The following is a 72,089-nucleotide window of genomic DNA, read 5'->3' as shown; positions in this document are numbered from 1 at the left end:
TCAAAACAGCAAACCAATAACATTTCCCGTACTGGCAATACAATCAAACAATTACTTCTTAACAATTGAATAAAGATTCCAAATAAATTCTTTCTTAGTCCCGTGGCTTCCATAGTTCAACATCACACACGTTATAGCATCTCCTTGTCGCCTTCCTTCACTGTATCCTTTCCTTTCCTTTATCTGCAGTAGGAGGAAAGTAGTATCTATAAGCTAAAAGCTTAGTAAGTGTTATCTACTCACAAAAACTCGATAAAAAAATGCATGTGCATAAAAGAAAGCAAGAAATACATGCTCCACATGAAAATAGCAATTAAAACTAAATCATGCATCTCTAAAAGGAACAATAGATTAACTTGCCAAAATTGCAACTTAGATGAAAGAAACTGTTCCATTTGTTCCCCAACTTATACTCTTATACTTTAAAATAATAATCAACTTCGCTTGGGCCCCGCATTGTACCACTTTACGCGCATTCTTAATAAGAATCGAGGTAGCTAATCCCGAAACTACTAAGATACTTCTAGGCCTTGTGCCTAGGGGCATCTTGGAGCCCATCCCTTGGACCTTGTGTCCGGTACATGCCCTTTAAAAGTAAAATACTTTTTATCTTTAAATACTTCTTATAATAAAATGCCTTGGCATTTATTTAAGCACTTAGTGTGCTTTGATTCTAAATTCTGGAATTCAGGATCAATTTGTGACCTTGGTCTTGCTTTGCTTGTACTTCTCACATATATACATTATGCAAGAGATTCTAAAACCATATGCCACTGATATATATCTGTATATATTCAAAACAAAACTCAACATTAATTAAAAGACTACATGATCATAGGAAATAAGTTTGGTCAGGCCCACGGCAGCAACAGATTCCAAATAGCAAGCTTGTAAAACTAATTTATCTTTGAATCTTAACAATCCTTTAATCATGCCGTGACTTGAAGGAAACAATAACTACTTAGACATGCTTGAAATGTAAGGTAAATACATCTAAATAAGCATGTTGTAACAAGGAAGACAATTAAAAATCTGTCCGTGCTCTAAAAAAAAAACAACAAAAGAACTTGAACCAAAGCACAAACCGAATTGCTAGAGCAAAGGTTGAAATCTAGACAATATGCTAGGATCAAGGATGCTCTTGTTCATTACACAACAACAAAAATGCAAACAAAACCCCGAAAGCTACTCCTACCGCAGGTGAGAAGCACTTACTTTGGGTTCTTGGACTTACAACCGGAGAAAGAGATCTAGGGTTCGAATGAGGTGAATGTTTCGGCGATCCCTTCCTATCCGCGTGTTCTCCTTGACGAGGAGACCACAAATCCGTGAACAACTCCCGGAAAGAAGTCCTCGCCGGCCGCCGGAGACGAGCCCTAGCGCCGTCGCCCCTTTTCGCCCGAGAGAGAAGAATCGCGCCGTCGGGAGAGAAAAGGAGAGGAATTTCGAGAGAAATTTTTTTAGATTTTCCTCTCTTAACTTAACCTCTTTTTATAACCTAGGGTTATTTTATTAAATACTATACCTTAAATATAATTCGTTCTTTCCTTAATTAACAACAGCCGCTGGCACAGTTGGTTGGCTGCGTTTTGCTTAAGGCGCAGCTCACGGGTTCGAGTCTCGGCTGCAACCATTTTTCTTCCTATTTATTCCCTAATCATTAACTACTACTTAACTAGAATATTTCTCCTTCTTTAATAAGGAACGCCCGCTAGCACAGTTGGTTGGGCCGATTTTGCTTGGGTCACTCCGACCCGAGGTCGTGGGTTCGAATCTCACCTTCAACACATTTTTTTTTTCAAAACTTCTTTCTTTTTGTAACCCTACTAAACGACCTCCAAAAATTACGTAAAAATACTCTAAAAATTCCTAAAAATATCTAGAATGTTTTAAAAGTATTTCCAAATATTTTTATGGACTTTTAGAACTTGAAATAGGAAAATTGGGTCGTTACAATTCCCCATACCTTATAAAAAGTTCGTCCTCGAACTTAGAATAGTTCTGGATATTTCTGTCTCATACTGTCCTCCCGCTCCCAAGTGACTTCCTCGTGCTTCTGGTTCTGCCAGACGACCTTCACTAGTGGTACTTCTTTGCTTCTTAGTCTCTTGACTGCTCTGTCCACTATCTGTGTAGGTCTACTCTCATAACTAAGATCCTCTTGGATCTGCACTGACTGAGGCTCAATCACTTGGCTAGGGTCATGGAGGCACTTCTTTAACATGGAGACATGAAACACATTGTGTATTGCTGACATGTCTTGTGGTAAATCCAGCTTGTAAGCTACTTTCCCAATCCTTTCTGTGATCAGGTAAGGTCCTACATAACGAGGACTTAATTTGCCTTTCTTGCCAAATCTCATCACTCCCTTCATAGGAGCGACCTTGAGAAAGACTGAATCCCCTACTTGGAATTCAAGTGGCCTACGACGTGTGTCAGCATAACTCTTCTGTCTACTCTGGGCAGTCTCAATTCTCTGTCTGATCTTCTGGATAGCCTGAGTAGTCTCATCTATCAGCTCTGTCTGAATACCCAGCTCTACTTCCATTTCTTTTCTTTCACCTGTTTCTTGCCAGCAAATGGGTGATCTGTACTTTCTGCCATACAATGCCTCATATGGTGTCATCTTGATGGTAGCCTGATAGCTATTGTTGTAGGCAAACTTAGCTAAGCACAGATACTTGCACCAACTGCCTTTAAAATCTAGTGCACAAGTCCTGAGCATATCTTCTAGGATCTGATTTACTCGCTCTGTCTGTCCATCGGTCTGAGGATGGAAGGCTGTGCTGAACTTGAGTTTGGTGCCTAGTGCAGTCTGAACACACTCCCAAAAGTGAGAGGTGAAGCGCCCATCTCTATCAGAAACAATAGATTTGGGAACTCCATGAAGTCTGATCACCTCCTTAACATATAACTGTGTCAACTGCTCTATAGAGTGGGACACCTTGATGGCTAGAAAATGGGCAGACTTGGTCAATCTATCCACTATTACCCATATTGCATTATATCCATTCGTAGTTCTTGGGAGGCCTGTTATGAAGTCCATAGAGATGTCTTCCCACTTCCACTCTGGTATAGGAAGAGGCTGTAGAACTCCTCCTGGTCTCTGGTGTTCTGCTTTGACCCTCTGACATGTCAGGCAGGTACTGACATATTTAGCTACATCTCTTTTGAGTCCAGACCACTAGAACCTCTGTTTCACGTCTTGGTACATCTTGGTAGAACCAGGATGCATGGAGTATGGTGTATTATGGGCTTCTTCTAGAATCTTCTTTCTCAGCTCTTCATCATTGGGAACACAAAGGCGACTTCCCTGATAAAGAATTCCACTGTCTGATACTCGAAATTCTGAATTTCCTTCTTCATGTATCCCTTGCTTGATCTTTTGGACATCTAGATCTTCACTTTGCTTCTTCTGTATATCCTCAAGCAGGGTTGACTCTAGAGTCAATGCAGAGAGTTGCCCATAAATAATTTCAAGTCTGAAATCTGACAACTCCTTCTGTAGTGGCAGGGCTAATGATGATAAGGACATCAAGGATGCACTGGCTTTTCTGCTTAGTGCATCTGCCACTTTATTAGCTTTACCTGGGTGGTAGAGGATTTCACAGTCATAATCTTTGACCAACTCTAGCCACCTACGCTGTCTCATGTTTAAGTCCTTCTGAGTGAAGAAGTACTTAAGACTTTGATGGTCTGTGAAGATTCTGCACTGGACTCCATACAGGTAATGTCGCCAGAGTTTCAGTGCAAAGACCACAGCTGCCAGCTCAAGATCATGAGTGGGATAGTTCTTCTCGTAGTCTTTGAGTTGCCTGGAAGCATAAGCTATAACTTTTCCTTCTTGCATGAGTACAGCTCCTAGGCCCATCTTGGAAGCATCACTGTAGATGTCAAAACTCTTGTCACTCTCTGGAACTGTCAGAATGGGAGCACTGGTTAGTCTCTTCTTTAGCTCTTGAAAACTCTGCTCACATTTATCTGACCATTCAAACTTCTTGTTCTTCCTGGTGAGGGCTGTAAGTGGAGAGGCTATTCTGGAAAAGTCTTCCACGAATTTCCTGTAATACCCAGCTAAACCAAGGAAGCTTCTGATCTCCCTGGCATTCTTGGGTCTCTTCCAATTGCTGACCGCTTCTACTTTGGCTGGATCTACTTGTATGCCTTCTCTAGAAACGATGTGACCTAGAAACGCTACCTGCTCCAACCAGAATTCGCACTTTAAGAATTTAGCATAGAGTTGCTTTTGTTGAAGGGTCTGCAGAACTATTCTCAAGTGCGTGTCATGCTCCTCTGGGGTCCTTGAATAGATTAGAATGTCGTCGATGAATACAATGACAAATTTGTCAAGGTATTCTCTGAACACTCTGTTCATCAGGTCCATGAAAACTGCCGGTGCATTAGTCACACCAAAAGGCATGACTACGAACTCGTAGTGTCCGTATCTGGTCCTGAAAGTCATTCTGGGTATATCCTTTTCCTTCACTTTCAACTGATGGTACCCAGAGCGTAGGTCTATCTTGGAGAACACTGTTACCCCTCTCAACTGATCAAATAAGTCATCGATTCTGGGCAGTGGATACTTGTTCTTGATGGTCACTTGATTCAGAGCCCTATAATCTATGCACATCCACATAGATCCATCCTTCTTCTTGACAAACAACACAGGAGCTCCCCAAGGTGAGTGACTAGGGCGGATGAAGCCCTTGTCAAGTAGCTCCTGAAGTTGCTCTTGTAACTCTTTTAGCTCTGATGGAGACATGCGATATGGAGCTTTTGAAATTGGACCGGTACCAGGAACCAGTTCAATCTCAAACTCCACTTCTCTGTTGGGAGGTAGTCCAGGTAGCTCTTCTGGAAATACCTCTGGATACTCACAGACTACCCGAACTTCCTCCTGCTTAGGTCTTTCTTCTTCTTCTGTACTCACAATGAATGTAAGAATACCAGCACACCCTTTAGCTAGCATCTGGTGAGCTGTGAGGGAAGAGAGGAATTTCTGAGTCTTCCTCTTTGGCACTCCTGTAAATTCAAAGGATGATTCACCTTCTAGACTAAAGATTACTTTCCTTCTGCGGCAGTCCACTGAAGCACTGTACTTGCTAAGGAAATCCATACCCAAAATGATATCGAAATCCTGCATAGCGAGGACTACCAGATTAACACATAGCTCTCGGTCTGAAATTCTGACTGGTACAGACCGAAGCCACTGACTGGATTCCATGACTTCCCCAGAAGGTAGGGTTGTCGGGAACAATAATGCAGTATCCTCATCATGGGTTGCCATAAGACCATCTTTGTTTAGCAATAGTCCTGAGGTTCTATCATCTCAAATAATCATTAGGACCTTCACACCTTCACTAGACTTCCTCTTTAGTAGCTCTCCAAGAGTGACATCTCCACCAGGCCTAGGCCTCTTCAAGTCCCTTAACAATGTAATGTCTGCATACACAGGCCTCCCAGCAATGTATGTAAGGTGTTGAGCATTGCTAATTGTTTCAATATTAGCCATGTGTCCTTCCTGACCACAAGAATAACATCCAGTCTTACCCAAAAGACAGGCTCCTGGATGTGTTCTCCCACATTTGGAGCAGGGAGGGAAATTAGTCTGCTTGTTTTCTGGTTCTCCCTTCTGGTTACTCCCTGAATTCCACTGCTTTCTTTTAGTACCCTTGCCTTTCCAGTTCTGATTATTTAACTGGGGTTTCTGACTTCCCCCAGTCTTGGTTTCTATCTTGATTGGCTTGTGCTGCTCTCGTTGTGCCTTCATGCTGTTCAGGTAATGCTCAGCTACTAAGGCTCTACTAACCAACTCTTCTTCAGTCAGGAGTTGATGAGCTCCACTACTCACATTAAGTGATATCACAGGCTTCAGCATTCTGAGCATTAGTCTGACTCACTCCTTCTCTGTGCTTACTAGTTCTGGGCAGAGACGAGCTAGCCTGTTGAATCTTTTAATTGCTTCCTCCACTGTCAGATCACCCTGTCTGAACTCCATAAACTCCTCGTAGTGCTTATTGGTGATCCTTTAGCGGAAGAACTCGTCGTAGAACTCTATCTCAAAATCAATCCATCTCATCTGATTGGCTGCCCTCTTGCTCTTGACTCTCTCCCACCACATGCGTGTGTCTCCAGTCAGGCAAAAGGAGGCACACTTGACCTTCTCAACTTCTGGCCAGTCAAGAAGCTCCATGGTGCTCTCCAGTGTTTTGAACCAAGCCTGGGCATCCCAGGGCTCAGTCGTGCCTGAGAAGCTCTCTGGTTTCAGTTTCAGCCACTGTATAAGGTAGGCTTCTTGTCTCTGGGATGCTATGATGACTCCCTAGGCAGCTGGTGGAACCTCAGTTACCACTGGAGTCTCCACAGTTACTGTTGGAGGAGTGGGAGGGACTGGCTGCTGATTCGCCATCAGATTGACGATCACTTGCTGCTGCTCTGCCACTTGCCTCTGAAGTTGAGCAACAACTTCAGAAAGATTGGGCTCAGTTGAGCCTGGCCCCTCATTCTCCTGAACTTGGTCCTCAGTACGAGCGGTACGGGGGCGTCCTCTTCTTGACATCTAGTTAAAAAAATAAGAAGATTTGATATTTTCTCTATCCTTTCTAATCATACACATATGTATATGAACAAAGAAAACTGCAAAAACTTTTATCTTACTTTAGCACTTATAAGCAATAACTCTATACTACAAATAATAATAAAGGAAAGCAATAAAGAAAGAACTTAAATACTTTCTTACTTGAAGACGGCAAGGATGATGCTGATGTGTGTGTGATGCTGGAGAATGGGAACTGCTCTGATACCAACTGTAACAACTCACCCTTCTTACTACTCCCCAAGGGTGAACGTTACTTATCTACTAACTATAAACTTCACTTAACTAGCGTTACTTTCTCTCATGTTAGCGGTACTTAAAATTTTCAGGAAATGAAATCCAAACATGCAATCATGTAATAGCTGCAACATGCAGAATTATGGTTCTTTTAAATATTCTCACTAAACATACAACACGTAAGAAAATATAACATGCATTTCTATTTTTTTTTTTAAAGCATGCTGTATTACCAAAGCAACCTAAGGCAACTGAAGGACTTTGGCAAATGCAATTCAGCTCGACACTAACATTAACAAGTTTCAAGCAACTGAACTTATTTAGTTACCAATACATGCAGACTATAGCAATTAAAAAAAACAGGCATGCATTTGGTCTTATTCACAGCAGCTTCAATCCTCACTACAATAGAAAAGAAATTCAAAACAGGCATGCATCTGGTCTTATTGAATTAAAGCTTTCTGTAATTAACCATAACCGGACATTCACTACCAATGGGGTAGCAATGCAGTTGATGCATGAAATTATAAACCCCTCATACGGCAGTTCTGGTCAAAGAATTTCCAACAAGAGGAAGGAACAATACCAGATTCTAGCAATGCAAATAAGTCAATGATCCAAAAGTAACCAAAACTCAATTTCCTAGCAGTGCTAAATACCAAGAATCTCTATGTTTCACTAGCAATTTAATTAAAGAATCTCATTGAACTCTTAGCAGTGTCAAAAACTAAAACAAGTAGCATGCAATTAAAACTCCAAATTTAGCATTAACCTACTGTAAACTGCATCAAAACAACTCTAGAAATTCATTAGAACTAAAGCATTTAAGCAACTTCAAAACAGCAAACCAATAACGTTTCCAGTACTGGCAATACAATCAAACAATTACTTCTTAACAATTGAATAAAGATTCCAAATAAATTCTTTCTTAGTCCCGTGGCTTCCATAGTTCAACATCACACACGTTATAGCATCTCCTTGTCGCCTTCCTTCACTGTATCCTTTCCTTTCCTTTATCTGCAATAGGAGGAAAGTAGTATCTATAAGCTAAAAGCTTAGTAAATGCTATCTACTCACAAAAACTCGATAAAAAAATGCATGTGCATAAAAGAAAGCAGGAAATACATGCTCCACATGAAAATAGCAACTAAAACTAAATCATGCATCTCTAAAAGGAACAATAGATTAACTTGCCAAAATTGCAACTTAGATGAAAGAAACTGTTCCATTTGTTCCCCAACTTATACTCTTATACTTTAAAATAATAATCAACTTCTCTTGGGTTCGGTATTGTACTACTTTGCGAGCATTCTTAATAAGAATCGAGGTAGCTAATCCCGAAACTACTAAGATACTTCTAGGCCTTGTGCCTAGGGGCATCTTGGAGCCCATCCCTTGGACCTTGTGTCCGGTACATGCCCTTTAAAAGTAAAATACTTTTTATCTTTAAATACTTCTTATAATAAAATGCCTTGGCATTTATTTAAGCACTTAGTGTGCTTTGATTCTAAATTCTGGAATTCAGGATCAATTTGTGACCTTGGTCTTGCTTTGCTTGTACTTCTCACATATATACATTATGCAAGAGATTCTAAAACCATATGCCACTGATATATATCTGTATATATTCAAAACAAAACTCAACAATAATTAAAAGACTACATGATCATAGGAAATAAGTTTGGTCAGGCCCACGATAGCAACAGATTCCAAATAGCAAGTTTGTAAAACTAATTTATCTTTGAATCTTAACAATCCTTTAATCATGCCGTGACTTGAAGGAAACAATAACTACTTAGACATGCTTGAAATGTAAGGTAAATACATCTAAATAAGCATGTTGTAACAATCAAGGAAGACAATTAAAAATCTGTCCGTGCTCTAAAAAAAAAACAAAAGAACTTGAACCAAAGCACAAACCGAATTGCTAGAGCAAAGGTTGAAATCTAGACAATATGCTAGGATAAAGGCTGCTCTTGTTCATTACACAACAACAAAAATGCAAACAAAACCCCGAAAGCTACTCCTACCGCAGGTGAGAAGCACTTACTTTGGGTTCTTGGACTTACAACCGGAGAAAGAGATCTAGGGTTCGGATGAGGTGAATGTTTCGGCGATCCCTTCCTATCCGCGTGTTCTCCTTGACGAGGAGACCACGAATCCGTGAACAACTCCCGGAAAGAAGTCCTCACCGGCCGCCGGAGACGAGCCCTAGCGCCGTCGCCCCTTTTCGCCCGAGAGAGAAGAATCGCGCCGTCAGGAGAGAAAAGGAGAGGAATTTCGAGAGAAAATTTTTAGATTTTCCTCTCTTAACTTAACCTCTTTTTATAACCTAGGGTTATTTTATTAAATACTATACCTTAAATATAATCCGTTCTTTTCTTAATTAACAACAGCCGCTGGCACATTTGGTTGGCTGCGTTTTGCTTAAGGCGCAGCTCACGGGTTCGAGTCTCGGCTGCAACCATTTTTCTTCCTATTTATTCCCTAATCATTAACTACTGCTTAACTAGAATATTTCTCCTTCTTTAATAAGGAACGCCCGCTAGCACAGTTGGTTGGGCCGGTTTTGCTTGGGTCACTCCGACCCGAGGTCGTGGGTTCGAATCTTACCTTCAACACATTTTTTTTTCAAAACTTCTTTCTTTTTGTAACCCTACTAAACGACCTCCAAAAATTACGTAAAAATACTCTAAAAATTTCTAAAAATCTCTAAAATATTTTAAAAGTATTTCCAAATATTTTTATGGACTTTTAGAACTTGAAATAGGGAAAATTGGGTCGTTACAAGAAATTTATAAAAAATTTCAATAATTTTAATCACTTCATGATTGGTTAGTAAAAAGGAAATTTTATAAATTAAAATCTTTCTTTTAAACATGTGGATAATTTCCAAAAAGGAAAGTTATCTCTAAAAATTAAAATCTCTTTTCAATCTACAAATAAGGAAAGATATCAAATCTTTTCTTAATCTTTTGTAGAAACTAATAAAAGAGAATATTTAATTTTAAACTTTCTTTTAAATCATGAACACGGTTAAAAAGGAAAGTTTTCTCAAAATTTAAATCTCTTTCAATCTACAAATAAGGAAAGATTTCAAATCTTTTCTTAATCTTTTATAGAAAGCTATAAAAGGAAAGATTTAAATTTTAAACTCTTTTTTAAAACCATGATATCCACATAAGAAATAATTTTTAATAAAAATTCCTTTTAATTTTCTAGTGGCCGGCCACCTAAGCTTGGGACCAAGCTTTGGCCAGCCACCAACTTGGCTCATCCACTTGGTCTTGGTCGGCCCTAGCTTGGGTTCCAAGCTAGCTTGGTCGACCCCATTAGGATGGGTAAGAAGGTGAGTATGTGGTGGGTATAAATCTCTATATACAAGAGGCTACGATAGGGACTGAGAGGAGGAATTGGTTTTGGTCTCCCGATGAAATTAAGCTTCCTGTGTTCGCCCCGAACACACAACTTAACTTCATCAATAATAATTCATACCACTAAAGAATTATTATTGAACTACCGCACCAATCCCAAATTACATTTTTGGGCTCCTTCTTATTATGAGTGTGTTAGTCTCCCTGTGTTTAAGATGTCGAATGCCCACTAATTAAGTGAGTTACTGACAACTCATTTAATTAATATCTTAGTCCAAGAGTAATACCACTCAACCTTATTGTCATGTCGGACTAAATCCACCTGCAGGATTTAACATGACAATCTTTATGAGCTTCTCTTGGGGACATTATCAACCTAGATTACTAGGACATAGTTTCCTTCTATAATCAACAAGTCACACTATAAGTAACATCATGTAACAACCACCCTTCTTACTACTACTCTCTAAGGGTGACCGTTACCTAACTACTACTCTACTCACTAGTGTCACTTATGCTATTATTAGCGACACTTAGATTTATCACGGCCCTAGAGGAATTCCTACCGAAAAATTTCGGCAGAGTCTCCCCTGTACCGGTGACCAAATCAATAATACAAACACTATATACACAGTCACAGGCGGCTGGAACATATTTTTCCACACCCACGCAATAATAATAACACAGTAAGTAAAAGAAAACTATTCTAGCAATAGTAAAAAAATATCTAACTCCATCAATAGGACATATCAAGCTACGAGTACAGAATAAACTCAATTACAATCCCAACTTCATAATAGTATTTAAACTAAAAGAACTCTAAATAGGAAAGTCTTGATAATTCCTTAACAAACTCTTGATCTCCCCATAGTCCAGCCATCACACACCTTCATCACCACCACCTTGTCGCCTTCCTTTCATACTTTAGCTTTTCCTTTATCTGCAGTAGGAGGAAAAAGAAATCTATAAGTGAAACGCTTAGTAAGTACTAAACTATCTCACAAAAACTCGAAGTGCATAAAAATGCAAACGATACTGAAACTGAAATGCTAAAAGAAAAGCTACATGTACTCATCTAATAGCAAAGTACTCAAATAAACTGCATACTCATGATATACCAGAATAAAGCTGAATACTAGAAATAAAACTAAACATGCTCACTAAACTGATAAGAAAAGTAATGAAACTCATGTTGTATGCTTAGAATTAAAGGAACTAAACTTCTGTTGATTCTAAACATAGGTGGTACTTGTTTCATTTACTTATAGCTTTATACTTGAAATTAATCTTTTAATTTCTTTTACTTTTACTTTTCTTTCTTCTTTTTCTTTTCCTCTTTCTTTCTTTTTCTTTTTCTTTGGGCCCAGGCTTAGTACCATCTTATGCGCGCTCTCTAATAGAGACTGAGGTAGCGAGCCTCCAGTCCTATGAGGGTAAAGACCTCGGTCTTACCAGGGCCAAGACCTCAGAATTGGTCACCTGGATTTGTTTAACGACAACCTCGGAAGTCGGGTACTAGCCTCTTACTTTAAATTACTTGTTATCTTTTATAATTAGACCTTGGTCTTTTCTCTACTCATAACTTCTCATAATCCTCTACAAAGGTTTAATAGGTCACATATGGCTAATAAAAATCTGCACATATGGATACTAAAAATCTGCATATATGAATCTGCACATATGGCTAATAAAAATCTGCACATATGGATACTAAAAATCTGCACATAGGAGGTTGAGTTAAACATGTGTATCAAAGGAACAAAATGTTAGCAGTAAACTACAGCCAAAACTTTTCCTTTCATAAGCACTAAAGTGCCCCCTTTTTAGCACAATGTCAACATTAATAAAGGTAGCCAATTCCACAATTTATAGCACTAACTAAAGCATTCAACAAATTATGGAACATGTAAGAAAGAGTTAAACTAGCATGTGCAATTGGGAGGAGCAAAACTGAACAGAAATCAAATCTGCATTTGCTTAAGGAAATTAAACTAAAAACATAAACGAATCTGCACTTGCTTAAAGAAAAGGCAACTAACTCAAATCTAGCATCACAAATAGCATATGAAATCTCTAATTTCCCTAGCAATTAAAAGAAAGACTCCTAATAAACTCTTAACAAATTCTTAACAAGAATCCATTTAAATCCTCTAACAAGGTCCCAAACTTCTATGGTTCCAAACATATTTCTTTAAGCTCTAAACCTGCTACAACAGAAATACATAGCAACTAGCTAAATCCTTCAGTCATGCTATAACAGGATTACATAGAAGCTAACTAATCTCTTTAATCATGCTTCATCAGGAAATACTAAACGGTAATGAAAGGTACTCAAACTAAATTCTGCATTTGCTAAGAACATGCTTATTCATATCCAGCAAATAGCACAAACAAAACTAATACTTGCTGAAATTAAAACCCTTATAACGCTTGTTTCAATGATATAAACGAAATATCAATCTGCGCATGTACAGGACTAAATTCAGGACATACATACTATAACAGAACACAAACAGCAAGCAAATAAATCCCTTAAGCATGCTATAACAGAACATAAGCAGGCAAATTCTCTTATCTACACAGCTTAATCCGAAACAGAAATAAGAAGGCTGAATCCCTAGCTACCCTATTCTGTAAAGCATGATCCGGAAACCATAGGAAGAAAATCCGAACAGAAATAAACAACCTACAATATATATCGAAATCAACAGGTCCTAGCAAGCACTCTGTACAACTCAAACCAACCTTAGCAATTCGACCAGATAAACAGAGCATAGAATAAAAGCCCTAGCATATAAATCCACTCGGCACAGCAAAATCCGAAAGCAAGGAAAACAAATCGAAGCTCGGAGCAACTCCTACCACAGGCGAGTAGTACTTACTGAGCGTTCTTGGACTTACAACCGAGAAGAGAAGAGGCTTCTAGGGTTTTTGACAATGACTACTCCGCGATCCCTTCGTATCTTCGTGCACTCCCCAGCAAAACGATCACGAATCCGTGAGAAGCTCTCGAAGAAACCCCTTGGTCAGCGCCGGAGACAGAACCCTAATTCCTCTTGGTGTTCGTCCGAGCAGCACCGTCGCGTGAAGGAGGAGAAGAAAACGATCGGGAGAAAAATAATACATATTCCTCATTTAACTTATTCTTTTATAACTAGGTCAAATTTTGGTTCCTTATTCTTACTTATATACATCTCGCTTCATACTTGGTTAACAAATCGCACGTAGATCAGTTGGTTGGCTGTGTCCGGTTAGGTTGGGTTCGGACGGAGGTCTTGGGTTCGAGTCTCAACTTCAACATTTTTGGTCAAAACTTCTTTCTTTTCGTAAACTTACTAAACGTCCTCCAAAAATTACGTAAAAATACTCTAAAAATTCTTAAAAATCTCTAGAATATTTTAAAAGTATTTCAAAATATTTTTATGGACTTTTAGAACTTGAAATAGGGAAAATTGGGTCGTTACAATCCCCCATACCTTATAAAAAGTTCGTCCTCGAACTTAGAATAGCTCTGGATATTTCTGTCTCATACTGTCCTCATGCTCCCAAGTGACTTCCTCGTGCTTCTGGTTCTGCCAGATGACCCTCACTAGCGGTACTTCCTTATTCCTTAGTCTCTTAACTTCTCTGTCCACTTGTGTAGGTCTTCTCTCATAGCTAAGATCCTCCTGAATCTGCACTAAGGTTCAATCACTTGGCTAGGGTCATGGTGACATTTCTTTAGCATGGAGACATGAAATACCTTATGTATTGCTGACATGTCCTGTGGTAATTCCAGTTTGTAAGCTACTTTCTCAATCCTTTCTGTGATCAGGTAAGGTCCTACATGGCGAAGACTTAATTTGCTCTTTTGCCAAATCTCATCACTCCCTTCATATGAGCAACCTTGAGAAAGACTGAGTCTCCTACTTGGAATTCCAATGGCCTACGGTGTGTGTCAGCATACCTCTTCTATCTGCTCTGGGCAGTCTCAATTCTCTGTCAGTATGTAGATTATTTTAGTGCTTTGCTCTTTATTGTAACGACCCGGCCCTTTGGCCTCTTGGGCGACCCTTGTGGCAGCCCAACTGGCGGCCCTTATGTCGTCGGCCCATTTGGCGACCTCTCATGTCGTCGACCGACGACCCTTTGGCCGTGTCGTTACTCACTAGGACTTTCCACCCCTAGCAGTGGATTTTTACCTCCCCCAAGATTCGAACTCTAAACCTCCAGGCTTAAGTATTAGAGTTTATGAATCCTAGTAACCAAGTGAGATCACCCTAAACCTACTATTATACACTACACCTAAAAAAATATATTCTTTTGCCCCCATCGGAACAACGAAATGCCAATCCATTCATTATTAATCTCTTCACAGAACGAAACCTTCAATTCCACAGCAAATACACTACCCAAATTTAATTTCTCAAAGGATCCAATGAACAAACAAACAAAAATCGAATCCCTCTGGAAGAACGAACTCGGAGTAAAAGAAACAACATCAATACCAACTTTCAAGACAACGTCTCACCCGCAGACCAAACAAAGAAAAGAGACGCACCTGGTGCCATAGCTCAATGCAACGGAGCCAATCGGGTGAGATCTAATACGGAGCTCGAGAGGGGGCATCCACAACAAAGCAACCAAAAGCAGATCGAGCACAATAATAAACACATAAACTAGTCTGGACTACTTTGGAGGACCTAGTGGTGGCAGTGAATGCTGGACCGGAGATGAATGAAGGAAAAATTACAAGAATGTGAAGAAGGGCTCCTCTTCTCACCCAAAGGGAGGAGTTGGAGAAGATGCGGTGTGGTTGGACGGAGAAGCAAGGGCATCGTGTGTTGATCCTGATCGGGAGAGGAAGGGGCGTCGATCTAGGAAGGGGAAGAGGCAGATGAGGCTGAGAGAGATAGTCGGACGGTCAGTGGCGAGGAGGAAAGTGGCGGCGGCGTTGCGACGGTATATGGTGGACGGCGCGATATAGGTTTAGGTTTGGAGGGAAGAGTGAAGTGTTGCAAATTTTGGCTAAGTATTGGAGGAAAAATTAAATTATTTTATTTTATCATAGACACCGGGTTTTAAAAACCGCTGTTAAAATCGATGTCTATTAATGAAAAAAAGGCACTCATAGACATCGGCATAAAAAACCGATGTCTATGAGCGAAAATCTGCACTTATAGACACCGGTTTTTAGAAAAGCCGGTGTAAAATACTCAAAGACATCGGTTTTTGCTTAAAACCGCTGTTGTTCCACCGATGTCTATGAGGGCTTTTCTTGTAGTGCTTCCTTTGTAAACTTTAATGACCTCTTGATCTTCTACCGTATTCCTCTTCTTATCTTTGACGTTGTGTGGGCAACGATCTTCCGAGACGAGAACCACCAAGCTCCTTCTTCTCCAAGCTAGATTCGGCCACCATTAATTCTCCATGAGAAGTAAAGGTCCGGCCACCACCACCAAGCTCCAAGGGATGCTAGAAACGAAGCCTTCTTCCTCTCCTTCTTCTCCTAGCTAGAACCAGCCACCATGGACTTCCCTTATGTTGATGCCACCGGCCACAAAGGAGGAAGAGAAAAGAAGGAGAAGAGGAGACCCTAGGGCCGGCCACACCAAGGAGGAAAAGAGAGGAAGAAAAGAATAGAGTCATTAGCCATTAAGGCACCTCTACCCCCTCTTTTATAATCCTTGGTCTTGGTAAACAAAGAAATTTTAATAAAAACTTCCTTAATTCTTTTACATGAAAAAGAAAAAAAACATTAATTAATTAAAAAACAATTTTCTTTTTCCAAATTTCTTGGCCGACCACTTTCTCCCCAACACTTTCTCCCCAAAACAAGGAAAGTTTTAATTAAAAAAAAGAATTAAAAATTCCTAATTTGTTTCTAGAAATTTATAAAAAATTTCAATAATTTTAATCCCTTCATGATTGGTTAGTAAAAAGGAAATTTTATAAATTAAAATCTTTCTTTTAAACATGTGGATAATTTCCAAAAAGGAAAGTTATCTCTAAAAATTAGAATCTCTTTTCAATCTACAAATAAGGAAAAATATCAAATCTTTTCTTAATCTTTTGTAGAAACTAATAAAAAAGAATATTTAATTTTAAACTTTCTTTTAAATCATGAACATGGTTAAAAAGGAAAGTTTTCTCAAAATTAAAATCTCCTTACAATCTACAAATAAGGAAATATTTCAAATCTTTTCTTAATCTTTTGTAGAAAGCTATAAAAGGAAATATTTAAATTTTAAACTCTCTTTTAAAACTATGATATCCACATAAGAAATAATTTTTAATAAAAATTCCTTTTAATTTTCTAGTGGTCGACCACCTAAGCTTGGAACCCAAGCTTTGGCAGACCACCAACTTGGCTCATCCACTTGGTCTTGGCTGGCCCTAGCTTGGGTTCCAAGCTAGCTTGGTCGGCCCCATTAGGATGGGTAAGAAGGTGAGTATGTGGTGGGTATAAATCTCTATATACAAGAGGCTACGATAGGGACCGAGAGGAGGAATTAGTTTTGGTCTCCCGATGAAATTAAGCTTCCTGTGTTCGCCCCGAACACACAACTTAACTTCATCAATAATAATTTATACCACTAAAAAATTATTATTGAACTACCACACCAATCCCAAATTACATTTTTGGGCTCCTTATTATGAGTGTGTTAGTCTCCCTATGTTTAAGATGTTAAATGTCCACTAATTAAGTGAGTTACTGACAACTTATTTAATTAATATCTTAGTCCAAGAGTAGTACCACTCAACCTTATTGTCATGTCGGACTAAGTCCACCTGTAGGATTTAACATGACAATATTTATGAGCTCCTCTTAGGGATATTATCAACCTAGATTACTAGGACACAGTTTCCTTCTATAATCAACAAGTCACACTATAAGTAACATCATTTCCCAACTTATCGGACATTTTGATTTATCGAACTAAATCTCACCCTTTGATAAGTCAAATAAATAAATATTAAATATATGTGCTTATTATTATAATAGGATTAAGAGCACACACTTCCATAATAACTAAGGTCTAGTTCTTTTATTAAATCAGTATAAAAAGAACTTACCTTAAATGGTCCTGCTCAATACACTTAAAGTGTACTAGTGTAATTTATTAGTCAAGATAAACTAATGCCTAATTACATTAGACTATTCCAATGGTTTGTTCCTTTCCATCTTAGTCGTGAGCTACTATTTATAATTTATAAAGAACCAATAACACAATCTTCTGTGTGTGACACCACACACTATGTTATCTACAATATAAATTAATTGAACATCTACATTTGGTATATATAAATGTAGACACTTGACCAATGTGATTCTTATAAATGTTTATACAAAAGCTAGGCTTTTAGTATACACTCCAACATACTTAACTTTGAATTTCGGTTGCCATAATAAAAAAGGGGAGATTGTTGGTGCGGGAAGCATCCGACGATCGAACCCAAGTTTTAATAATGGCAAAGGGATTCAAAGTTAAGATTATTTGTTTTCTAACAGTTTGAATGAGCTTGCAGGAAAGTCCTAAGTGTACTTAGGCAAAAGTCCTAGCTACGGTTAGGTAGGTGGAAAACCCAGGGGTGGTAACCTAGGTCATAGGGGTTGGTAACCCTAGGTCATAGGGGGTGGTAACCCTATGCGGAAAGTCTTGGCGAGTCGAGGGATTTAGGCAAAAGTCCTAGGGGTGATAACCCTAGGTGGAAAGTCCTGGTGTCGCGAACCAGGTGGAAGACTGGACGGGTCGGGGAGTGGGCGTCTAGCAGAAAGTCCGGAAGCATCGAATGCCGAGCAAAAGTCCAGTCGATCTAGAGGATCATGCTAGCATCAGGTAAATCTCATAAGTGGAGTAGGTGAGGACGCGTTCCCCGCAGAGGGAACAGTAGGCGTCGGGTCGACCTAGGGTTTCCGGTAGGAAATCTGAAATCAGACCCAGACAGTCCGGAGACTGTCAATATTTTATTTATGACTATTATGTGCTAACTTTGTTTTGCAGGGTATGTGTTTGAGACTAACACATTTTGCAGGAACAAAGGAGCAAGTCACACCTTGGATGAACAGTGTCCGAGGCGCCTTCATGGAGCTTGGAGGCGCCTCGGGTGCAGAGTGCAAGCTGGCTGCGAAGAGGAGCTAGAGGCGCCTCAGACGGAGCTGGAGGCTCCTTAGACCAGGGCTTGGAGGCACCTTGGAGTAGTCTTGAAGGCGCCTTAAGTAGGATAAGAGACGAACTTTTCAGCACTGATCCATGCGGCTGACTCGACGTGTTGGAGGCGCCTCGGAAGGGCTTTGAGGCGCCTCCAGCAGTGTATAAAAGGGGGTCTCGAGGCAGCAGCAAGATAACGAATCCAAAAGCTTTCTTTCGACTGTTGGCTGCTCAAAAGACGACCCTTAAGTGCTGTAGCTACACCCCGACAACCAGAAGTTGCTATTCTACTATTCCTTTGTTGTCGGTATAAAATTGTTATTGTTTTACTTGTATTGCATTTTTGTAAAACTTTTCACGATTATAGTTGTTGCCCTTGGAGTAGGAGTCGCCCTAGGCTCTGAACCAAGTAAATTCTTGGGTCGTGTGTTTGTGATTGTCTTCCTTTTTATCATTTCCGCTGCTTAAACTCTCAATACGTTTTAAATCGAATGAAATAGCCACGAGCGCTATTCACCACCCCCTCTAGCGCTTCTCGATCCAACAGCTGATACAACATTGTACCACCCACACTGTGGAAGTAGTTGCTACAACATTGTAGCAGCTAACCATCGAATTAGCTGCTACAACGTTATAGCAGTTTGGGATGATGAAGTAGCTACAACTTTCCATTGTAACAAGTATCATTCCAAATAGCTGCTACAATGTTGTAATAGCTAAGCTATCATTCCAAATAGCTACTACAATGTTGTAGCAGCAAAGCAATCATTCCAAATAGTTGCTACAATATTGTAGCAGCTAACCGAATAATATTCCAAATAGTTGTTACAACGTTGTAGTAGCTAATTTTCTAATTAGCTACTATAGTGGTGTAGCAGCTAAGATTCCAAGTAGCTGCTACAATGCTAGCTGTGGAATTAATTACCAGTTTATGAGTTTAACAACCGGGATGTCCAATAAAGAGAATCACGTATAAACCATACATAATAGGAATAGAGGGAATTACAACTTAAAATGAAATGACTTGGACAATTAGCTACTACAACGTTGTAGCAACTACTAGGATAGTTAGATGTTACAAGGTGTAGCAGTTAACTGTCAGAGTAGTTGCTACAACGTGTAGCAGCAAAGCAAAGGCGTTGCAGGCATTTGTAGCAAGTGTTGGCCTTCTTGAACGTTGTAGCATAAATCCTTCCTTTCTTCTATTATACAACTTAAAATGAAATAAATTACCATTGGTTATGAAATGTGAGAATTGATGTTTGACAAGCTCCCTGTAAATTACATATGCAAAAATGGGTTAGAAAGCAGCTAGAGCTAAAATTTATTGTACAGAGCTGAACAAGAGACAGTGGACTGGAAAATTTTACGATGGAGAATGGAGAAGAGAGGAGTGGAGTGGAAACATGGGTTTAGCTCGCAATGCCTTTACTTTGCTTTCCCGGTAGGAGCGATCCGACGAATGACGGCGGCGGAGAAAGGAGCAGAGAGCGAGAGCAAGAGAGAGAGCGAGGGAAATATTAGATTTGGCCAAGTTCTTACGTCGCTATTTTGAATAGAAGACGGAAGAGGTGAGAGAATAAAAAGAATATTATTTTGTAATGAAATCGAGCTGGCAACGCCAAGTATACACGTTGATGACAATCGCACACAAAGTGTTGGTTAACATATCATTGATATATATATATATATATATATATATATATATATATATACTTTGACCTTTTTGACATATATATATATATATATACTTTGACCTTTTTAAATTTTATGTCTTAAACCAAACATGAATTTAAGATCTTCATACTTGTTTTGACATAAAAGAAGAAATTTAGCTTACCTGACAAAATCAAGGTGACAAAAGATGAATACATTCGCTTTCAGTACCTTCTCTAATTCGTCCCAGAGTCAATACGGAGGAAGTAAATCACGGACGGCTACTAGCCTTTGGAATAGTGACTATCACATAAAGAAGACATTTACCTTGACTTTACCTAGATTCGAACTTCATACCTCATGGCTCTCTATCTGGCCAAGTCTTTAAACTTATCGATTTAAATTTTTTTTTTATGGTTCCAAAAAGGGTTACAAATTATCCAATATGACAAAGTGGCTTTGCTAGTTGTCAAATTTAATTCAATTTATTAGATTGGTTCTGGCTTTGGGAAGAAAGTAGGGCTAAAATTTTTCAAGGCTAGTGAAGGCCATTAAGTTTTGTTTGCAGATTGTTTTGGTAATAGTTTTCTGGGGATAGACAGTAATTGTGATTTTGGCAGAGAAAGTTGAATTTGTTGTTGTTCTCTGCTATGACACAAACAGTAGCTGGCTCAAGAATTTTAGACAATCGAAAATAATTTAATACAAATATCCAGTTCTGCAAATCGATTATTTTTAAAAATGACCAATCTAATCTCATAAAAAATTTTCACCAGCTAGACATAAATCCCAAAGGTGCTCACAGTAGTGCACTAGCATCTGGCCTCCATAGCTTGTCCATCAACTATAGAAAACTCATTTTCTAACCTGGGTTTATAAGACACTGTGTTCCGCAAGCAGTTGCTCCTCTAAACATGGCACATCTAATCCCACCTGGGTTTACAGCCACTCCGCCAAGAATAAACGATGTGTCTGCCCTAGATGAGAATCGAACTATGATGCTTTGTGAATTCACCATTCACCTTACCGTTACACGGTGCCCAAGGGGCTTATGTTATCCATCCTGATAATAGCCATTGTGAATTTCTCGAAAGATATAATGATCAAGACAATTAAAACACAAGAAATGTGCCCCCAATTATTTGGTGGGAGCTATTGCATAGTTTAACGTTGCCCCCAATTAAAACACAAGAAATCTATCACTAAAATAGTCTTAGAAGGACATGGCTAAATAAAGTGAGATTGAAGAAGAATACCATCAGATTTGTTTAAAGGGGATCAGAAATATTCCTAATAGATGTGCGATATTTCTGGTTGATTGAATAACTGCATAATCCTAGAAAATGTGTAGTTTTAGGTTCCTTGAGTCCTATTCGCATGAACTATTTGTCCTAGCAATGCAAACAGAAATTATTAATGGATGATTTCATTAGATCTTTTATGTATGACTGATAAAGTAGTGATATTATGTCCAATATGATCAGAATCTAAAAGAACAAATCCTTCCATATATGTGACAGACTTGAACCCAACTCGAATTGGTTAGGAGATGAAAGAATCTATTGTTGCTTATTATCTCTAATTTTAGTGAATTTAATTATAAGTTGTGCATATGAGTACAAATCAAATCTAATAATGTGATCTAACTTAGACTTTTGAGTTTCGATTGTTGAATGTAGATCTTGTATATGTGGAACCTATAGTTCCATATTTGTTATCATCTATGAACTCATAATAAATGTCCACTATATATAAGGACCTATAGTCCATCATCTATTATCATTTATGGGTTGATAATAGATGCCTACTATATATAGGGTTGATCCCCAATGGTTTAGAGAATCATCTTGACATAGTTTTTTATTCCCCATTCACAAGAAGTTTTACGGTGTCGTCATCTTCTAAGCCCCTTAGAAGATCCTCCCCATTTACTTTCGCTTCTTCTTCCTCAGAATCTTTTAGACGACGGTTCTTTATCACTATGTTTATGTATTTACTTCATTATGTCATGTTTAATTGATAAAACTAGATCTTCTTGTTCTTGTATTTCCTATATGTAAATTTTTTATGTTTTAGAATTCATACGGCTTAAATTTTTTACAAGAACTAACATATGGTATCAAAACCAAGGATATATTTCATTATTTTTATGGTAGTAAAGGTTAAGTTTTACGTCAATCTTTATTTTTATATGCTAGATCAAGATTTTTTTAGTGTAAAATAATTTTTTTATCATCAAAATCTTTTATATAGAAAATCTAAAAAAAAAAATAATCTTCCGTGTAATTTATGTATTACACAAAGAATAGTGATGAACTGTCACCGTTTTGAAAATAACTATCGCGTTTAACTAAGTTTAGGTCAAATAATAATGATTTAATTAATTGATTTTGTCGAGCAATAGATTACTAAATCAATATTGAACAAAATTGATATAAATTAATTAAGAGTTTTTACCTAAACTCGCAACGGGATCCATTGATAATCGATTAAGTTTTTAATTTTAATAGATTAAGTTGTTTTTTAATCGATTAATATAATCTCTTCTTCGTCAAACAGTTTGTGTTTTATGAAATAATTATTGTTTCAAGGTGAAAAAGTATTTCCTTTAAAAAAAACTTGTTTCAACGAAACAGTAATTTATTAAATAAAAACAGTATTTTATTAAATAAATTTTTTTAAAAAAATACAATGCAGGCATGCAATATAATCCTGAATGAATCGTTTATTGTATTACATTGAATCGATTCAATTGAAAGGCATTAAAGAATGTAATGTATGCATGCATTAGAATAGATTAAATGATGATTTTATATCACTTATTTGAAACTTTAGTGTCTTAAGTGATGGTTCTATAGATAATTATATAGTATAAATTTTTAAATCGATTGAGATAATTAATTAGATTATATTAATCGATTATTATAAAATATCAATCGATTAATAAATTTAATTTTAGGTTATTAAGACTCATTAAGTAATTTCTATTCGAATTAAGTTCCTAGAATTTTGTTCTTGGGTCTATCTACACAATGTGCTACTAAGTTGAACTAATGTGTCAGTCTAACAAAAGACATTTTAGGTAGATTTAGTGTATTTTATGTTGGTAGATATATATCTAAACTAAGAGTAATCGGTATAAAGGAAGATTACTTTTATACAGATATATGCACAGACAGCTTACAACTATGCAATAAAATTATTATTTTGTTCAGATCATGGGCAAAATATGTCGGCCTAAAGAAAGATATATTATGTGGCTGATTAAGATTGTTGTGAGCTATGGATCAAAATATAACTTATATAAAGTATCATATTATGCACATAATGGGCCCACCCAAATGAAGATACATTGTGTGACCAATTAAAATTTGAATTATATCAGAGAGTGTCACTAACAAATAATGTGTCAGCCCAAAGGAAGACACATTATGTTGTACTTGTTATTTCATAAAGAACTCATTGATGTACATTTAAAATTTTATTTTATTTGCATAATCTTATACCTATTCTTTGCTTTAATTAAATCGTGGGCTTAAATAAATTTCTCTCTTAATTTCAATGCAATCTATAACTGGCAGTATTAATAACATCCCAACATTAAGTGATTCAAATTTTATTGAATGGAAAAAATACGTGATCGTAGTCTTAGGTTGCATGGACTCAGACTATGCACTATGCATTAAGGAATAATCGTCCCGCACTTCTAACCAGTGCTAGCATTATAGAGCAAAGGGTTGAATTTCAGCTGTGAGAGAAATCAAATCACATGTGTCTGAGTATCATGAGACTTTCCATACTAGCACCAATAAAGGGCTCAATAATAAAGGGACGAGATGCTAGGAGTTTCTTCGACCAATTGACAAACCGATTCACCTCAAATGAAAAGGTCGAGAGTACCACACTTCTTACAAAATTGGTAATCATGCGGTACAGTGGTAAAGGGAAAGATAAATGAGTGCATTATGGAGATGTCCAATATAGCGATAAGTCTGAAAGTACTAAAACTAGATATGTCTGAGGGTATATTAGTCATTTCATCTTAATGTCTCTGTCTTCATGATTCACTCCTTTTAAGATATCATATAATACTCAAAAGAAAAAGTGGATATTAAATGAGCTCATTGTTCAATGCATGCAAGAGGAGGTGAGACTAAAGATTGAGACATCTAAGAGTGCTCACTTAGCATCTGGTTCTCAAGTGAGAGCAAGAAGTGAAGGAAGATCAATAGCAAAGGAAAAGGAAAACAAATTGCAGATTTTGGAGGCAATGGTCATAAGGAGCACAAAAAGCATCATAAGGAATCCACTTATTTCTTTTACAAAAAGAAAGGTCATATGAACAAAGACGGCCTCAGGTACACCAACTAGCGTGTAAAGAAGGGTAAACTTCTCAACTTTGTTAGTTCTGAAGTCAATTTAGCTATTGTACCCATTGACACTTGGTAGATAGATACCTGTACTACTACTAACATAGGTGTCACTATACAAGATTATCTCAGGAGATGACTTCCTCTTAATGATGAAAGATACATCTATACAGGAAATGAAAAAAAGGCTAAAGTCAAGTCGATTGGTGTTTTTAGGCTTTTGCAGTCGATATGATGGATCAAGTGAATAGCATTCAGGGCCTTTTGCAAATTATCTTGCTAAGTGTGGGATTATGTTCAGTATACCATGCTTGGTACTCATAGTAAGAAGAGTGTAGCTGAACGTCACAATCATATCTTAAAAGACATGGTAAGAAGTATAATGATTTTCACTTCTCTACCAGACTCTTTGTGAGGCGAAGCACTCAAAACTGTAGTTTACCTACTCAATAGAGTTTCTAGTAAGGTAATAACTAAAACCCCATTCAAAATGTGGATGGGTAGAAAGTCTAGTATTAGGCATTTATGCATCTAGGATTGACTAGTTGAAGCTAAGCTTTACAAGTCTAATAAAAGGAAACTGAGCTCAAGAACTATTAGTTGTAATTTTGTAGGTAACTTTGAGAAGTCAAGAGGGTATAAATTGTATAATCCCTCTAATAGATCCTTTTTAAAATAAGAAACACTAAGTTCATTGAGGACAGTGGGAGTGATAAAGTCAGAGAAGTATCTTTTGATGAATGTGTTGGCAATCCTCCTGTGGTCACTACTAGTACAATCAGTAGTGGTGTGATTATCATACCGCATACTATGGTTATCGCACATCCAGTGAGTGTAGTGAATTAAGATATTTCCATGACAAATCCAATATAATTAGAGGAGCCTGCCATTGAAATTGAAGTATTGTCTCATATTGATGAGCAAGTACCTCAACCACCTCAAAAACAAGTGTCTTTAAGATGATCCACAAGGAAATGGAGAACTACTAATTCTCGTGATTATATTTATCTCCAAGAGCATGATTTTGATATAGAAAGTGATCCTAGATCTTTCTAAGAAGTCAAACAATGCTCTAATCCTAAAAGGTAGATTAACGCTATGCAAGAAGAGTTGAAGTCTATGACAGACAATGATGTTTGGGAATTTGTCAAATTGCCTGAAGGTAAAAAGTCCATTTGTTGTAAATGGATAATTAAAATCAAGCGATATTCAAGGAGCAATGTCAACAATTATAAGGATACTCTTGTTGCCAAGGGATTTACTCAAAAAGAAGACATTAATTACAAAGAGACTTTCTCACCTGTGTCGACGAAAGACTCCCTTAGGGTAATCATGACACTAGTAGCTCATTATGATTTGGAGCTACATCAAATAGACGTAAATACTGCATTCCTCAATAGAGACATAAAAGAGTCTAAATATATAGTGCAACTAGAGAACTTTGAGTCTAAGGACTTAAAGCACCTAGTATGTAGATTAAAGAAGCTCATTTATGACTTAAAATAGACGTTCTATCAGTGGTATCAAAAATTTGATCAAGTGGTTATCTCATATGATTTTAAAGAAAACCCCGTTGATCAGTGCATATATGTCAAGTTCAGTAGAGGTAAGTTTATTATACTTATTTTGTACATGAATGACATATTACTTATGAGCAGTAATAAGGGTTTGCTGTATTAAACCAAGTCATTTCTATTTGATAATTTTAAAATGAAAGATCTTGGAGAAGCATCCTTTGTTTTAGGCATACAGATTTATCGTGATCGTTCAAGAGACATTCTTGGACTTTTACAATAGATCTATATTGAAAAGGTGCTTATAAGGTGTGTTATGCAGAACTATATGTAGGACCGTTGGGCCGGCTAGAAGGGGGTTGAATAGCCCTGTAAAAAAAATAAAAGCAACCATTCTCGAACTCTTAAACTAACACTTGTATAAAATTAGCTAAGCAGAAATACAAGAAGGAAACGAGGCACCGTGTTTGACTTGGTTACAACCGGGGAGGTTGTTAATCCAAGAAAAGTGATCGCACTAAAAACTCCTTCGGGGGGAGAAGTCTCTTACACCAGTGAAAGCACAAAAACAGAAGCTAAACTAGAACAGTGAGCGCACAAGTGTTTGGAATGCTAATTACTGAGTTAATTCATAGCTTCTGGACCAAGACTATATTTATAGCCTTGATCAGTGCGCCTGGAAGGGTTCCGGGCACCCTGGGGGGATAAAATTTATCCCCCAATGTTCAGATCAAGTCAAAGCTCGATCCGGTCAAAAACTCAGGTCCGGGCGCCCGGAAGAGTTTCGGGCGCCCCGGAGGGGTCCGGGCACCCTGGACCCCAAAAGTCAACTTTGGTTGACTTTTTCGTCCGGGACCTCTACTTCGCTTCAGTCCTGCCTCGGTCCGGGTCTTCCGCTTCGGATCTGCTTACTTGGGTGATCTCTGCCATTCGTAATAGGATTCACCCGAACTCAACTTCCGGTCTTCTCGAGCAGGCTTCCCTCCGACTTCTCGTCCCTCGGAATCGCTGTGTGTTTCCTTCTCGTCCGCCGGCATACTCATCCGCAGTCTTCATCCCTCGGACGCACCGCGTGCCGTCCTTCTCGCTAGCCGGCTTTCGTCCCTCGGAACCACCGCACGCTTCCTTCTCGTCCACCGGGGTACTCTTTCGCAGCACCTCGTCCCTCGGACTGCCGTCCTTCTCACTAGCTGCGTCTTCCGCTCGACTACCTGTGTTCCTAAGCTCCTGCACACTTAGACACAAGGTTAGAAACAAACATGACCTAACCTAACTTGTTGATCACACCAAAACAACCTTGGGGTTCCAACAATCTCCCCCTTTTTGGTGTGATCAACCCAAGTTAAGCTAGGGTTAAAATAGACATTAAATAACATTAAGTAAATTAACTTAATTTGCAATTTAAGTGTAAAAAGATAGAAAAGATAAAATCAAATTAAATCTATCTACCTCCCCCTAGACTTATACTTTCTCTTCTCCCCCTTTGATCACAAAAAAAATGGGGTTCCAAGAAAAACAATCTAAGGGTTAAAGATTTAGTAAATTTGAAAAAATATTTAAAAGAAATTCATAAGAACAATTTTAAGTTTTTGCAAGAATTATTTTGAGAAATATTTCTAAAAAAAAATTTAAGTAAAGTTTTTTAAAAAATCTGACTTAGGAAAAAAATTTCTAAGTAATTTGAGCATAAATTTCTAATTTCAGAAAATCTTTTAAGAAAGAATGATTTTTGAGAATTTTTTAAGCACATTTTAAAACAAATGACTTAGTCAATTAAAAATTTCTATGTAAGTAGATTTCTAAATTGAAATAAAATGTTTTGAATAACTCTTTTTAAAGCACTAATTAATTCTTGTATTAATGCTTCATTAGTAAGTTAATTAAACATTTATTTCAATTATTTTGGCTTCCAGGTCGTGGCGAGGCACTAGGCCTTCTTGGTTATTGGAGCAATAACCACTTCCTTAGACAAAGTCTCATAAAGAAATTCTTTGTTTAATTTTCTCACTTAAAGCGCTAATTTTAATTTTAAAATTTAGTTTAAGCATGATTTAGGAACCCAATATAAGTTCCAACCTACTGGATTAACTAAAACGTTTTTAGGAACATATTTTCTTGAAATGTTCCTAATTTGTCCAGGGTGATATTTAAAGTACCAATTTAAATTATTAAATCTTCTAACATTGGTTTTAGATGAACATGCATAGTTTCTCAAGTTATCTACTTGAATTTTCAAATCATCATTTTCAAGTTTCAATTTTTCATTTGCTAGTTTTAATTTATCTAATTCTTCTAAGGGACAAGACTTAGCTAGAATTACTTTTAAATTTTTATTTTCACTTTCTAATTTGTAGCAATCTTTTGTTAAAAGTTTAACGAACTTAAACATTTTATCGGGAGGAAGAGATCGTACCTGACTTACCTTGTCGATCTCGTTGTCCGTTTCTCCCCCTGAGCTGCTGCTTTCTTCCGACGTGTCTCCCCCTTCATCGATGCTCTCAATGCTCATTTCGGAAGAGCTTGAATCACAGTCGTCGTCTTGATGACTCGCCATCAGTGCGAGTCCGGAGAAAGCTTCGACTTCCGATTCGGACGATGTATCGTCCCACGTCGCCTTTAGGGCCTTTCACTTTTGGATAGGCTTCTTACCCTTCTCCTAGTCCTTGTTCTTCAGCTTGGGGCAGTTGTCCTTGACGTGCCCTTCTTCGTCGCAGTGGTAGCAGCGGATCGTTCTTCTCCTCTTTCCCTGCGGATGGTTAGTAGATCTGGATTTACAAAGTTTCTTGAATCTTCTTACCATCATTACCATTTCCTCGTCGTCGAGAGAGGATTCCGATTTTGGTTCGTCTTTCGAGGCTTTGAGGGAGACGTTGTTTTTAGGCTCCTTCATTCCTGCACATCTTGACTCATGCACTTCAAATGTTGAAAAGAATTCTTCTAATGAAATCTTTTCTAAATCTTTAGAAATGTAAAATGCATCTACTAATGATGCTCATTTGGTATTTCTAGGAAAGGAATTTAAAGCGTACCAGAGCGAATCTCGGTTACTTACCTTTTCTCCGAGATTCGAAAGTCCGATGATAATTTCTTTTATTCTCGAGTGCAGATGCGCGACTGACTTGTCTTCCCCAAGTCACAGGCTGGTGAGCTGATTGCGAAGCAGATCTCTTCTAGCGAGCTTGGCTTCAGACGTTCCTTCGTGTAGCTCGAGGAACTTCTCCCAAAGTTCCTTTGCAGAGTTGTATTTACCAATCCTGTTGACTTCTTGAGGCGGAAGAACACTTAGCAGATGGTACTCTGCTTTGTCGTTCGCCACGAAGTCGACCTGCTCCTTTTTTGTCCATTTATCTATTTCCTTGTCCTCTGGAGCTTGAAAGCCAAGTTTCATTGTTAAAAATAATTCAATATCTGTTGTAAGAAATACCTGCATATGTTTTTCCAAGTGGCAAAATCCCCTTCGAATTTCGACGGGTGAATGCTTGGTCCGGCCATCTCGTTGCTTCGTTCGGCGGTTAGTCCTCTTGAAGCGCCTTGGCTCTGATACCACTTATAGGACCATTGGGCCGGCTAGAAGGGGGGGGGTTGAATAGCCCTGTAAAAAAAATAAAAGCAACCCTTCTCGAACTTTTAAACTAACACTTGTATAAAATTAGCTAAGCAGAAATACAAGAAAGAAACGAGGCACCGTGTTTGACTTGGTTACAACCGGGGAGGTTGTTAATCCAAGGAAAATGATCGCACTAAAAACTCCTTCGAGCGGAGAAGCCTCATACACCAGTGAAAGCACAAAGACAGAAGCTAAACTAGAACAGTGAGTGCACAAGTGTTTGGAATGCTAATTACTGAGTTAATTCATAGCTTCTGGACCAAGGCTATATTTATAGCCTTGGTCAGGGCGCTTGGAAGGGTTCCGGGCCCCCTGGGGGATAAAATTTATCCCACAATGTTCAGATCGAGTCAAAGCTCGATCCGGTCAAAAACTCAAGTCCGGGCGCCCCGGTCAACTCCGGGTGCCCTGGACCCCAAAAGTCAACTTTGGTTGACTTTTTCATCCGGGACCTCTGCTTCGCTTCAGTCCAGCCTCGGTCCGGGTCTTCTGCTCCAGATCCGCTTACTTGGGTGATCTCTGCCATCCGGAATAGGGCTCACCCGAACCCAACTTCCGGTCTTCTCAAGCAGGCTTCCTTCCGGCTTCTCGTCCCTCAGAATCGCTGCATGTTTCCTTCTCGTCCGTCGGCGTACTCATCCGCAGTCTTCGTCCCTCGGACGCACCGCGTGCCGTCCTTCTCGCTAGCTGCGTCTCTTGCTCCCCGAGCAATCTTCCGCTCCGGCTTTCGTCCCTCAGAACCACCGCACGCTTCCTTCTCGTCCACCGGGGTACTCTTCCGCAGCACCTCGTCCCTCGGACTACCGTCCTTCTCGCTAGCTGCGTCTTCCTCTCGACTACCTGTGTTCCTAAGCTCCTGCACACTTAGACACAAGGTTAGAAACAAACAGGACCTAACTTAACATGTTGATCACACCAAAACAACCTTGGGGTTCCAACACTATATACCTGGTGACATACATGTGTCAAGAGGTGACAAGTTCAGCTTATAGCAGTATCTATAACTTGAACTTGAAATAAAGAAGATGGAACAATTCTCATATGCATCAGTAGTGGTAAGTCTCATGTATGCACAAGTTTGTACTCGACCAAATATAGCATTTATATTGGGGGCGTTAGGTAGATATGTTAGTAATCCAAGATCGTCACACTGGAAAGTGGTAAAGAGAGTGATGCAGTATTTTCAAAGAACTAAAGGATATATGCTCACGTATTGGAGATCAGATCACTTGGAGATGATTAGATATTCAGATTTCAATTTTGCTGGATGCTTGGATAGTAGGAGGTCCACTTCAAGCTATATCTTCATGCTTACTAGAGGGGCTATATCTTGGAAGAGCATCAAGCAGATGCTAATAGCCACTTCTATTATGGAGGCAGAGTTAGTAGCATACTATGAAGCATTTAATCACGAGATTTGGTTACGAAACTTCATCACATTATTACAGATCGTTGATGTCATTCACTGACCATTGAGGATCTATTGTAATAATAAAGTCGCGGAACTTTATACTAAGAATAATCATAGTTTGTCAAAGTACAAACACATCGACATCAAATTTCTAGTGGTTAAAGAAAGAGTTTAGACTTGTCAGATTATGGTAGAGCACATCAACACATATTCCATGTTGGTTGATCTACTCACCAAAGGCTTAGTGCCTAAGGTGTTTCATGCGTATGTTATGGATATGAGAGTCCTTCATATGGAAGAAAAACTTATCTTGTGAGAATTTGCATTTATTTATTGCTTTATATTTGATAATAAAGATAAATATTTTATTTTAATTATTGTACATACTTAAAGTTCAAAGCATTAATAAGAATGTATATGTTTGTTTAACACTTTGACTGTGATATCATCATTTACTACTGCTGTTAACATTTGATGTTTGTAAATATGATACAGATTCCTTTTGGAATCATAAAGTTGATCATGATTTGCTATTACAGTTTAGCATAAAATATTTTGTAAATATGATCTGACCTCTTTTGAGGTCATTTTAGGACCAGTTGAAAATTAACATGTACTGATCATATTTCATGTAATTTTCACTCTACACATCTACATCTTGATCTATGTCATTAATGATATTGGTATTGTGATTATTGTTAGGACTTGTTACGATCATATACAGTAGCTATGACATCTTTAGTCATATACTAATAAAGTTAATGAACCAATCGTTTATAGGGGTATTCTGTACTTATAAAATTTAATATCAACTAAAATTTTACTTGTATTTCATATACAACTCACAAGTAGCCAAAGTGGGAGATTGTTGGTTATTATCTTTAATTTTGGTGGACTTAATTGTAAGTTGTACATATGAGAACATATTGAACCCATTAATGTGATATAACTTAGGCTTTTTGGGTTTCGATTATTAGATGTAGACCTTGTATGCATGGAATATATAGTCTCGTATCTATTATCATCTATGGACTAATAATAAATGTAAAATACTATCACAAAATAATAATAGTATAATAATGTTTAATGGATGAATAACCTTAACGAAGTTTTTAGAAATTTTTAAAAAATTTATGAAAATTTTTCGGAGCTCGTATGACGTATTTTGAGGGGATGAATTTATAGGCTTGGGAAAAGCCTGTTTGGAGTATCCAAAAATGGGAGTTGATTGAGAAATAAACTTAGGTTTGATTTGCCTAAACCTAAGTTCAAGTTATAAATACCTAATCTCCTGTTCTCCTACCCGATCCCTTTCTCACACCGTCCCTATTCTCCTCATCTTCTCCGCCGACCTTCTCTTCTTTTCCTCGCGCCCCTCTCCACCCGATCTCTCTCTTTCGGGCACGAAGCCATTTCCCTTCTCCTCTGCTCGTCGAAGCTCGATCCATCGCCGACTAACAACCAAGAGCTCCACGCCTGCCTCAGCACCCGATCGCGCCAGCGCCGTCCAACATGTCACTAGCCGAGTCTCCGATCTCCTCTACTCCTTACCTAGGGTCTCACCTGTAGTTTTCCTCTCCGAAATGTCACTCCGTGCAAGTTTATCTTCGGTCAGGTGAGGAGATTTGAGCTCTAGTTTCGCCGGAGTTGAATCACGGGTTCTAGCGCTCAATCTTGGTTGAAAATTGGTGTTCCAGACGGCTATCTCATCCTCCCGAGCCCTAAAGCTGAGTTTCTTTCGTCGAGTCTTCGCCATTCGATGTGGTTTCTGGCATTGAGGTAGGATAGGGTAAGATATTTTGGTTTTTGGGTGTATAGCTGTGGAGATCTGGGGTTTGATGTCGGTATGGGATGTTATGCTAACTGGGGGTTATTCCTGGTAGTAACTCTTTGTAATAGCCTCGGCCATGAACCTCCAGCAACAGATACCACCAGCAAGCATTCCCAACAGCTTCCCTTTCTGGCTATGAATCAACAGGAAAGGTATTGTGGTAGGGTAAGTTGTTGCGAATTGGATTTTTATTTTAGCTTAACCCGAACTAATGCTAATATGGTTAGAGATAGCTAATCATGTGGTTTCGGAACGATTGAGGGTAAATGTTGGATTTAATCTAGGCTTTGGGTTGGGTCCGATTTATTTAGTTAACCAAGATCAATGAATGAATTATAGTTTCTTGGTTTAATTGGAATTTTGATTTAGTTATTGGATATACACGAGAGTGGATTAATTATATGCATGTTGTTACAGGACCTTGATTTACAACAACCCCCTTGACGTGGGGTTACTTTAGCACACGCTATATTTGAGGCAGGTACCTTTGACTTATCTTCTTTTGATATGGTCATTATGATAAGCATAGTGTTGGTTGCTACTCGGAAAGCCTAATGGTTCCACTGTACAAAAATTTTGTACAAAGGTCTGAACCTTTTCCTAGCTACCATGTGTTCTTTTAAATTAAACTTGGATCGCCTGTGGAACTTAACACGTTTGATCCAAAGTTTAATTTATTTGTTCTTTTAGGTTTAGACTTGGATCTCCTGCGGAACTTAACACTTTCGATCCAAATTACCTAGGTTATTAATTCTATTAAATATTAATTTCCAAAATTGGCTTCCAATACTGACGTGGCGAGGCACATGGCCTTCTTGGATATGGGAGCAACCACCACCGACTAGACAAAGCCTTTTAAGGAAAGCTAATATTTAATTTCCTTAAATAACTTTAGGTCAACCAAAAAAAACAATCAAATCACAAGGAAAAAGAAAAACAAAAGAACATAACATCGAAAATAAATTAGAAGTACTAGAATCGCATGCCTCTTGTATTTGGTATTTTTACAAATAAATAAAACTAGCATGATGCGGAAAAACATTACTAGTTATACCTTTCTTTTGAAGACAAAGACCTCTTGATCTTCTACCGTATTCCTCTTCTAACCTCGGACGTTGTGTGGACAACGATCTTCCGAGATGAGAACCACCTTTCCACCTTCCTTCTTTCTTCTAGATTTCGGCCACAATAAATTTCTTCAAGGATGAAGAATTTCGGCCACCACCAATGCTCCAAGGGATGCTAGAGACGAGGCTTGCTTTCTCTTCTTCTTCTCCTTCCTTGATCCGGCCACAAACAAGAGCTCCACCAAGAAGATAGGTTTCGGCCAACAAGAGGAGAGGAGAGAAATAGGGCCGGCCACCAAAACTAAGGAAGAGAGGGAGGAAAAGAATAGAGGTTGTTCACCCATGAAGGCTCCTCTACCTCCTCTTTTATAATCCTTGGTTTTGGCAAATAAGAAAATTTTAATAAAAACTTCCTTAATTCCTTTACCATGAAAAGAAAAAATTTATTTAATTAAAAATACTTTTTCTTCTCATTATTATAATGGCCGGCCACACCAAATCTCCAAGCAAATAAAAATTTTAAACACAAATTAAAACTTCCTTATTTGCTTCCGAAAATTTTATAAAAAATTTCTCCAATAATTTTTATCCCTTCATGATTGGTTAATAAAAAGGAAATTTTATAAATTAAATATTTCTTTAAACATGTGGATAATTTCCGGAAAGTTATCTCTAAAATTTAAAATCTCCTTTCAATCTACAAATAAGGAAAGATATCAAATCTTTTCTTAATTTTTGTAGAAACTAATAAAAGAGAATTATTAATTTTTTAAACTTTTAAATCATGAACATGGTTAAAAGGAAAGTTTTTACCAAAATTAAAATCAACCTTTTAATCTACAAATACGGAAAGAGATTTAGCTCTTCTCTTAATTTTTTGTAGAATCTTATAAAAGGAAAGATTTAAATTTTTAAACTCTCTTTTAAATCATGTTATCCACATAAGAAAATTTTAAAAAATAAAAATCCTTTTATTTTAATTTGGGCCGGCCACACCAAGCTTGAACCCAAGCTAGGGTCGGCCACCTTGAAGCATCCATGAACCAAACTTTGGCCGACCCTTGCTTGGTCTCCAAGCTAGCTTGGCCGGCCCCTATGGGATGGGTAAGAAGGTGGGTATAGGTGGGTATAGTACTCTATAATTAAGAGGCTACGATAGGGACCGAGAGGAGGAATTGGTTTTGGTCTCCCGATAAAATTAAGCATCCCGTGTTCGCCCCGAACACACAACTTAATTTTATCAGTAATAATTCATTCCACTAGAGAACTATTATTGAACTACCGCACCAATCCCAAATTACATTTTGAGCTCCTTCTTATTATGAGTGTGTTAGTCTCTCTGTGTTTAAGATAACAAATATCCACTAATTAAGTAAGTTACTGACAACTCACTTAATTAATATCTAGCTCCAAGAGTAGTACCACTCAACTTCATCGTCATGTCGGACTAAGTCCACATGCAGGGTTTAACATGACAATCCTTATGAGCTCCTCTTGGGGACATTCTCAACCTAGATCACTAGGACACAGTTTCCTTCTATAATCAACAACACACACTATAAGTGATATCATTTCCCAACTTATCGGGCTTATTGATTTATCGAACTAAATCTCGCCCATTGATAAATTAAAGAAATAAATATCAAATATATGTGTTTGTTATTATATTAGGATTAAGAGCACACACTTCCATAATAACTGAGGTTTTTGTTCCTTCATAAAGTCAGTATAAAAGGAACGACCTCAAATGGTCCTACTCAATACACTCTAAGTGTACTAGTGTAATTATATAGTTAAGATAAACTAATATCTAATTACACTACGACCTTCCAATGGTTTGTTCCTTTCCATCTTGGTCGTGAGCTATTGTTTATAATTTATAAGGAACCGATAACATAATCTTCTGTGTGTGACACCACACACCATGTTATCTACAATATAAATTAATTGAGCAACTACATTTATCGTAAATGTAGATATTTGACCAATGTGATTCTTATTTCTAGATAAATGTTTATACCAAAAGCTAGGCTTTTAGTATACATCCTAACACATAGTATGTTATAGTTAGTAGTAATTGTTATGTTTATGTCTGCCTTGGTATGTCACTACTTAATACCTGAGGTATGCCTTTATTTTATCTTATATGTGTTTAGGCCTAGATCATCGTGATTCTTACCTTATGTACTTATGTTCATAGAAATAGTGACATACAATGCATTACTGGTACAGGACTAGCTACTAGTTATACCTAACATGTGTACCTAGACATTATGATACCTAGTTTATTGTTATGGTTTTCATTGTTTTTTTTGGTACATATTATATGGAGGCACATATTGTCAGGTGTTACATGTTTTAGTGTCATGCACCATCTTGCATGATTATATGCTGAGTGATTGTCGACTCCTTTATAGTTGAGCACATCACTAGTTACAAGATCTGCACACACAACTACTCATGAGTTAGTGGTACATCAAGCAAGGTGTGTGCAGTTGCTCTATTAGGGCTCCGCTCAGCCACTCATGAGTAGTGGTAACGCAGCGTTGTAGCGGACATGGATCCCTCCTCTTGACTATGACACAAGGAGATGAGAGCTTCAGCTCCCCATGTAGTTGAGGTAGCAGGATAGGTGTACTCTGATAACATCCTGTCTACTCGGTCACTCAGGAGTAGTGATGGCAGAGTACACAGTTGTCATGGCCCTACCCACTCGATCTCATCATCACGATAACGGTGGCTGATTGACGTCAGGGATGACCATATCATTTGCACCATATGCATGAATTGCATTTATTTGTGTGTAATTGCTACATTTTGATGACTGCATATGATTGACATGCATACAGGAGATATTATGTATTTTGCCTTATGATCTTGCATCTGTTTGTATGGTTCACACTCTTATGTCAGGATAGGAGGTCTTAGTGAGTATAGTTTTTTCCGTTGTTCAGTTTTCTTTACCTATTATTGATCAGGAGACTGTACTGCATGATAATTATTGATAGTTATATTACTATGCATGTCTGCTAGATATCCGCTGAGTTCATTAAACTCACTCTGTTGATTTATTCCTATTTCAGGTTGAAGTCGTCAGGAGGTTCCAGCTGCTAGTCCCCTCTCTATGTCGGGATGATTTCTATTTTTGATCTTTTGTTTCCTTGCTATGTGATCTACAGACTCGTGATATGTAGTCTTGCGTTTGTGGATTTAATATCGAGTTTTAGGGTATGCTACCCACATTTTTCCTCTGCAAATGTTTTTCTTGGGGGTTGTGATTTTTCTCGTTATAGTGGAGTAGGTTGTATATATCTGCGATGTTTTAATCTCATTTCACTTCTTTTCGTATTATGTTGTCAGTCGAAGGTTGTCTTTATTAAATTACGTGGAATGTTTTATTTATTTTATGATATATGTTCCGGTCGTGTTGGCTGAGGATTGTGAGACCCTGAGGATTATGTATTTCAGGATTCAGATTGTTACCGGTACAGGGAAGATGCTACCAGATTTTCGCCGGCTGGGACTCCCCTGGGGGTGTGACAATAAATGCCTACTATATATAGGATTGGTTCCCAAGGGTTTAGAAAATCATCTTGACTTAGTTTCTTATTCCCATTGACAAAAAATTTTACGGCGCCGTCATCCCTAAGACCCTTGGAAGATCCTCCCCGTTTACTTCCGCTTTTTCTTTCTTAGAATCTTATAGATGACGCTAAAGGATAAAGATATGACTCTTCAATCAAGTTCTTTGTCATTATGTTTATATATTTATTTTCTTATGTCATATTTAATTGATGAAATTAGATCTTTTTATTTTTATATTTTTTATATGTGACTTCTTTATGTTTTAAAATTTATGCGGCTTATTTTTTCTTGTACCTATTATATTAACCGGAGGTCTTAGTCCTCTGTAAGAGTTCAGAGGGAAGGGGGTTTAAGTACACTCTATTGTTTTTTTCTTACGATTTTGGTGCAGAGGGGGCAAGCTTCAGTCTACAGACACATGCAAGATCCTGAATGTTCCCAAGTTTTGATTCCAATCATGGCCAGGCATATCAACATCTAACAACTTAAATTTATTAAGATAAATGGCATAGTTCTTATGAAATTCAAGTCTACCATGTTTTTTATATTGTGTGTGTGTGCGGGATTTTTTTTTTTTTTTTTTTTTTTTGCTAAGTATGGGCTATGGAGAACTGCAGAGAAACTACTCGCATCCTGCTCCTCATCATGATGTGTTTGCTCCACTAAGATTGGTTTCATGTCCCTTGGTTAGGTTCAAACAAAGTAATCAGTTTCAAATCTGACCCAAAAAAAAGTTTCTACTGACTACTGTTCATCCGAATTCCTCCATATATATTGAACATTTTCTCCAACCATCCGAGTCATACGACTATAAAATAGAGACATCGGGCCAACTATACGACAAATAACTTCCCTAAAGACAGCAGATCTTCCAAAGCCAGATCATGTTCCACAGAAGAAATCAATCCAGCTAGAAGAGGAGAGATGGTCATGGCTTGTGCATGGGAGTGCACTGTAACAAACAGAGAGCACCATGACCGCACCAATGAGGTCCACCTACTCATTCTAACTTTATGCCCACAGCTGGGGTGTAATAATTAAAGGAATCTCAGTACCACTTTTTCCTCCTTAACGGAAACAAAGGTTGAACTGCTACCAAATAAAAAGAGGGAAAGTAGACCTAGGTTGGGACGTCTCACCTTATGATATTTGGCTTACACTACCAGCAGATTAATTGCACTTCTTTTAGGGAGGTGTGGCTACAGCACTTCTTTTATGGAGGTGTGGCTACAGCACTTATTTAATTAGGCCAAATAAAAAGCAGGTTCTACTATGACATCTTTTTTCCTATAGAATAAAACTACAGTAGTCAATATTGAAGCAACCTCAAAGATGGGTACCATTGTTTTTATCCCGTCTGAAAATTGAATAGGCCAGTGAAGTGGTTGAGATATTGTCAAAGGAGAGACTTGGAGTTGGGAGCAGTAGACTTGGAGCTGGGAGCTACAAATCTACGTATATCATAGACAGAGTCAATAGAAATATTAGAGTGAGAACCAGAGAGGAGGACTCTATTGCAGACACTCTAATGCTCAAGTCAGAATAGTAGCCGAGCGAAATGGAGAAGAAGATGAACAGTAGAATAATAGAACAATAGAATTTGAGTGTCTTTGGATGCGTTTGTATATCTGGCCAACTAAGAGCACCCCTTTTTATACCGCCTCTCATAACCTTCGTAATAATGAAGCAATAGAGAATGGATCGGGTGATGAAATATGTACAGCAGTCCTCCTTTAGGCAAAGGAAGGTCCAATTGCATGCATATGCCATAATAAGATAATATTCTCTTGTAAGTAGTTGTTATTTTTTGACAAATTGTTACAATTTCCTGACAATATTATCTCCTAGAGGAGATCCAACCGGCTTTGGATTTGGAAGGATGTATGTTGAGAGACTTGAACAGGAGAAGTGGAGAGCTAAGCCCGGTATGTCGGCCGGCTCTAGGACCCGACCGGTTGTATGCCGAAAGACTTGCACAGGAGAAGTGGGGAGCTGAGTCCCGTATGCCCAACCGACACTAAGGACCAACTGGCTGTATGTTAAGAGACTTACACAGGAGAAGTGAGAAGTTGAGTCCCGAATTTTCGGCCGTCTATAGGACCCGACCGACTGTATGTTGAGAGACTTGCACAAGAAAGTATGGAGCTGAGCCCCATATGCTTGGTCGGCTCTAGGGCTGATCGGGTTTATGCTGAGAACCTTACATTGGAGAAGTGGAGAGCTAGGCCCTATAAGTCCAACCGGCTCGGTGGCCACTCGGGTTTATGCTAGAAGCCCTACTTCTGAGAGGTGGTTAGTCCGGATGCGTATACCCAGACTTTGATTACTACCTTACCTTGACTATGACCGCCACATCAACTTGACTATTGACTCCAGCTTACCTTTGAGGTCACTCATAACATGCCGTATCATAAGCCTCCCCTTCAAGTCTAGTGGAAGGAGGCGCAAATCCAATTGACTAGACAACCTATCTCAAAGGTTGAATCGCTCTCGACCACAAAGTTTAGACCGTTGGACCCATTGCATAACATGCATTTGAACGAGTAGTTGTGGCAAGATCGAGCGAGCGACAGTAATGGTGCCGCAAGCAAGTGGTGAAAACGATGTTGAGCGAGCAGCGATACGTGAGGAATGTCAAGAGAGTGATGATATGTAAATACCGAGCAGGCGACAATATGTAAATGCTAAGCGGATGGTTATATGTAAGGAATATCGAGCGGGGCGACGATATGTAAGTGTCGAATGGCAGCGATATGTAAGGAATGTCAAGCGGGCAGCGATATGTGAGTGTCGAGCGGGCGGTATTATGTGAGGAATATCGAGCGGGCGGTGATATATAAGTATCGAGTGAGCGGCGATATATAAGTGCCAAGTAGGCGGAGATATGAGAGGAATGTCGAGCGGGCGGCAATATGTAAGTGCCGAGTGGACGGCGATATGTGAGTGTTGAACAGGTGGCGATATGTAAGGGTCGAGCGAGTGCAATTTGTTGATGAGTGTCGATCAACTTGGAGCCCTGCCCAAGTGTGTTGATTTTGGGGGTCATGCCCAAGTGAATTAGCGCTAGGAGTCATGCCCAAGTAAATAATTCGCGTGAGCCATGCACACTTATAACTCGGTTGGGTGACATGAGAATCTGTGACATAGGTGCGAGAGCAGACTCACTTATAACTCGGCTAAATGGCTTGAGAGTCTGGGACATAGGCGTTAGAGCATGCTCACTTATAACTCACAATTACTACAAGGATCTGGATTTTCATAAGTCAGAATTTGTTGACTAAGAATTGTTGATTGATACTGATAAAGCTTTTAAACACAGTTGATTAAACTGCTGAATGATTGTTTGAAGTTTAGCTAATTTTGATAGGAATTTCTTATTACTGCTCGACCACTGTCACTTTCATTTCCATGGATAATTTGACGATGCTTATTTTGACTATAATGAGAATCCAGTTGACCATTGATTTGAAATTTGCCTTTTTATAAGCCTAGCAGCCATTTAGAAATACCGGCCTTGTGGCTATTTGGAGATACTAGTTGTGTGACCATTTAGAAATACTGACCGAGTGACCATTTAGAAATATCGGTTGAGTGGCCATTTTGAAATGCCGACAGTGTGGATATTTGGAGATACTGGTAGTGTGGCCATTTGGAGAAGAGTCTCCTACCTGATAAGTATTGGATAGAGTTTAAATTTAAATTCTAAAATTCAAGTTTCAGACTTATCTATAGAGATGACTCAGATAATCTCAAGTTACCAAGTAGGATGAATGAGCTGCTTGGGACAATTGAACTGTCATTTGAAGCTTGGATGGATCTGCTCAGGTTTAAATTTAATTCCATCTTTGATGGGGACTGTTGATTGGATCAAATTGTACTATGCTTTGAAATATTTATCTCGATTCCCAAATATTCATGAAATCAGGGAGAGGCCAAGAAATTCCAGTCCACCAATTTGCACTGTAGCGGCGATGCATTTGTCAAAGTCCTCCGTAGTCATGGTGATATTGATTGTACCGGCTGCGTCTATCTTTACATTCTAGAAGAGGCTAAGTTCTCAGACGGCGTTAAATTTGATCTCGTCCGGAAGCTGAGTAGATAGAGGGGCTAGTGAGGTGCCTGGGATGTTGTCGGAGGAGAGACTTTAAGCTGGGAACTACAAATTTGGAGCTGAGAACTACGAACCTGCGCATACCACATACAGAGCCAATGGAAAAGTTAGAGAGAGAACTAGAGAGGGGATCCTTGACGCAGACACTCTGACGCTCAAGTTAGAATAGTAACCGAATGAAATGGAGAAGAAGATAAACTATAAAATAATAGAACAATGGATTTGAGTGCCTTTGGATGTGTTCGCATATCTAGCCGCTGGAGATGCCCCCTATTTTATACCTCCTCTCATAACCTCCGTAATAATGAGGTGACAGAGAATGTTTGGTGTCAGAATATGTCGGGTGATGGAGTATATATAATAGTCCTCCTCGAAGTAAAGTTCAATTGCATGTTTATACCATAATAAGGGAATATTCTCTGGTGAGTAACTGTTATTCTTTGACAAGTTGTTATGATTACTTAATAATGCTATCTCCTAAAGCAGATCTAACCGACTCTGGGTCCGGAAGGATGAATGCTGAGAGATTTACACAAGAGAAGTGGGGAGCTAAGCTTCATATGTCCGACCGGCTCTAGGGCCTGACCGGTTGTATGTTGAGGGACTTGCACAGAAGAAGTGGGGAGATGAGCCCCGTATGTCCGACTGACTCTAAGGTCCGACCAGCTGTATGCTGAGAGACTTGCACAGGAGAAGTGGGGAGCTGAGCCTTGTATGCCCGGTCGGCTATAAGGCCTGACCGATTGTATGTTGAGAGACTTGCACATGAAAGTGGGGAGTTGAGCCCCATATGCCCAGCCGACTCTAGAGTCGACCGAGTTTATGCTGAGAACTTACATTGAAGAAGTGGAGAACTTGATCGTGTAAGTTCGACCGGCTCTGTAGTCACCCGGGTTTATATTGGAACCCTGCTTCTAAGAGGTGGTTAATTTGGATACATATATCCAGACTTTAATTATTATCTTACCTTGACTTTGACTATCACATCAATATGACTATCAACCCTACCTTACCTTTTGGGCCACTCATAACACACTTAATGAGCTTTGAAAGAGAGAAGAATGTAGGAAGGGTGCACACAACAAAGTCATTAGCAGCTAGCATTTTACAGGACAGATGATCAGTAGTGATCAGTAAGGGCTAAATTAGGTTCCACTGATGCAAGAATCCTTTAGTCCTATTTGATTCCACTTCTGCTGCAACTCCACTTTTTGTCCAAGTTTTAATCTCTGAAAATTACTTGAAGCTAATTAAATAGTGGCCATGTACTGATTAGCATAGTGTAAATTCTTTGTGTTCATCAATAATGTCAAGAGTGAATTCTGATCGTTGGTTTCATCAGATAAAGCATTTATTATGAAATTCAAGTAAAAAAAATATCATATAACAGGAGTAATGAGTTAATAACCAAGGGAAAGAAATAATGTCTGGTTAATAGAGGATTATTTGATTGGGCACAAGAGCCTAAATTCCTAGGACAAGAAAACTGCAATAATATGTCTGGATTTAGTTTTGATTTAGCCAAACATAAAAGATTTGGAGTAGCATAAAATCTAGGCGTGTGTCTACCTCAGAAATGGTATCGCTGAGACTTTAATACAGAAATATCTTAAACTGCATTTGATGCACCAGTCTCATAATGCAGAATCAATCGCAGGCATCATTTCAGAAAAGAAAAAACCACCTGTGTTATTGTTCAAAGCTCAATCTTTCAGCACTGAACAAGTGCGCATCTAAATCCTTGCTTTATTTAATTGCATCAATTATTTTTTAATGTAAAAGGGATACTTCAGAGGTTGCATCATCCACAGTGAGGTGAAAGAACTGTCTAGTTCACTGACCCAGGTTTTTGAGCAAAGCCAATGGATAAAAACAAAATCCAACCTGGCTACATGTAATCAGAAAAAAAAAAGTTAGATGTAGATAGATGGAACAGAACTAAAACTATGGAAACATGCTCTTCAGAAGTGGAAGCTTCTGATTCAATGCAAGCAATGCAATGCTGGAAAAGTAAATTGCTAACGGGAAAATTCTTGAAAACTACTTGATCTGCAATCCCTAGTCTGTAGTGACCTCCAAATCTCATTGTCGCAAGGTGCAAGATATCAATTTCCATTTTGGAAAACAAGATTCCTATAAAGAAAAGGCCTCTCTCTCTCTCTATCTCTCTGTCTGATCAGGGCAGTGGATATACTTCCTCTCACAATGAAGACTAGCCAACAAGAACCCAAATCGACCACTCCACTCATCCATTGTTCCCCAATCCCCATCAATGTTTCAATCCCTTAATCTGCTCCTGCAGTTCATCACACACTACCTACTCTCTTTAATACCCTCACTCTTTCATCTTCGCTCAGGAAAGGAGAGAGGCATTGGCATAAGTAATTAACTAATAAGATGGCCGGATTAAGCGTTCTCTTGGAAACAAAAAATAGCCTGCCAAACTACGCAAAGATCATATGCAAAACCTCGCTCGTGAAGAACTCCGCTTCTTCTCCCTTATGCGCCAGCCCTTTCCTGGAAAATTGCTACATGTGCCAGGAGAAGCTGCAGCAAGGGAAGGATATCTACATGTACAAGTGAGTGAACAACCCTTCCTTCTTTGATGGATGCCTCAAAATATCATCTTTGATCTCTCTTAGCATTTCTCTCGGCTGCTTGTAGAGGGGATCGAGCATTCTGCAGCGAGGAGTGCCGGCGCCGGCAGATATTTATGGACGAGGAGAGCGTGAGGAGGGACCAGTGCTCCATCTCCGCTGCGACGGCTGCCGCGGAGACCCTCCGGCCGAGGAGGATGGCCAGGAAAGGAGAGGTCACCTTGGTCGCCCGGCTTGCGCGCTGACGGGAATATTTTGTTTTACCAAACTGCCCTTATCCCCATACTGTTAAGCCTCTGCGGTGCCAGACCTGGCTCATGCATTTTTTTTAATTGCAAATTTAGAACTAAAATAAAAAAAAAACAATTAGTGTTAAGTTTATTATCTAAATGGTAAGCCAAACTCAAATTTATTTAATAAAATTATTAATTAAAATTAAGTTGAATTTAAAATGAATTAAATTATTAAAATAATTATTTATCTTAGATTTTTTTAGGAACTTGAGTTTCATTTAAATTTAATTTAAAGTTTGATTTATTTAAATATTATTAAACTTTCAATTTAAATTTATTTAATTATTTAAAATTTTTATTTTTTTTAAGATTAGTTATTGAAGTTCATAATTTAAGTGTATTTATTTATAATGTTGATAAAAATTTATTGATAAACATGATTTATAAATTTTATTTGTAAATTTTATTCACAAATAATTTACTATCTTTGTTTATAAATATTAATAAACTTAACACATATATATTGACCTTGTATATATATTAATAAATATAAATAAATTCTTAACGAATAATTTTTTTTATAATGAACGATTGATCTAAGAAAATTGGGATGAGAGCTTTTTAATTTATTTTAATGATTGATGTGAAATTTTAATAGACCAAATTGATCATCTTTAAAATTAATTGATGTAAATTAGATATACGATGTCAACTAAAAACTATTATAAACAAATTCTTATAAAATTAAATATCAAACTTCCTCATGAACTTTTAATTCATCCAACCAATCAAGATAGATTTCCTTGTACAGAATTTGTTCTTAGTTCTTGTTTACCGCCAAGGAATTTTATGCACCATCTAATATCTCTTCTTTTTTTTTAAAAAACATGTTTTTTTTGGGAGAAAATCGAATAAGATATTCCCACACTAAAAAAGTTGCTTGCTTTATATAGTTCAGTGCCCAATTTAGAATACATATCACAAAATAGATGGTAATTAGTGAGTCATTTGCCTGATCTCATGGATAAAATCATACCAAACTGTCCCTTTAGAATGACTCTTTATATCTTATGAAAGAAGATCAATTATAAAAATTTATTCAGTCTTAATCTAACAATCTTTCAACACAGGAAAATGAAATAATCCGAAATAATATTTATATCTATTAAAAATCATGATAAATCTTACCCGAATATTATCATTTTGCCTTATCAAACCAGAAGAGGGATACGGATTGTGGCTCACTGTACATATCCATCAGCAGCCGAACTTTTCGTGTTTCGCATAATTATTAGTGTAGTTGAACCGTGGGTTTGGCCTTCTTGTAGATACAACCACAGGAAAACTTTTACTAGCCAATTTTTTGAAAAAATAGTCTAGACAAATGTAATTTAACAGTAATGATCAATATTATAGATTTTATTTAGAATTAACGCATTAGCTAACGGTTAATGGGTTTTTTTTGGGAGCATAAGTGCTAACTTAGAAAAAAATTGATGGTCCATCTTATCTGCTCGAGTTCCTCTTCTCCCTTTTTCTTTCGCTATGGTGGTGATGATGGTCTTCCAGTGAGTTCATTCCTAGAGCCATGTGAATCAAAACACGTCAGTTGAGGGCTGGCGTTATCCCTTCGACAGTCAAGTCAACATTATGTTAAAAAGGAGGAAAGCTTGCTTGTGCGAGGGAGCATTAAGAGATTGAAAAAGGAAAATAGAGAAAATTAGGCTCCGCTTGTGAGAAGAAAATCATATCTTCACCAACCTTTGTGGATCCTTATATAGTCGTGAGCCTTGGGAGGGTTAGGTGGACAACTACACGAGTGAGGCATCGTTCACGGGCCAACTACACAAGTAGGGATGAATCTATATATATATATATATATATATATATATATATATATATATATATATACGACAATTTCACCTAAATCTGATGGGTAATTCGACATCCGACCCGAATGGCGGATATGGAAAATTTTTTTATACTTGATTATAGTCAATGAGTATTCGAGTATGGGTATTTCGGGTATGTGTATGGAGACGGATATGGTAAAATCCTACCCAACCCTACTCGATATCGAGTATGGGTAGGATTTTACCACATCCGTCTCCATACCCATACCCGAAATACTCATACTCGAATACTCATTTATTATAATCAGGTATAAAAATTTCATTTTTTATTGAGAAAGAAAAAACCTTAGCCCACTTTTCGTCTTAGAAAAAAAAGACTTACTTTGTCTCTTTATCGGGTCATCAACATGTATCTCATCTTTTTTAATACGGGAAATGTTCACCCGATCGAAGGAGCGCGAGATGAGGAAGAGTTGATAAGTACATTGAAATATATATTTTTTTTTAAAAAAATGAGAATGATAGGGAGTAATAGGATAATGGGTAGGATATGCATACCCAAAACTCTGACGAATATGGGGATGAGTATGAAAATTAAATACCCGATGGATATGAGGATATGTATAGGTATAGATATAATAAATGGGGATGAGTACGGAGGATATAAAATCCTACCCATTGTCATCCTTATATATATATATATATATATAACAAAAATTTAAATATAATTATAAAATTTAAATAATTTTTTTTTAATTGATGAAGACTACCGACAAAGAGAAAAAATAATTTCTTTTGATCCTAACATTCGATTGATTAATGGAGGGGGGTCTTTGGAGGATATTTTATTAATTCTAATTTATGTGTAAAATTTTTAAAACAAAAAGGTATTCTAGTAAATATTTAAAGGGGGGCACCCCCTCGCCCCTTAGTGGAGTCACCGCCATATACAAGTGAGTTGTTGCAGCAGGGGCAACAATCGCTTGTTTGTACTACTGGTGTTGTCTGCTCAGTAGCCTAAGGTCGTTTATCCAGTCTGAAATCAGAAAAGATGGTGTGCTGGCTAGGTGACATCGTGGTTGACCTGAGAAGACTCCAAGTAAGAGGGACCTAGTGTTGCGATCAAGTTTGAGTGTCAAAGAGGAGAGCTAGAAGAAAGAAAACGTAAGTGACTGGCCAGGGAGGGGTCCTTGGTGTAGGTACTCCGATGCTCAAGTCAGAAAAATGACGGAGGAAAAAAAATGAAGAATAGGGATGATGAACAGTGAACTCTGATAGTGAAGTTTACCTACGCCTATAGGTGGAGACCCCTTATATATTATTGTTTTCTCTCTATACGAATATCAATGCATTTTTAAAATAGGACCAACCAATCTGACATACCGCAGTCTTTCCTAAATTAGGCTTGTGATAATCTTGTTTTATCGTGAAATGATATCAAAAGAATTTAATTACTGAACCCCTCTAACTACACTAATATAGTATAGAAATGACTCAAGTCGTCTCCCAATAAATGTAACGATAGGATGATAATCTAGGATTATTTGTTATTCATATTTTTAGAGCTTTTAATATAGAAATGAGGGTTGTTTGGTTTTGATTCTAAATTTAACAAATGAAAAACAAAATAATAGGAAACTACTCTAATGATGGAATTAAATCTAACTAAGTGGTAACAATTAATTCACAATGCATTGTCACTCTACGCTATGAGTTTCACTATCAACACAATTAAACTAGGGTATGAAATAGCAAGATACAAATGAAATCTTATCTAAAGCATTGAATAAGCTAAGAAAAGAAAGAGCAAGACATAAAAGAAATCTAACTATAAAATTAAATTCAACCAACATCAAACGAAATCTATTCTAAGCTACAAAAATAGTAAATAAAATGAACTAATCTAAATTCGCAAACAACTACACAAACATCACACTCTTGCCATCACACAAGAGGCCGGAGATGAAAATTCCCAACTCCGGTCATCAGAGAAGAAGAACAAGTAACTTTTGAACTCTGGAATCAATCCGAAGCTTGCAATCTTCACCATAGAGACCTCTCCAATGATGATTGCGAGAATCAAATTGAAACTAAAACGTACGACTAGAATCTGCCAATCTGAACTTCTGCTCCAAAAGGGGATATGATGATGGGTGAAAGGGGTGTCAGAATGAGCTCATTACCACTGGAGGAATGCCTCCAATGTTTGCTGATGTGAGGTGGAATCACTGGATGGGAGGAATGCCTCCAATAGTGGTGGAAACAAATAATTTGAACAGTAGTACATTTGTCGTCGAAACCTCCCACTGGCGAACTTCTTGCTAATCAGAAAATGGTCGAGTAGCCACCTTAAAGCTCACTCACTGACGCCGGTGCATGAGAAGAAGGAAGGATTGGGGGCTGTGGATGAAAAAATCATGGATGAATAATAACCCGAGCCACTATTCATCCACGTAAAAATTGGGTTTTATACCTTGGTTTAAACCAAGTTTATTTGGGGGTTTAGGTTAGGTTCAAATGCAGCATTAGGGTTTTGTTGAGGTGGGTTTGACTTGGGTTAAGCTCAATAAGTAGGAATGGGTTGAACTGGATTGGGTATGAGCTTCTTCATTTGTGGAATGAATCACTTATTAGCCTTGATCATATACCAATTAAATCAACTCAAGTGTCCTACAAAACCAAATTCAAATTGTGATAATAATATCATGAATTAAGATAAAAAATGTACACTTGAGCTAAAATAATCTCCATGGATAAATATGATAAAAAGTGCATATAAACATGTGCAATTAAATGTAATACACCTCATATCAACTCAAAAGAATGTATCAAATAATAACCTATCAAATTCTCTACACTTATTCTTACACGTCTCGTGCAAGTGAATAAAACTAAAGAAACAACTAAGGTTATACCCCCTAACAATTCTCATTCATATTTAGAAAATAATAAAAGCAAGTTATCTAGGATTGTTAAGTGTCAACAACTCAAGCATTCATGGACTCAATTCTTACCTTGGTTAACCACATAATGACTTCAATATATCATCAATAAATTGAGAATGATATCAATAAACTAACTTTCATAAGGAAATTTTTGATGGCTCTCAATCCTAATCTCAAATGCAAGCAATAGTAGAGATCACTCAAGCTTCTTATGTTTCATACACTATCATATGTTTGCTTATCTTCTATTCTCCACCACTAGCCAAAATATTAAAATACATAATTATGAAGGCTTATCATGATAACAAAGAAAACATGAATCAAATCAAAGGAGAGTTTGTATGTAAGAAAAGAAATAAGGAGAATAAAATTCAAAGTTATAGTGGAAGACATGGACACAAAAGAATGCTATATTGATGAAGTTCTTGACCATGCTCCCCACTTTTCTCTTATTTTTAAACTTACTTCCCAATGCACAACAATTATTTCCCAAATTTTCAGCTTCTTTTCAGCTCATACCAATTTGATAAATCTCAAAAATTTCATGTTTCGGAATTTTGAATGGTGAAGTGTCTTGGTTTGCATCTTGAAGATTTGAGTCTAGGTGAAAGTTCCATTTAGCACTCAATTGAATAAAGCTTCACTCACTTCATTTTTGTAAATAATCACTTTAAAAGTTGACACAAAATTCTGCACAATGACAGATTTTAACAGCATTATATTTTTTTCATTCATTTCAATTAAAATTCTATTATTCCACTTGTCCTTTGATCATTAACTCATGAACATGTATTCCTTCTATCTTTCAAAATATTTCTCCTCAATTTGGCACAAATGAATCCAAATCTTATCTCTGAATTTTCCACAGTTTTTAGTTTTTTGAAATTGGTTGTTGTAATTCTATTCAATTCATGTTTAGCTTCTGATTTCTCTTAGGATCCAAGCCTTGAAGTTTAATCTCTATAGATTATCTCTTTTAATATTCAACAAATAAAGGCTTGACTTCAATTTATTTGGGTTCCGAAATTAGTTCACAAAAACTAGAATTTTGGATTCTGAAATCAGTTCAATTCTGATCTTACTGTTTTCTCAGATCAAGCTTCAACATTTAATTCTGTAAAGAATCACATTTAGCATTCAATGCGTAAAAGATTGATTTCCTTTTTGTTCAGCTCAAATAGATCAGTTTAAAAGTTTGGTACAACTTCAATGATTTGGACAATTTTTAGTTTTTTGAAATGTCTACATTTTTGTTATTACCCTCACTGTTTATGCTCTAAGTTTCTGCCATTATCTTCATCACTCCTTTTCAAGACTTAAATTACAATCAGGGAGTGCTTCTTGAATAATACTCACCATTCAATTATCGGCAACATTTCATCGAAATCAGCTTACTAAGCACAAAATTCCAAAATCAATACTAATTTTGCATTGTTCTAGCTCCTGAATTTTAAAATTTCGGATTGCACTCTATTTCAATTTGAAACATGAAGAACTTAGTTTAAATGAAGGTTTCATTTGGTACTCAAATGTTAATCAAGACTATATAAAAATTTTGAGCTACAAAACTTCTCCTTCGGTTCTGAAACTCTTCCTGTCACTGCACTTCCATTGCATTTCAGCAACAGTGATGATATTTCTTCTGATTACAAATTGAGCTTCAATTGATTTCATTAGCATTCTCAAATCTCTTCTATGGCATATGTCTTCTAATGTTTTAATGTGGTTAACTTCTTAATTCTATTAACTTCTGGATTCTGTGCAGTAGCACAAATAAAATTCCAGTCCTTATTCCACTAATCCAATTCCAAACAGCTTCACAATTACATTTCAGTAGTTTACCGTTTACATTTTAGCAGCTTCTAAAATTGGAAATCTATACAAATCAACTTTGGTAGACCAAGAAAGAAGGGAACACCATTTGTTACTAAACATCACAGAGTTTCGCTTGAATTCATAAATGATTTGAGGGTTGCCTACAGATTTAGGAACAAATTTGATACATCAGCTGTAAATTTTCTTGCCATTGTATTTCTATTTTCATTCTTTATGCAGCTCAAAAATAGGTTTTTAAATTAGTATCAAAGTCCAATTCAATTAACCAGCAACCATTGAAATGTGTATTGTTGAGATCACTTTCAATACATTCCAGCTTTATAGTTCTAGTTACTGAAATTTTCATCTTTTTTTAATTCTATTACCGGCTCCTTTCTTCCTTACAACTGATACTTCAATTGATTCCAACCTCACTATTAATTCCATTAAACACAGAAATAATCAAATACTGAACTCCAATTGCCACTCATCCAGTGAATTGCTGTTAAAAATCAAAATCCAGCTTGATACATATAAGTTTCAGAATTTGACACATTGAGAGAATTTTTGCTGCTTTCCAAACACTATACTTCCCCCACACTTAAAATTTTGTCCATCTCGGACACTCAAACTCATCAAGAAATCAAAAATTCAATAACCAAAAACAAACTACAGAATTGGTTTTTTTAGTTTTTAGTTTTCAATTTTCAACTTTGTGTTTCTAATTCCTATCCAATTCTCAATCTAAAAATCTTGTAAACTTTGAAAAAGCAAGATTATCATTTAACAATACTAAAACAATAGCAAGATTTCAATTTTTGAGTGAACTGATGTCTCTAAACATCAATCAACATAGTAAGGTGTAGGTTCTAAATTTTCTGTACAGTTTCCTAACTTTGTGTCAATTAGTCATCATTTAGCCATCAAAAGTTTCAATTCCTTTTCATCTATCTTCTTAAGATCCTTATCAATTCATCCTCTAAAATTTCCAAGTTTCAGCAACTCTAGCTTGTAATAACTCATTTTCCGAAATTGGCATAGAAACAACTTGGTAGTGATGCACCATTAACAAGAATTTTTGCATTTCTTTCTTTTCTGATCTTCTTTGAATTTTTGGCCAAACATTAAACTTTAACCTCCAAAAAAATATCTTAATTATATTTCCCTTCAATTCCTTCCAATCAAAAAGAACATTACACACTCTAATAACTTCCTGCTTATGAATCTGCAGATTTCTACATTTCAGCATTTTAGCATTTTGCAAATTGCTTCTCTTTTAGGGTCAAATACTCTGCCTTCTCTAATTTGATCTCACTTATCACATTTCATTTTCTCAACACTTGATGTCCATTTAAAAAGTAGTACATCATTAGTGCATTGGTTTTCTTTAAGCCTGTTGCAATTCCTACACATTTCTATATTTCTGCCCTCACTTCAGTCTATTTATCAAGTAGACTACCAATAATCTCATTAGCATTCCATAATCTCTTAATGACATATGCCATTAGCAATTCAAATGATCAAATAACATATGAAATTACTACTCACAGCATTGATACACATAACAGGTTCAAATTCAGTGATGTTTCTGAAATTCAGTGGTCTTCTTTAGCCTGCGATTACTGCGAAGTAGCAATGTTTAGATTTGAGTAGCTTCCTTTTAATTACTAATATTGAACTCCATTCTTAACTCTTCTTCTTCAAATTTAGTTCTTGACCAGCCAACCCTTAATTGTATATTTAGATTTCTATAACTTCTGTCATTACTGCACAGTAGTAATGTCCAAATTGAGCCATATATCCAAAATTCAGCAAGCCTTAAATCTTCACTAGCATTCCATTACTGTACAACGACAATGTCCAGAATTCAGCAAAGTTCAGTAAGCCTTAAATCTTCATTGCAATATCCCTATGAACTCTTTTCAACCTCTCTATAGATTCAATTTTGTTGTACACAGAATTCAGCAACCAGATGAGTATCAATTCCTGAATTTCTAAATAATTTCAGATTGCTTCATAAAGGATACAACTCAGGGATTGATTCCATTTAGCACTACAATATCCAAATTTTGAATTCAACTCCATGTTTTTTCAAAACAATTTAACCCTTTGGCACAAGAAATAGTTTTTTTTGACCCTTCACTTCCTTGCTTCAACTCTTTTTCTATTTATCTAATAAACTCCAGTACCCACATTAGCATTCCATAAATTACTGATCAACAACAATGATCAGATTTTAACATTTCTAAATTTTCAGTCAAACCTTAATTTCCATTTCTGTAACTTCTGCAATGGATGCACAAGGCAATGCTCAGAATCAATCATGTTTTTGAAATCATTTTCATTAGCATTCCATCAGTAACATTTCAAAATAATTACACAACAACAACTTCCATATTTTATATTTAGCCATGCTTCCACAATAATAGATTTTCAGCATTTTGAATAAATCTGCTGTACAGATTTAGCTACCACACAAGTCCCAATTCATGAATTTCAAAATGGTTGTACAGAATAGCAATGTTCAGAATGGCCAGCCCTAGCAATAAATTGTTAAAGCAATATTAGAACACTTCCATAACTCTATAAAGGATCACCATAGTATCAATTTCCAGAATTCAAAGCTATTTAAGCTTGCTCTATACATGATTAAGCTCAAGGAATGATTAAGTTTAGCATTACAATCTTAAGAACCATTCATTGAAAACAATACTATTGAGAAACAAGCTCAATAATTGGCACAAGAAAAACTGCACAAAACTGCCCTTGCTCCTTGATATTATATCTTGAACCATTTTCGAATTGCAACTTGCATCTAACATTTGACTTCTATTGCATCATTCCAACACACCATCATCAAATTGAATATGAATTCTGGCCTTTAGAAAATTACATCCAAACATTCAAAAACACTACACACCTCCCCCACACTTAATCCTTTGTTCATCCTAGCCAAAAGAATTCATCATATAACTTTCAAAGTATTGACATGCAAAAAATTAAGAAATGAGAGAAGATAAAATGATATGATGATTAACAAGAAGATTAGCAAGAAATATGTGGGGGAAACATGGAATAACCTTCATAAGCATGATTCAATATATGGTATTATGATTTTGAAAGAATCAAAGCAAGTTCTAGAGTCACACTAACACAAGTGCAAAATTTATCATCTCAATCTATCAATTTAGAATCCATCATTAAGTAGCAACCTCATGTAATCTAAGATTCCATTCATGATAATAAATTTCAAAACTTAACAATCAAATTTAACTAGCTTTTAAAATTCTCTAAGATGATATATAGAAATGCCAAGGGGTACATTTTATTCCAGAAATCCAAAAAGACTATTTACAAAACTAGGAAGATAACTCAAAATCCAACAAGATTGCTAAAGTAAACTAAGAGATTATTCATACAACAAAGTAAAGACATGGTATTTACAATGATAAATAAAAGGTGGAATGGAACAAACTCCCCTAAAATTTGGTTGTCGAATATGGTTCAGTAACAGGAGCCAATGAGGAAGTGGAGTGGGCCTAATGGTAGTGAGCCTCTTCTTCATGTGATTAATATCATCAAGTTCAGCTCCCTCCATCATCAAAACCTCAAATGGATCCATAGCTACTGAAATACATATCTTGGTCTTACCTGAAATAATAATACAAATAAAATCACCAGACACAGGAAGCTCAAAATTCCAAACACATGGATATATCAAAGAAATAAGTATCAAGGCGCCAAACAAAATAGTAAAACAATACTAAGATCACCAAACATCGATAGTCCCTGGCAACGACGCTAATTTGATTCAATTCATACATTGATTTACAAACATGATAACTTCAATCCATAATAGCTAATTGAGAATGATAACAAAATAAACCTCATAAGGTACGTGATGGTGGCTCTCCTCACATATTTATGTAATAGTGGAGCTCACTCAAGCTACTCATGATTTATGCACTACCATAAACTTGCTTTTCTTCTTATCTTCACCACTATCATATGTATAGGAATACATAATAAAATAATGAAGGCATTAAGTATGTAAGAGAAACATAAATCAAGCAAATGATAGTGTAAGAAAAGAAATGAGGAAAATAAAGCAAGGTAAAGGTGGAAGACATGGATATAATGGAATGATACATAGATGAGTACAAGTAAACAATGCCCAAAAGATATTCTATCCAAACTTCAGCATTCACAACTCAATAAAGATATAAACAACCCCTACTATAGCTTTTTACAATAAAAATCCACTCATGATATATAATAACATCTCAATGTCGTTATAATAAAAATTATCACTCACAAAAATTTCTACCACAAATGAATACAAAATAGTACAACATGTCAAAGCATTTTCCTTTTTTTTCTCTGTTTTCTTCCTCACGTTTCTTTTTTTCTCTCTTTTTTTTTTCATTTCCTTATTTGTTTTTTTCCATTTTTTTCAACATGTTATGTATCTTCCCTATACATCATCATCAATAACTCAAATAAAAAGATAAATAGAATGGTTTACCTATAGTGATCAAGCATGGTTCACCTATACTTCCCCAAAATTTTACTAAGCTATTCCTCTTCCCCTCACTTAAACTTTTGTCCATCCCGGGCAAAACACTCATCATGTAACATCCAAAAATATCTACATCCAAAAGATGAATGATCCTGTCTGAAGGCTGAAGAGATGGCGCGCTAACTTAGGTGGATGGTTTGTTGATAAATAGTTAACTCTCCGATCTAGGATGAAGCTCCTCAATGACCCTGCACACAACCAGCCGATCCAACAAAGCATTAGTAACAAAAAACCAGGGAATGGGTCCCTGGCAAGGCCCTCCGATACTCAAGTCAGTACAGTTTTCTTTCAAGTGGAAGAAGAACATTAGTGGATGTGCGAATGAAGGTCTCAGATGTGAAAATTATGTACCTTGACAACGGAGAGGACCCCCTTTTTATACCACCTCTCACAATCTTCGTGACCATGAGGTGGTTTCATGCATCAGAGTTTGTTAGATTGTTCCTCGAAGAGCTTCAAAGAAATCTTTTTTATACCCACAGATGTACCTCTTTTGTCGTTTATAACTTAAACCTTTTCTGAAGTCATTAGAGGAGGATGTCGTTATAGATGAATCACCAATGGGAAACCAAATAGACTCTGAAGGAGCTTCCAAAGGAATATTCCCCGATAATTATGCCAGGCTATTAAAATATTATCTATTGTTTGTATGCTGAATATATCTTGGCCGGTCCATACGGCCGATCGTATTGCTTGTCATTATATCAATATGCTCTGTATATGTTAATACCACAGAGATCTGTTAAAAAACTAATATAGTACCCACAGCATGCCAAAGTTTTATTCAAGAAGTCATATGATAGATTATGTATGTTAGAGCTTTGTTTTAGGCATAAGATGATATTAAAAATTATCATCTCAATCTACCAACATAGAATCCATCACCAAGTTTTAATCACATGTAATCCAAGAATCCAATCATGATAATAAATACCTAAACTTGACAATCAAATTTAACTAGTTTTCATAATTTCTAAGATGATAAAAAGAAGGCATAGGGAATTTATAATGAAAACTAACAAGACAAACTAAAAATGAACTACCAAGCAAAAACAACAAAGAAAACAAAGCAAAAAAATATATACAAGCAAAAGGAAAAGAGAAAAAGTGAGATGAAATAGACTCCCCTAAATTTCTTATGGTCAGAGTCAATTCAGTTCCATAAGCCGATATGGAAGTGGAATGGTTGTAGGTGAAATGAGGCACACTCCCTTCATCATCGTCTCCTCAAAAATTTTCTCTGGTGGTCGAAGTGTTGGTTGCTACTTGGAATATCGTACTGGTTCCCCTTTATAAAAATTTTGTACAAGTCCTGAACCATTCCTAATAACCTATTGTGTTCTTTAGAAATTAAATTTGGAATCGCAAACGGAACTTAACATTATTGATTCCAAATTCAACTTATCTGTTCTTAGTGGTTTAGACTTGGATCGCAAACGATGCTTAACATTATTGATCCAAATCCACCCATGTTACAAATTCAATTAAATATTAATTTCAGAGATCTAGGTTAAACATGGCGAGGCACTAGGCCTTCTTGGGTATGGGAGCATCCACCACTTCCTAGACAAAGCCTTTCAACGAAATTCAATATTTAATTTCCTTATAGTAACCCTAGGTTTAACCAAAAGGAACAATCGAATCACAAGTTCAAAAAAAATAAAAGAAACACAAACTTGAATCATAAATTCAAAACCTAGAATCATATGCCTCTTGTGTTTGGTATTTCAAGATCTAAATAAAAAAAAATGAACTAGTTATGATGCGGAAACTAATAACTAGTTATACTTTTTATAGCTTATAGACCTCATGATCTTCTATCGTATTCCTCTTCTTATCTCGGACGTCATGTGGGTGACGATCTACCGAGATGAGAATCCACCCAAGCTTCCTTCTTCTCCAAGCAAATTTCGGCCACCACAAGAACTCCAATATAAGATAAGGTTTGACCACCACCACCAAGCTCTAAGGGATGCTAGAAACAAAGCCTCCTTTCTCTCCTTCTTCTCCAAGCAAGATCCGGCCACCACAAGAACTCCAAGAGAAGATGAGGTTCGGCCACAAGAAGAAGAGAGGGGAAGGAAGAGTGCCGACCACACCAAGGAAGAAAAGAGAGAGGAATAGATGATAGGTTATTCTGAGGTGAGGCACCTCTACCCTCTCTTTTATATTCCTTGGTTTTGGCAAATAAGGAAAGTTTTAATAAAAAATTCTTTATTATCTTTGCCATTGAAAGGAAAATTTAAAAAATTTCCTTTTCTCAATCAATGTGGTCGACCACCTCTAATCCTCCAAGCAAGGAAAGTTTTAAATACAAAATTAAAACTTCCTAATTTGTTTCTGGAAATTTTAAAATAAAAATTTCTATTTAAAAAAAATTCCCTTCATGGTTGGTTATAAAAGGAAACTTTTATAAATTAAAATCTCTCTATTAAAACATGGATAATTACAATAAGGAAAGTTTTCTCAAAATTAAAATCTTCCTTTCAATCTACAAATAAGGAAAGATATCAAATCTTTTCTCTTAATCTTTTGTAGAAACTATAAAATGAAAGATTTAATTTTAAAACTCTCTTTTAAATCATGAAGATGGTTACAAAAAAGGAAAGTTTTCTCAAAAATTAAAATCTTCCTTTTAACTACAAATAAGGAAAGATATCAACCCTTTCACTTAATCTTTTGTAGAAAGCTATAAAAGGAAAGATTTAAATTTTAAACCCTCTTTTAAAACCATGGCTTCCATATAAGAAAGATTTTAAAAAATAAAAAACCTTTTAATTTATTGTGGTCGGCCACACCAAGCTTGGGTTCAAGCTAGGGCTGACCACCAACTCATCTTGGTTTTGCCGACCCTAGCTTAGGCTCCAAGCTAGGCTTGACCGACCACCTTAAGGTGGGTATAACACATTTCATGTTTGGTGCTTTGTAGATATCAAGTGATTCTTTTGTAATGTGTGGTAATGCTTTGTGATATGCTCGGGTATCATACAAAGTCCAAGTCATGTTTGGTACTTTGTAGACACTAGTGAGATGATGATGAGTGATGTTTGTGTAATGGTGTCATACAAAGTCATAAACCTCTTATGCACTTTGTAGTCATCATATGATTGTATTTTGTTCTTGTTGGGAGTATAATACATTTACCTTCCCCAAAAAAAGAAGGTGGATATGAGTGGGTATAACACTTTATAAATAAGAGGCTACGACATGGACCGAGAGGAGGAATTAGTTTTGGTCTCCCGATGAACTTGAGCTTCCCGGTCACCCCGAACACCCAACTCGAGTTCATCAATAATATCTCATTCTACTAAAGAGTTATTATTGAACTACCACACCAATCCCATATTACTATATGGGCTCCTTCTTATCATGAGTGTGTTAATCTCCCTATGTTTAAGATATAGAATGTCCAGTAATTAAATGAGTTACTGACAACTCACTTAATTAATATATAGCTCCAAGAGTAGTACCACTCAACCTTATTGTCATGTCGGACTAAGTCTACCTGCAGGGTTTACATGACAATCCTTATGAGTTCCTCTTGGGGGCATTATCAACCTAGATTACTAGGACACTGTTTCCTTCTATAATCAACAACACACACTATAAATAATATAATTTCCCAACTTATCAAGCCTCTTGATTTATCGAACTAAATCTCACCCATTGATAAGTCAAATAAATAAATACTAGATATATGTGTTTGTTATTATATCAGGATTAAGAGCACACACTTCTATAATAACAAAAATCTTGTTCTTTTATTCAGTCGGTATAAAAAGAACTTACCTTAAATGGTCATGCTCAATACACTCAGAGTGTACTAGTATAATTTTATAGTTAAGATAAACTAATACCAAATTACACTACCACTATTCCAATGGTTTGTTCCTTTCCATCTTAGTCATGAGCTACTATTTATAATTTATAAGGAATTGATAACATGATATTCTGTGTGTGACACCACACATCATGTTGTCTATAATATAAATTAATTGAACAACTAAGCATATAAATGTAGACATTTGACCAATGTGATTCTTTATTTCAAAATAAAATATTTACAAAAAGCTAGGCTTTTAGTATACACTCTAACACGAAGACGGTTCAATTGGAGTGTCCACTCTAAAAGCTTCATTATTGCATACAGAATTAGGGCTTTCTTTAATTGATAGAATGAAATGCTTGTAGAAATCCTGTGCATTAAAAAGAGAAGGATGCAATTCCTGCATGCATGATGTGTAAGATGTACAAGAAATAATATTAATATCAATAAAGCATGAATTACAAGATGTGTCACATTCAATACAATCAAAATAAATTACCTCTATGAAATTTTCTAAAAATTCAGAAGAAATATTATCCTTACCATACTAAAAGGTACCTGGAGTCTCTAAAATAGTGAATATAGTATCATCTTGATCGTAAAGGATCTAGCTCTAGATCAAGAAGTCGTATAATCAATGAAAGTGATTCTTAAGTCTCCCCTACACTTCCATCGTCACTAAGTATAATTGCAAACTCAACTGGCTTGGGTGGTAGCAATTCTTGGGGCTTTGTCTCCACAACACAAGTCCTTATTTCCTATACCTGCAACATCAAGACTATCTAGAATAGCAATATCATCAACAAAAATATTATCATGATCAATTACAACATCATGATACAAAAACTAGAAGAATCATGTAAAGTAGCATAATTAAGGTCAGAAATATCACAAACTCTAAAATTCATCTCCTCAGAAATTGATGTAGTATGTTGATCCGATAGCAATTGTAACTGTGTTGATGAATGTGTTCTTTCCTGGAATTGGATTTCTTGATGTTGCAAAAATTGTTATATCTGCTCCCTAAAATCCTGCTCAAGCTAATGGTAATGAAAATTAGGCTTATAATATTGGGGCCACTTAGAAGTCCCTTGTTGTGTGTTTCTATACCCGAATCTTGCAAATGAATTATACCTATCTTGCTAATGAGTCTGATAATACTGAGGATTATGCTGCTAATACTAGATCCTGGTCGGGAATACACTAGCAAAGGAATAAATATCTTTGGCAATCATCGATCTAGTCCCATATTACTGATAATTTACAGCCATAATCTCGATAAGTTCTCTGGCTTGAGTAGATATCTTGTTAACTAGAGCCCCTCCACTAGTTGTATCAACCATACTCCTATCCATGGTAAGTAATCCTTTATAGAAGTATATAATCAGTAGCTGATCGTTTATCTGGTGCTGAGGGAAACTAGCAACAAGTCCTTTAAATCTCTCTCAATATTCTTGAAATGATTCTCTTGTGAATTGTTGAAGTCCACAAATACTCCTCCAAATAGCTGCAATCCTAGAAGCTGGAAAGAGCCTTACTAGAAATAATTTTTTTTATCTCTAACTAGCTGGTCATAGAGTTGGATGGAAGACAATACTGTAACGCCTAGCAATTTCATATGAATTTCTTTTAAGAATAAGAGAAAATGGAACCAAAAAGAAAATAGAAAAAAAAAAGAAGAGTGATCAAGGCTTGAACCTTGAACCTCTTAACAAGTGGCAAAGTTTTAAGTAGTATGGGATAACCAATAGGCCAAGAGAAAGCATTGGTAAGAAGGAAAAGGGAATTGTAGTTAAGAGTAGGGATGGTGAAGGTACACCTTTCTTCCTTCACTTAGAAGAAAAGTTTATCTTTTCTTTCTCCCCTTCATTTAGCATGAAGAGTTCATTTTCCCTTCTCCCTTCATTTAGAATAAATGAAAGGAAGAATAAAAAGGTATTTTCCCTTCTCTCTTTCATGGAGAATAAATAGAAGAAAGGGAAAGAAAAATTATTCTTTTCCTTCTTCCTCCTTCTCCTTCCTTCACTGAAAATCCAAGCTCCTTGTTTCTCTCATTGCTGAATTCAAGTTAAGGGCTTCCTCCCTAAGAAAACTTCACAAAAGGAAGCTCTTGAAGCATACTTCTCATTACAAGAAAAGAAAATAAGGAAAAGGGAATTCTAGAAGCGAAAAGGGTTTCTCCTTCTTCTTCACCAAGGGTATTCTCTTAGTAAACCCAAGCAAGAGGATGTAAGTATCTCCCTCACCTGCGGTACAAGTAGTTTACAAGTGTTATTCATGTTTTATGTTGCTTGAAAACCTAGAAATCATGCTCATAGGTTTCGGCCAAGAAGAGATTAAGAGCTTAGGAAAGTTTAAACTCTATTTAGGTTTCCTTATGTATTTTCTTATGATGCTTAATAAGTTAGGTGATGTTAATAAGATGTTTTCCATGTTTTATGTTGCTTGAAAAATCTAGAACCATGCTCTTAGGGTTTCGGCCAAGAAAAAAAAAAGATGAATTTAAGAAAGTTCTAAACCTAAACTATGCTTGTTTATGATTCCTTATAGTATGTGATCTACTATGTTATGTTAGTTAAGGTTTTCATGTTTTAAAGTTGCCAAAAATCCTAGAACCATTCTCGTAGGGTTTTGGCCAAGAAAGAATAAGATGAATTTAAGAAAGTTTTTAAACCTAAACTATGCTTGCTTATGCTTCCTTATGGTAGGTGATCTACTATATTATGTTAGTTAAGGTTTTCATGTTTTAAAGTTTCCAAAAACCCTAGAACCATGCTCTTAGGGTTTCGGCCAAGAAGGAATAAATAGATTTAATAAAGTCTTTAAACCTAAACTATGCTTGTTTATGATTCCTTGTAGTATGTGATCTACTATGTTATGTTAGTTAAGGTTTTCATGTTTTAAAGTTGCCAAAAACCCTAGAACCATGCTCTTAGGGTTTCGACCAAGAAGGAACAAAATAGATTTAAGAAAGTTTTTAAACCTAAACTATGCTTGCTTATGCTTCCTTATAGTATGTGATCTACTATGTTATGTTAGTTAAGGTTTTCATGTTTTAAAGTTGCCAAAAACTCTAGAACCATGCTCTTAGGGTTTCGGCCAAGAAGGAACAAAATAGATTTAAGAAAGTCTTTAAACCTAAACTATGCTTTCTTATGATTCCTTATGGTATGTGATCTACTAGATTATGTTAGTTAAGGTTTTCCATATTTTAAAGTTGCTAAAAACCCTAGAACCATGCTCTTAGGTTTCGGCCAAGGAGGAATAAAATAGATTTAGGAAAGTTTTAAAACCTAACTATGCTTGCTCATGGTATGTAATCCATTATATGATGTTAGTGTAAAGTTTCCATGTTTTATGTAGCTTAACACCTAGGATGACACCTCTTGTAAGTTTCGGCCAACTAAGAAAAATAGGGTAAGAAGTCTTTCTATGTTGCTAAAGGTCTCCCATGTTAGGATGAGTACCATGTGATGCTAGTATGATACTTTCCTTGTTTTAAAAATGTTTAAAACCTAAGGCCATACCTTGTAAGTTTCAGCCAAGAAGCAAGGAAGGGAATTAGGGAAGCTTAGTTCCAACTAGACTTGCTTATGTTTTCTCCCATGTTATGCTATGTATGATGTGATGCTAATATGATGCTTTTCTTGGTTAAAGTTGCTTAAAATTTAAGTTCATGTTCATGCAAGTTTCGGCCAAGATGTGGATTAGGAATTATGGAAAGTTCAAAACCCTAACCATGCATGATAATGAGTCTCTATGTTATGCTATATGATATGCTTCATGATATGACAGGAACATGATATGACAAGAACATGATATGCTTCATGATATGACAAGAACATGATATGCTTCATGATATGACAATAACATGATATGCTTCATGATATGACAAGAATATGCTATGTTTCATGATATGACAAGAACATGATATACTATTTTACTTTTGTATTGGCTTGTACCGGACCCTAAGAATGGTCCATGGGATGGGCTCCTAAGTTGCCCCTAGGTCGATGGTCAAGGAAGCAGGCCTAGTTCATAGTAGGTTCGAGATTTGCTACCTCGGATTTACTTAGGATGCGCGCAATTCATGTATGTGGTACAATGTCGAGCCCTCATGTTGAGATTTATGTTTAAGTACCTATATGATATATGTTTTCAAAGAACATCTTGCATATGTTTGTTTCATGCCATATGATTATGATATATGTTTTCAAAGAACATCTTGCATATGTTTGTTTCATGCCATATGATTGTGATATATGTTTTCAAAGAACATCTTGCATATGTTTGTTTCATGTCATATGATTATGATATATATTTTCAAAGAACATCTTGCATATGTTTGTTTCATGCCATATGATTATGATATATGTTTTCAAAAAACATCTTGCATATGTTTGTTTCATGCCATATGATTATGATATATGTTTTCAAAGAACATCTTGCATATGTTTGTTTCATGCCATATGATTGTGATATATGTTTTTCAAAGAACATCTTGCATATGTTTGTTTCATGCCATATGATTATGATATATGTTTTCAAAGAACATCTTAAATATGCTTATCTCATGCTACATGATTATTATTCTTCATGAAAATGCTATTGTGTGATATGTTTATGATGCTTAAATGAACATGCTACTACCTCATGCTTATGCTTGTTTATTAGAGGAACATGCCATTACTTTATATCAACTTCATGATGTATGTTTTCTTACTAAGCCTATGTTCTTATAGTTTTATTTTCCTTGTATTGCAGAAAAGGGTAAAGCATGGTTAAACTAAAGGGAGCAGCAGGAGGGGCAAAGGATGTGTGTAGTAGTGGCATGGTGGAAGAGATCTGTTTTGTGTTTTCAGGACTTATATATGTTTTAAGTTTTTGCATGTGAACTATTTCTTCTTGCTACTTTTGATGATATTAGCTTGACTTGTTGGATGCTTTATACTTAAGTTGAACTATACTTACCTTTGCTTCCATGATACCTCGAAATGCTAAGTACTTGTTATTTAGAGAAGTGTTAGTGATCATGAGCTCTAGAGAGCCGTATACATGTTTAGTTTTCTTCTTATCTTAGTACACTTTATGCTTTAGTTAAGACAAGCATGTATCATGTTTCAAGTAATAGATAAATAAATTTTTATATACATGAATGCTAGCATGTTCACATGTTTTGGTTATATGATTAAGTTTTAAGTTGTAAAGAATAAAAAGAAATAAATAAATAAAAGAAATTTTTCTTCCGCTGCAATGATTTCTTATGTATGCATGTATGTATGTTCTCGTAGCACCGCCCTTGCCAACAGTAGTGGAAGGGCGGGCGTTACAAATACAACCAATCTTTTGCTGTATCTGGCAGTGAGAATAGAAATGCTCTAAGTCTAACATCATCTCCTGATATACCATGTAGATTCCATGTAGAGAAAATCATATCTAAGAGGGCGATTGGTTCTTTCCTAGGAATAGGAATCGAAATGGGAATCATAATATTATGGAATGAGAATAGATATGCGTATGGATATCACTCTTAAAAGCAATGTTTGGTTAGTTGAATATTTTCTATCCAAATAAATTAAAATTTCCTTTTTTACCCTTAAAGAAAAATAAGAGAAAAAAATTAGATGTGAGAGAAAGTTGAATGTGAGAGAAAAATATAATGAGAGAGAAAGTATGATGGAAAAGAATGAAGAGAGAAAGTGCGATAAGAGAAAATGAGGAAAGAGAGTGTGATGGGAGAGAACATGATGATAAAAGATGAGAGAGAGAAAATATATTGAGAAAAAATGAGGAGAGAAAGTGTGATGAGAGAGATTGAGAACAGAGAAAGTATGATGAGAGAGAAAGTATGATAAAAGAGAAAATATGATGAGAGAGAAAGTGTGATGAGAAAAAATAGGAAAGCGAATGTGATGGGAGAGATTGAGGAGAGAGAAAGTATGATGAAAGAGAAAGTATGTTGAGAAAAAAAAAGGAGAGAGTGTTATTGGAGAGATTGAGGAGAGAGAAAGTGTGATGAGATAGAAAAGCATGATGAGAAAGAAAGTATGATGAGAAGAAAGAGAAAAGAGAGTGTGATGTGAGAGATTGAGGAGAGAGAAAGTATGATGAGAGAGGAAGTATGATGAGAGAGAAAGTGTGATGAGAAAAAAAGGAAGAGAGTGTGATGGAAGATATTAAGGAGAGACAAAGTGTGATGAGAGAGAAAGTTGTTGGTTGCTACTCGGAAAACCTATAGGTTCCACTGTACAAAAATTTTGTACAAAGGTCTGAACCTTTTCCTAGCTACCATGTGTTCTTTTAAATTAAATTTTGGATCGCCTGCGGAACTTAACACGTTTGATCCAAAACTTAATCTATTTGTTCTTTTAGGTTTTGACTTGGATCTCCTGCGGAACTTTACACGTTCGACCCAAGTCTCCTTAAGTTATTAATTCCATTAAATATTAATTTCCATAATTGGTTCCCAGTACTGACGTGGCGAGGCGCATGACCTTCTTGGATATGGGAGCAACCACCACCGACTAGACAAAACCTTTTATAGAAAGCTAATATTTAATTTCCTAAAATAACTTTAGGTTAACCAAAGAGAACAATCAAATCACAAGGAAAAGAAAAAATAAAAGAACACAATATCGAAAAACATATTCGAAATTCTAGAACGTAAGCCTCTTGTATTTGGTATTATTTCCATAAATAACTAGCATGATGCGGAAATAAAAATTACTAGTTATACCTTGTAGAAAAACCTCTTGATCTTCTACCGTATTCCTCTTCTAACCTCGGACGTTGTGTGGGCAACAATCTACCGAGATGAGAAACCACCAACCACCTTCTTCTCCTCCAAGCAAGGTTCGGCCACAAAGGAAAAGCTTTACCAAGGAGAAAAACCAAAATACTAACCAAGCTCCAAGAGATGCTAACTTTCTCTCCTTCTTCTTCTTCTTCTCCAAGTAGTATCCGGCCACCACAAGAGCTCCAAGGAAGGGAGAGAGGTTCGGCCACCACAAGAGGAAGAGAGGGAGAGGATGGCTGGCCACACCAAGGAACAAAAGAGGGAGAGAAAATAATAGAGGTTGTGTCTCATGAAGGCACCCTCACCCCTTCTTTTATATTCCTTGGCCTAGACAAATTAGGAAATTTAATTACAATAAAATTTCCTCAATTTCCTTGACATGATTTTATTGAGAAAAATAAAATAAAATTTCCCAAATTAAAACCAATGGCCGGCCACATCAATGAAGGAAAAAATTAGACAAGTTTTAATCAACAATTAAAACTTCCTAATTTGTTTCCAGAAATTTTAAAAAATAAAATTTCTCTTTAAAATCTCTTCATGGTTGATAAAAGGAAATTTCTATAATTTTAATTTTATCAACATGTGAATAATTTTTAAAGAGAAAATAAAACATCTCTCCAATCTACAAATAAGGAAAGAGATCTAATTTTTTTCTTTAATCTTTTGTAGATCTTTTACAAGAGAGATATTTTAATTTTAATTCTCTTTAAATTATATCTTCCACATAATAATAAAAATTAAAATTAAATTTCTTTTTTAATTTAATTTGGCCGGCCCTACTAGCTTGGGTTCAAGCTAGGGTCGGCCACCCAATCTAGGCCGGCCATAGCTTGTTCCCAAGCTAGCTTGGCGGCCCCCTATGGGTGGGTATAGAAGGTGGGTATAGGTGGGTATAGAACTCTATAAATAAGAGGCTACGATAGGGACCGAGAGGAGGAATTAGTTTTGGTCTCCGATAAAATTAGCATCCCGTGTTCGCCCAACACACAACTTAATTTTATCAATGATAATTCATTCCACTAGAGAACTATCATTGAACTACCGCACCAATCCCAAATTACATTTTGGGCTCCTTCTTATTATGAGTGTGTTAGTCTCCCTGTGTTTAAGATATCGAATGTCCACTAATTAAGTGAGTTACTGACAACTCATTTAATTAATATCTAAGTCCAAGAGTAGTACCACTCAACCTTATTATCATGTCGGACTAAGTCCACCTGCAGGGTTTAACATGACAATCTTTATGAGCTCCTCTTGGGGACATTATCAACCTAGTATCTCTAGGACACAGTTTCCTTCTATAATCAACAACACACACTATAAGTGATACCATTTCCCAACTTATCGGGCTTATTGATTCATCGAACTAAATCTCACCCATTGATAAATTAAAGAAATAAATATCAAATATATGTGCTTGTTATTATATCAGGATTAAGAGCACACACTTCCATAATAACCGAGGTCTTTGTTTCTTTATAAAGTCAGTATAAAAGAAACGACCTCAAATTGTCCTACTCAATACACTCTAAGTGTACTAGTGTAATTATATAGTCAAGATAAACTGATACCTAATTACACTACGACCTTCTAATGGTTTGTTCCTTTCCATTTTGGTCGTGAGCTACTGTTTATAATTTATAAGGTACTGATAACATTATCTTCTGTATGTGACACCACATACTATGTTATCTACAGTATAAATTAATTGAACAACTACAACTAAATGTAGACAATTTGACCAAATGTGATTCTTTATTCAAGACAAATGTTTACAAAAGCTTAGGCTTTCAGTATACACTCCAACAATCTCCCACTTATACTAATGACTAAGCTGCCATATCTTCTACCATACATCTGATTTCCATTCCCTCCACATGCCAATCAAAAGCTTTCGCCGGAAGGGCCTTAGTGAAAGGATCTGCCAGGTTATCCGCTGATGCAATCTTGGCGATGACAACTTCTCCTCGCTTCACGATATCTCGCATCAGGTGGTACTTGCGCTCTATATGTTTACTTGCCTTATGAGCTCGTGGTTCCTTCGAGTTTGCAACTGCACCGCTATTATCACAATAAATTGTGATGATTTTGAGCAAACCAGGAATCACATCTAAGTCCATTAGAAAGTTCCTGAGCCATACTGCTTCTTTAGCTGCCTCAGAGGCTGCTACATACTCAGCTTCCATGGTTGAGTCCGAAACGCATTTCTGCTTAACACTCCTCCATGAAATGGCTCCACCTCCTAAAGTAAACACATAGCCTGATGTAGACTTGTTATCCCTATCTGATTGGAAATCAAAATCCGTAACCACAGGGAGCGAATCGTCCGCTTGGTAAACTAGCATATAATCTCTTGTCCTTCTCGGTACTTTAATACATGCTTACCGCACCAATGTCCTTGTCCAGGTTACTCGATATCTCACGACCATGCCCACGAAAATATCGGTCTCGTATATAGCATTGCATACATTAGGCTTCCTACACCGAAGCATAAGGAACCGCTTTCATGTCTTCTATCTCCTTTGATGTCTTGGAGACATCTCTTTAGATAGAGCTATTCCATGCCTAAAAGGTAAGAAACCTTTCTTGGAATCCTGCATACTAAAACGAGTAAGGATTGTGTCTATATATGAAGCTTGGGACAGACACAACATTCTTTTCTTGCGATCCCTTATCACTTTGATCCCAAGAATGTGTGCACACTCTCCTAAGTCCTTCATATCAAATTGTTTGGACAACCATACCCTTACGTCTGATAATACCTTGACATTGTTGCCAATTAACAAAATATCATCTACGTATAGTACAAGAAATACCACCACGTTTCCGTTACACTTCTTGTATACACAAGACTCATCCGGACACTGAATAAATCCATACGACTGGATTACTTCATTAAACCGGATGTTCCAAGACCTTGAAGCTTGCTTCAGTCCATAAATTGACCGATTGAGCTTGCACACTAGATGCTCTTTGCCTTTTTCAATGAACCCTTCTGATTGCTTCATATGAATGTTCTCCTCAAGACTTCCATTAAGGAAAGCTGTCTTGGCATCCATTTGCCAAATCTCATAATCCATATGAGCTGCAATGGATAAGAGTATCCGGATAGACTTAAGCATGGCTACCGGTGAAAAGGTTTCCTCATAATCGATTCCCTCTTTCTGAGTGTACCCTTTCGCAACAAGCCTAGCTTTGAAGGTCTCTACCTTCCCGTCTATCCCTCTTTTCCTTTTGTAGATCCACTTGCATCCAACGGCTTTTATACCATCAGGTGGTTCTACAAGCTCCCAGACTTTATTAGAGTACATAGACTCTATTTTAGAATTCGTTGCTTTTTACCAAGATGCTGCATCTATATCTTGGAGTGCTTCGTCGTATGTTCGTGGATCAGGTTCATGTTTACCCGGGATCAAGTCCGAAGACTCTCCCAAAAACATGAATCTTTCAGGCTGCCTAACAACCCTCCCACTACGACGAGGCACTGTCTGTGTATCATGTGTGACACGTGTTGCAGTCTCTTGTGGTACTTCATCTTGTACTGTTGGTACTGAAGTAGACATGTCCTCTAAGTTCTTCTAAAACAACTTTACTTCTGGGCTTGTGATCCATTATATAGTCTTCTTCTAAAAGCTGGGCATTGGTGCTAACAATGACCTTCGGTCTTTAGGACTATAAAATAAATCACCTTTCGTTCCTTTGGGATATCCTACAAACATGCGAACTTCATGCGAGATTCTAACTTATCATATGATTTCAACACATGTGCCGGACTACCCCAAATCCGAATATGTCTTAGACTGGCTTTCGCCCATTCCACAATCTGGGAGTAGAAGAAACTGATTTAGAAGGTACTAAGTTCGGAACATACATTGTCTCGAGCATATCCCCAAACGAATTTGGTAATTCAATAACTCATCATTGATCTAACCATCTCCATAAGAGTCCTATTCCTTTGTTCTGCTACACCATTCTGTTGGGGTGTTCCAGGTGCATACAATTGGGATTGAATCCCGACCTCTAAGTAATTCCTAAACTCTCCTAAGAGGTATTCGCCACCACGATCGTAGTAGTGTCTTGATACTTTTACCTAGTTGTTTCTCCACATCAGCCTTGTATTCTTTGAACTTATCAAAGCACTCGGACTTGCGGCGCATTAGGTAAATATATCCATATCTTGAATAATCGTCTATGAAAGAGACAAAATATTCAAAACCCCCTCTTGCCTGGACAGACATAGGACCACACAAATCAGAGTGAACCAACTCTAACACTTCTTTGGCTCTATACCCCTTGGCCTTGAACGGCCTCTTGGTCATTTTACCTTCCAAGCAAGATTCACAAGTTGGAAAATTTTCCAACTCAAATGAACTCAAAAGTCCATCGGCTATAAGCCTCTGAATCCTACTTAAGTTAATATGACCAAGCCTTAGATGCCAAAGATATGCTTGGTTCATTTCTGAAGGTTCTTTTCTCTTATTAGAGTTAGAAGATGAGTTATAAATTTCCATATTTTGCTTTGTGGAAGAAATTGGATTTAAAGTATACAAATTGCCAACTAATGCACCAGAACAAATAATCACTTTATTTCTTTTAATAACTACATCGTTACTGAAAGAAACTGAATATCCATCTAAAAACAGTTTAGAAACTGAAATTAAATTCTTTCTAAAACTGGGTACATAAAGACAATTTCTTAAAATCAAATTTCTACTTCTACTAAAAGATAAGTAGACGTCTCCCAGCTGCCACCTTAGTAGCATTGCCCATGTAGACGGTAATTTCTCCTTCAGATAGTTGTCGGGTTTCCTGGAACCCCTGCAAGGAATTGCAGACATGATCAGTGGCTCCCGTATCTACACACCAGGTGCTGGTAGATAACACCGCTAAACATGTTTCAACAACTAGAGTATGAGATATACCTTTGTTTTGGTTCCTACGAGGACAGCCCGCCCCTTCCTGCTTACAGATGAAGCACTTGCCCTTCGGCTTCTTCATTCCAACTTTTGTACACTGAGATTTATTCACTTTCTTTCCTAAATTGTTTCTTCTTCTTCTTTCCTTTCGGTTTAGAAGTAGAACCATTTTCAGATAGTGAATTTGAGCATTGTGACGAAATAATCCTTCTCCTGCTTCAAAAGTTCCGCTAATGAATAAACCCTCTTATTCATATTATAGTTCAGGTGAAACTGCTCAAAACTTCTAGGTAGCGTTTGGAGGATCATATCGATCTGGGTTTCCCCATCAATTTCTCCTCCAAGGATCTGTATCTCGTTCAGATAAGCCATCATCTTTAGGATATGATCCCTTACAGGAGTACCCTCTTGCATGGTGGTTGTCATTATCTTTCTCATGGCTTCTTGCCTAGAAGCCCTATCCTGATGACCAAAGAGTTCCTTGAGATTGTTCATAATATCATAGGCTGTTGGTAAATCTTGATGCTGATGTTGCAATACATTTGACATTGAAGCCAAAATGTAACACCGCGCCATCTCATCTGCTTTTACCCATTTCCTATGATATTCAATCTCCTCTTGGGTAGATTCACCAGTAGGTGCATCAGGGCATTGCTCAGTCAGTACATATTTATAGCTTTCAGCAGTAAGAACAATGTCCAGGTTTCTTTTCCAATCTATGTAGTTTGGTCCAGTAAGTCTATTCTGTTGAAGTATGATGGACAGTGGGTTGAAAGACATCCTAAGAATCACAAATAACTTTTGGTCAGAACTCTAAATTTAGAATAATATTGATTGCTCAAACAATACTATTTTAAATTAACCAACACCTCATAACACCGTGAATTTTGTATGCCACGTTAGTGTGGACGTATACAAATTCAACATTTGTAAAAGGAGGGTTTTAACTCATTAATTTTATTATCTTGTCAACCTAACTTTTTGACAAATAAAATTAATAGTTGGTATCATTTGGTCACACAAATAATAGCAGTGA

At 36.8% G+C, this 72,089-nt stretch overlaps 1 protein-coding gene and 1 long non-coding RNA gene across 3 annotated transcripts; both read left to right on the top strand.

Moving 5' to 3' along the window:
- Positions 1–32,203: 32,203 nt before the first annotated feature.
- Positions 32,204–37,174, top strand: LOC122028559. 2 transcript variants are annotated; one of them, XR_006124858.1, is made up of 3 exons: positions 32,204–32,511; positions 32,594–32,892; positions 36,878–37,174. It is a non-coding gene; the product is annotated as an uncharacterized LOC122028559 (long non-coding RNA). The 2 variants fall into 2 exon arrangements; XR_006124859.1 differs by adding an exon at positions 33,145–33,208 and having other exon boundaries at positions 32,204–32,892.
- Positions 37,175–43,849: 6,675 nt separating this feature from the next.
- Positions 43,850–44,432, top strand: LOC122030444 (FCS-Like Zinc finger 15-like). Its single transcript, XM_042589644.1, has 2 exons — positions 43,850–44,069; positions 44,155–44,432. Exons 1-2 carry the CDS (start codon positions 43,888–43,890, stop codon positions 44,330–44,332), a joined length of 360 nt encoding a protein of 119 aa, XP_042445578.1. The 5' UTR covers positions 43,850–43,887; the 3' UTR covers positions 44,333–44,432.
- The last annotated feature ends 27,657 nt before the right edge of the window (positions 44,433–72,089 follow it).

Source organism: Zingiber officinale, chromosome 10B, assembly GCF_018446385.1.
Source record: "Zingiber officinale cultivar Zhangliang chromosome 10B, Zo_v1.1, whole genome shotgun sequence".
Taxonomy (NCBI): Eukaryota; Viridiplantae; Streptophyta; class Magnoliopsida; order Zingiberales; family Zingiberaceae; genus Zingiber; species Zingiber officinale.
The sequence above is the reverse complement of the archived record's forward strand: the minus strand, read 5'-3'. Positions and strand labels throughout refer to the sequence as shown.

Coding starts and splice junctions, on each gene's coding strand:
- LOC122030444 (XM_042589644.1), top strand. CDS start 43,888: ATGGCCGGATTAAGCGTTCTCTTGGAAACAAAAAATAGCCTGCCAAAC. Junction 44,070..44,154: donor AAGGATATCTACATGTACAA/GTGAGTGAACAA, acceptor GGCTGCTTGTAG/AGGGGATCGAGCATTCTGCA.